This window comes from Gymnoscopelus microlampas, assembly GCF_963454915.1.
Source record: "Gymnoscopelus microlampas genome assembly, chromosome: 11".
In the NCBI taxonomy this organism is placed as follows: domain Eukaryota; kingdom Metazoa; phylum Chordata; class Actinopteri; order Myctophiformes; family Myctophidae; genus Gymnoscopelus; species Gymnoscopelus microlampas.
This window is the reverse complement of record NC_139948.1, coordinates 3241243-3313331: the sequence shown is the minus strand read 5'-3', so window position 1 is coordinate 3313331 and position 72089 is coordinate 3241243. Positions and strand designations below refer to the sequence as shown.

At 41.9% G+C, this 72089-nt stretch overlaps 1 protein-coding gene, 1 long non-coding RNA gene and 1 pseudogene across 6 annotated transcripts; 2 read left to right on the top strand and 1 right to left on the bottom strand.

The window, feature by feature from the left end:
- The first annotated feature begins 9432 nt into the window (after nucleotides 1-9432).
- On the top strand, nucleotides 9433-10873 carry LOC311055811 (zinc-binding protein A33-like; annotated as a pseudogene). The gene has a single exon. The product of its transcript is annotated as a zinc-binding protein A33-like (transcript).
- A 15659-nt stretch (nucleotides 10874-26532) lies between these two features.
- Nucleotides 26533-30081, top strand: LOC311055939. Its single transcript, XR_014601834.1, has 4 exons — nucleotides 26533-27415; nucleotides 29275-29333; nucleotides 29530-29674; nucleotides 29892-30081. It is a non-coding gene; the product is annotated as an uncharacterized lncRNA (long non-coding RNA).
- A 5692-nt stretch (nucleotides 30082-35773) lies between these two features.
- On the bottom strand, nucleotides 35774-55932 carry LOC311055918 (uncharacterized protein). 4 transcript variants are annotated; one of them, XM_084072186.1, is made up of 5 exons: nucleotides 55889-55932; nucleotides 41648-41728; nucleotides 40668-40799; nucleotides 39745-39918; nucleotides 35774-37972 (listed from the first exon to the last, which is right to left on the bottom strand). In XM_084072186.1, exons 3-5 carry the CDS (start codon nucleotides 40789-40791, stop codon nucleotides 36573-36575), a joined length of 1698 nt encoding a protein of 565 aa, XP_083928312.1. In that variant the 5' UTR covers nucleotides 40792-40799; nucleotides 41648-41728; nucleotides 55889-55932; the 3' UTR covers nucleotides 35774-36572. The 4 variants fall into 4 exon arrangements, with proteins under 4 accessions (XP_083928312.1, XP_083928311.1, XP_083928314.1 ...); XM_084072185.1 differs by lacking the exons at nucleotides 41648-41728; nucleotides 55889-55932 and adding an exon at nucleotides 41345-41527; XM_084072188.1 differs by lacking the exons at nucleotides 41648-41728; nucleotides 55889-55932 and adding an exon at nucleotides 41345-41527 and having other exon boundaries at nucleotides 35774-37922.
- Nucleotides 55933-72089: the final 16157 nt, after the last annotated feature.

Genomic DNA, 72089 nt, shown 5'->3' with positions numbered 1-72089 from the left:
CTGACCTGGTGGAAACCTGTGCTCCGAGGAGCACTTTTTCTAGTTGATTATTTGTTTTCATATATTCTACCGTTAGACTGATGATAGGTTCTTGGTTTTCTTATGATCCTTGATTACTATTTCTATGCATTTGCATTTACCTTGTGTTGTCCTTCCTTACTGTAAATCGCTCTGGATTAAGAAAGTCTCCTAAATGCCTAAATTGTAAATTGTTCACCATTGTATTTTATTTCATAGTTGGTGTGAACTCTGCCATCCACTTGACATAAAATGTAAATAGTGCTCAGTGTGAATGGCTTTTTAGTCATAACACAAAAAGCCCTATAGGGGCTTGTTTCTATTGGGGTCCTGGGTGGTCCTGACAAGTAGAACTGAACCAGAAACCACATAGATTTATATTGTACAGAGTTCTAATGTTTTTCTCCAATGAGAATATTCATATTGTGTTTAACTTTCTATTTCTCACACAGTGTCTTCTTGTGTCTTCATCCATTCTCTCTATGTGTCTTTCTCTCTCTTTCTTTCAGGAGGCTAATAATGACCGCCATCTAGTGGAATCTCTCAACATTAAAACTACTGTAAAGAACATGGTTCACATGGTACGTTTATGACAGCAGAATGATCAAACCAAACTAACTGGAGGACAGTGTTGAGTGTGTTGAAATACACTCTCGATAGTTCAGTCTATAGGTACAGATCCTAGATTTACTCTTACACACTTGTAAAAACATGACCATCAGGCTAACACAAAATTAAATGCTGCTCTATGATAGAATGATATCTGATCAAATTTATATTTTGTAAAGATTGAGGTATGTCAAGTTTTTACACAAACAGTAGAATAGTTTTTCCCTTGCTCTGCCCTTTCAGGTTTTTCTTCCCTTTTTTCACCTGGAACATCGATTATTTCTGAACATTAAACTGAATAAATTAAATACAAATCATATCACACATGCACAATCTTAGATGATCAAACCAAGACATTGAAATCTAGTGTCATATTTTTCTTACCGAGTTGATGACAGGTATCAGCTTATTATTTGTGACAAACACATGCTTGTGCGCGCACGCACGCGCACGCACGCACGCACGCACGCACACACGCACACACACACACACACACACACACACACACACACACACACACACACACACAAGTTCTGTAAGGTACCATCATTATAATGTTTGATTTATCAAACAGTAATGATTAATAACTCAATATAATTACATATGTGACGGTGGCCAGGTTGTCACATGTAACTTGCCACTTCTTTTTAGAATGCTGACACTCTTTACTTTGTTTCAATAATAAATAAATAACAATACACATTAAACTCACAACAATAAAATATCAGTTGCACGGTAAAGTGCGGGGTGCGTAATTACTGTGAGAATAATACTGTTTGTTAGGTACTGCAAGACTACGCCACCTTTTTATTTAAGAGGTAGGGTCCTCTGTAACACTCTTTCTTAGGCTATTCACAGGTTCGAGTTTACCCAGGTAAGTACAATACTTTTAAATGAGAACAACACTTCAACACATATCCCTTGGAGAAAGCTGGACGGAAACAGGTTTGTATAAAAAGGTAATCTATTTTATTAAGCTAATACAGTGGCGTCTATAAGCCATAAAATATTGAAAAGCATAAACAAAATATAACACTAATTCTAAAACCTCAACCTCCTAATGCGCCCACTAACTAACTAAAATACAGGAATACAGACAATCACCAAACACTAAAAACAGACAGGGCTTGTGCAAACTATAGCAAATAAATAATGAATTTAGCGTTAAAGTGCCAACTATTACTGAAGCAGTAAAGTGCCAAGTGCCAATTCAATTGCTATATGTCATATACTCATCACGGTTCAATGCAAAAAGGTGGGAATGTCCTTATATGGGGTTTAACTGGAGCGGGGGTTTAGGCCAGGAATCACTGTCTCTTCTTGTCTTCGTGCGTATTGCCTGCAATCATAGAAACTAGAACCAGTTCATCTGTTCAGGTATATTTCACATATGAGGTTTAGGACCGTGGGTTTATAAAGGTAACGTTGCATAGAAGGACACTTACTCGCCCGCCAGACTGTACGTCTGGCTTTGAGGGTGTGAAGCGCGCAACGTTATCGCCACTGGACCTCTCCTCCGTTCCTTGGTTCGTCTGTCTGTCCTCCCCGTCTCTGCTGCTACTGCGCCGTCTGCTCACCGTCCGCTGCTGGTGGCTTGGTACGTGCCGCGATCACTGTATTCCCCACCTCTGCTCCGTGGTATGTCTGCTCCTCCTGTGCACAACCGTCCCTTCTGGCTGTCACTTCCACACTGCCCTGTATGCCTGTCTCTCTGCTGTCCAAGTGGCTCGCGCTCACTTTTGAATAAGGTGGGCCACACCCTACTCCGCCCTCATTCGCTCTGCCACCAGCGTGACCTGGGGACATTGGCCGTCCGCTGTCACAAGGCCAATGTCACACAGCCTATAGGGGAGTCCAATGTCAAGTGGCTCGGGGACCGGGGGGAAATACATTGTCAACCATAAAACATGCAGTGCAGAAATATAGTTAAGAGAATGATGTTTTTAAGTGCGTAATACAGGTTTTTCATCATCAATAAAAAATGTTACAATTTGGTTTCACCCCCCTGCTTTGACCCTGTCACATCCCCCCCCACTTTTCCGTTGCCAGTCCCTGCAACTGTCCCTAATCATGTCCATACCTCTGGGGTGGCTGGCCTATATTTGCTCTTCCCGAGCGCCGTGGCTCATCTGGTGCTCTCGGGACGGAGAGAAACCCATAATACTGCGGCGTTGTTGCTTCTACCTGCTCGGGCTGCACTACAGCTGGGGGGTCCTCGTGGGGCGACCTGGGGGCTACACACACTTTCGCATTTCTATGTATGGTCTTTTCTCGCCCCCCCTTCTCGGGTCTGACTCGGTACACCAACCCCGTAGCTCCCACCTGTTCCATCACTGCGTAAGGCTCGGGGTCCCACCACGTACCCAATTTCCCCTGGCCATCTCTCTTCCTATTTCGAATCCACACTCTCTCTCCTGGTAATAGGGGTGTAATACCGGCCCTACGGTCATAAACCTGCTTTCTCCTCTTGGCCGTTTCTCCCATCCTCTCCCCTGCGGTCCTATAAGCTGTCGCCATTCTCTGTTGGTGGTCCTGTACCCAGCCACCCACTCCCATGCGCTCTTGCGCTGACTGCACTCCTAACTGGACATCTATAGGGCGCCTCAAATGTCGGCCAAACATTAAGTAGGCGGGGGCATAACCCGTAGCACTATGGATCGTGTTGTTATAAGCATGAACTAACTCGGGTAAGTGCTCATTCCATCTTCCTTGTTTATCAGTGTCTAGTGATCGCAACATGTTCAGTAATGTCTGATTAAATCGTTCCACTCCACCGTTCCCAGCCGGGTGGTACGGAGTGGTGCGACTTTTTGCAATACCATAAGTCTGACATAAATGGTGCATTAACTCGGACTCGAAGTTGGGGCCTCGATCTGAGTGGAACCGGGCCGGACAGCCGAACGGCTGGATAATATGCGTCCATAACGCACGGACAGTGGTGTGCGCAGTCTGGTCTCGGGTGGCAATAGCCCAACTATAACGGGTGAATAAGTCAGTAGCTACCAGAATGTTTTGCCACGCATCAGCAGGCCTACCTAATGTGAGGAAATCAATGGCTATTACTTCTAGTGGATATGAGACTTCAAAGGGTTGTAAGGGGGCCCGAGGCTCTGACCTGTTCCTCTGCAGGCTGCAGGCGACACAACCCTGTTGTAACTGACGCACCGCTCCCTCCATGCCTGGCCAATAGAACCGACGTCGCAGCTGGGCCAAGGTCCTCTCCAACCCAGCATGCGCCGCGGCCGTGTGGATTCCTCTCCATACCTCCTCTCTGCGTGAACCTGGACAAATGATCTGTGAGTATTGTTCTTTGGTATAAGGATCGGTCACCTTCCTATATAACACATGATTTCGTATAATCAGTTTGTTCCACTGGCGTAACAGTTGCCGCGCTCCCCGAGTCCAATTCTTCCTCTCCACCATATTAGGGGCTCTCCCCCGTTCCACGCACCTCTTCACCACCTGCACATCTGGATCCCGATCCTGCGTCTCTCTCCACTCATCCTCCCGGGCTGCTGGCGTCGATTGTACAGCCGCCACATCTACAGGCTGCACTGGGAACCGCGATAGGGCATCAGCGTTGGCGTTGTTTTTGCCCGGTCGATACTTGATGTCGAAAGTAAACGACGCAAGTTGAGCAGCCCACCGTTGTTCCACAGCTCCCAATCTAGCCGTTTGGAGATGCGCAACAGGGTTATTGTCCGTGAATATTGTGAATCGAGCGCCAGTGAGATAATCTTTAAACTTCTCGGTCACGGCCCATTTAAGGGCCAAAAGCTCCAATTTGAACGAGCTATAATTTGCGTCATTCTGCTCGGTCGGGTGGAGACTGCGGCTTGCATAAGCTATTACACGTTCGTGACCGTCTTGGACCTGGGCTAGAACCGCTCCCAACCCACGGCCACTCGCATCAGTGTAAACCACAAAAGGCTGTGTATAATCCGCATACGCTAACACCGGGGCTTGTGTGAGGGCACTCTTTAACGCATCAAACGCCCGCTGGCACTCCGAAGTCCACTCGACTTTACACTGGTGGGATTTTACGTCATTTGGGATTCCTATCAATAAGTTGTTTAAGGGTCGTGCTATAGCAGCAAAAGAGGACACGAAACGCCTATAGTAACCCGCTAGACCTAGAAACGCGCGGACCTCGCGGACCGTTGAGGGTGGTGTCCAGTCCCGCACTGCCACCACTTTCTCCGGATCGGGCCGCACTCCCTCTTTGTCCACGACATGGCCCAGAAATTGCACTTCCCTCCGCAGAAGTTTGCATTTGTCTAACCGCAGCTTCAGTCCATGTCTCCACAGGCGTTGGAAGACGAGCTCGAGGTGCTGTAGATGAGAGGAGAAGTCAGGTGAATATACTATAATGTCATCAAGATATACCAGCAAGGATTCTGTCACCTGACCACTCAGACACTGCTGCATCAGCCTCTGGAACGTCGCGGGCGCATTACAAAGCCCGAACGGCATGCGTTGAAACTCGAACAGGCCCAGCGGGGTCGTAAAGGCGGTCTTCTCCCGGTCCCGGGGATCCATTCCTACTTGCCAATACCCGCTGGCCAGGTCTAACGTGGAGAACCATTGCGCCTTCGTCAGGCTGGTGAGCGTCTCTTCTATCCTGGGTAGGGGGAAGGCGTCCTTGTGCGTCACGGCGTTAAGTTTCCTGTAGTCGACGCAGAACCTCCAGCTGCCATCTTTCTTCTTGACCAGTACGATAGGTGCCGCCCACGGACTGCAACTCTCCTTGATGACTCCCTTCTCCAGCATCTCATTCAGGAGGGTCTTCATCTCCCGGTACATGGAGGGCGGCAACGGCCGGTGTCGCTCTCGTATGGGTGCCGCGTCTCCGGTCGGTATCTGGTGTTGCACGACGTCCGTCCGTCCGAAATCCTCGTCATGGATGGCGAACACCTTCTTCCACCGACACAACATCTCGTGTAACTCTCTCTTCTGCGCCTCCGGCAGGTCATCACGCTCCGTCAACACTTCCATCTCTTCGGGCAGGGTCTTCAGTGGTCCATCATCTTCCACACTGATTACGGCCACTTCCACCTCTCCGTCGGTCCCCAGGGACAGGCTCAGGTCCCTGCCGCCTCGGACATCCGCTTCTTCCACCGGGTACAGCCTCCCCAGCTTCTGGTGGCGGTCCAAGACCAGACTATATGCGTGTGGGTTGCACACTCGTATGGGAACACGTCCGTGGCGCACCGTGACGAGGGCACGGGCCACTCCCAAATCTTTTCCATCCGGCAAGGCTTCCATCAAGGCCTCGTAGTCCGCTCCATTTGGTCCTCTCCAAGCGCGGCCCCAGATCATCACTTCACTCTGCGCGGGGATTCGAATCTTCCGCCGGCCGACCGGCCACACATAACCGATGGACCCATCTTCGTTCGTCACTGCCTCCACCCTCCTACAGGTGGCGAATGCGTCCTTCCACAGCGTCCTTCCCTGCTGGCATGGAAACACAGGCCTCCCAGGCCATTTAAAGAGGGCATGCCATACAGCGTTCACGACATTCATCCCAATAATCAGCGGTTGAGTACAATGTTCATCTTTCACGATTACAACTCCTCTCCCTGGGATCTTCATTCCCTCCAGCTCTAGGTCCAATATGGCATAGCCAGTGTACGGTAAGTCAAGACCATTAGCGGCGCGTAATTTAAAAACAAGGGGCCCATTTCCCAACGTTAGGTGTGAGAATTTTTCCTCAAATAAGCTTTGCTGCATTAATGTGACTTGTGACCCAGTATCCAGTAACCCCCTTAAGTGGACTCCTCCCATAGTGATCCCAATAGTCGGACAGTCCCCAATAAACACTTCATTAGCCCTTGATCTGGCGAGTGCGCGCTGCACCCCTGTCTCCCGGACCTCGGCGACAGGGCGTACTAGTTTAAATGATTGGGGTCAGATTTACAAAAGCGAGCAATGTGCCCAGACTGCCTACAGCTCCTACAGATCGGCCTACCTCCCTCATCCCACTCGTTGCGTTGGTACGGCTCCCGGCGTCGTTCAGATGGAGGCGAACCGCGAGGTCGTGTATCGGTGGTGTTGGGTCGAAGGAGCGGTCTGATCTCTTTCATGAGCTCCTGCGTAAACCCCTGCATTTGCGATTTGACGTCTTCCATAATCTCCTGTTTCAGTTTCTCTCTCCATTCAGATTCCTGTGAGGGTGTTGGGATAGAGACAGGTTTAACAGCATGGCACAAGATTTCAGCAGTCCCTTCTCTTCTATGTTCAGTGTCTAGTAGGAAGGCCTCATTTTTTAGGGCGGCGAAGTCTTCTGTGGGGTTTCGACGGGCATATATTCTTAAGGCTTGACCCAGAGGGCCTTCAGACAGTCCTACAAGTAACTGCTCTCGCAGAATGGCATCGGAGGGAGCGGTGTCTGGGTCGAGCCGCCGCAGCCCGCAGAACAACTCTCTAAGCCTCAAAATATAAGCCTGCACACTTTCGCCTGCGCGTTGCGCACAGCCATAGAACAAGGCACGAGCTTGGGAAGCAGAAACAGATGTTTTATACAACGTGTCTAAACATTTAAAGACTTTGGCCACTGTATTGCGATCTTCCTTGTCAATTACACTAATTTGTCGCTTAGCTTCCTCAGTAAGGGTCTGTACTACAAAAGCAACTTTTTTCTCCTCTGTTAAATCCTGAGTGCCCAATAATCCTTTAATCTGTTCTCTCCATTCCCTGTATTTCTCCTCACCTTCTATGCCCGAAAACTTAGGTAGCCACGGTGCCCCTGGATACACTGGCATCATCATCATTACTTTCTTGATTCAACCAAACAAAACAAAACAAAAAGCAGCAAAACAGCAAAATTTCAATACAGTTTCTCTTAGGGATTTTGTGTTGTTCTCTACCCAGTCCTGCCGCGCTACGCCAAATATGTGACGGTGGCCAGGTTGTCACATGTAACTTGCCACTTCTTTTTAGAATGCTGACACTCTTTACTTTGTTTCAATAATAAATAAATAACAATACACATTAAACTCACAACAATAAAATATCAGTTGCACGGTAAAGTGCGGGGTGCGTAATTACTGTGAGAATAATACTGTTTGTTAGGTACTGCAAGACTACGCCACCTTTTTATTTAAGAGGTAGGGTCCTCTGTAACACTCTTTCTTAGGCTATTCACAGGTTCGAGTTTACCCAGGTAAGTACAATACTTTTAAATGAGAACAACACTTCAACACATATCCCTTGGAGAAAGCTGGACGGAAACAGGTTTGTATAAAAAGGTAATCTATTTTATTAAGCTAATACAGTGGCGTCTATAAGCCATAAAATATTGAAAAGCATAAACAAAATATAACACTAATTCTAAAACCTCAACCTCCTAATGCGCCCACTAACTAACTAAAATACAGGAATACAGACAATCACCAAACACTAAAAACAGACAGGGCTTGTGCAAACTATAGCAAATAAATAATGAATTTAGCGTTAAAGTGCCAACTATTACTGAAGCAGTAAAGTGCCAAGTGCCAATTCAATTGCTATATGTCATATACTCATCACGGTTCAATGCAAAAAGGTGGGAATGTCCTTATATGGGGTTTAACTGGAGCGGGGGTTTAGGCCAGGAATCACTGTCTCTTCTTGTCTTCGTGCGTATTGCCTGCAATCATAGAAACTAGAACCAGTTCATCTGTTCAGGTATATTTCACATATGAGGTTTAGGACCGTGGGTTTATAAAGGTAACGTTGCATAGAAGGACACTTACTCGCCCGCCAGACTGTACGTCTGGCTTTGAGGGTGTGAAGCGCGCAACGTTATCGCCACTGGACCTCTCCTCCGTTCCTTGGTTCGTCTGTCTGTCCTCCCCGTCTCTGCTGCTACTGCGCCGTCTGCTCACCGTCCGCTGCTGGTGGCTTGGTACGTGCCGCGATCACTGTATTCCCCACCTCTGCTCCGTGGTATGTCTGCTCCTCCTGTGCACAACCGTCCCTTCTGGCTGTCACTTCCACACTGCCCTGTATGCCTGTCTCTCTGCTGTCCAAGTGGCTCGCGCTCACTTTTGAATAAGGTGGGCCACACCCTACTCCGCCCTCATTCGCTCTGCCACCAGCGTGACCTGGGGACATTGGCCGTCCGCTGTCACAAGGCCAATGTCACACAGCCTATAGGGGAGTCCAATGTCAAGTGGCTCGGGGACCGGGGGGAAATACATTGTCAACCATAAAACATGCAGTGCAGAAATATAGTTAAGAGAATGATGTTTTTAAGTGCGTAATACAGGTTTTTCATCATCAATAAAAAATGTTACAATTTGGTTTCACCCCCCTGCTTTGACCCTGTCACACATATATATTTTTATAATTAACCTATTAACCACTTTAATCCTACATTCACCGAAAAGAGACGATCTACAAGCTCAAAAGGGTTGTGTTGCGACACATTGTGAGCTTGTAGATCGGCTAGTTTCAGCAAAGACATTTAGTAGACCATGGGAATAACTTTCAACTAAACTAGGTTTTAAGTGGTAAACAAGGTAAGATAACTTACCGATAAGGTAAATGTTATCATTACTACACTTTGCTGTGATGCAATTGTAAGATATACACAACAACAATACAGGTTTATAGAACTGTTCGGGGAATATAACGTGTTTAATCTGGTCATTCATTGAAGGATACTTTTATACTGAAGCAAATGCTGGAGAAAATCACACTTATTGAACAACATAACTTTTGTTTTCTCTACAGCACTGTTTGGAGACTCTCTGATCAGTGAGTTGAATGTGGATATGAAGTGGTGAGTCGTGTAATTTAAAGATACTTTGAAAACCAAAGGAAATGGCAGAGAAAACTTTCCTAGAGCTTTACCTGAACTGCTATGTGTGTTCAAAGACTTTCAGAGACCCCGTATCTCTGAGCTGTCATCACAGCTTCTGTTCCAACTGCGTGAAGACATTCTGGGAACAAACTAAGAACAAGAACTGTCCTATTTGTAAGAGAAAAGCATCAAAGGATGCAATAATTGACTTTAAACTTAAAGAACTAGCTGACTTTTATGTTGAGAGACAGAAAGCTGAGTCAGGTGAAGAGGAAGTCAAGGTGTTGTGTAGTAAACATCCAGAGGAGCCTAAACTGTTCTGTGAGGAAGAACAGAGAGCTGTGTGTCATTTCTGTGACTTTCCTCATCCAACTGGTCACACACTGCTTGGTGTCCCCTTCGTTACATATAGGACAAGCAGTCAATAACCTGAAGGACCAACTGAAGCCTGACCTCAAGTCTCTACAGGACAAGAGGAACAAATACAAAAAGGTTGAACAGACATACAGTGAAGTGGTTCAACACAACAAGAAGCAGGTGGTGAACACAGAGAAGCAGATAAGAGCAGAGTTTGAAAAGATCCATCAGTTCCTGAGAGAGGAAGAGAAGGGCAGACTGGCAGCTCTGAGGGAGGAAGAGGAGCAGAAGGGGAAGGTTGTCAGCAGAGAGATGAAGATAATTCAGGATCAGATCTCCTCTCTCTCAGACAGCATCTCTGCTGTAGAACAAGAGCTGCAGAAACCCAGTGTGTCATTTCTCAGCAGCTATAAACACACTCAGACCAGCGCCAGAGTCCAGTGTAAACTGTCAGAACCACAGCTGGTCTCTGAAGCTCTGATAGACGTGGCCAAACACCTGGAAAACCTGACCTTCAGAGTGTGGGAGAAGATGAAGGAGAGGGTCAAGTTCACTCCTGTCATTCTGGATCCAAACACAGCAGCCAACTCGCTCTGTCTGTCTGAAGACCTGACCAGTGTGAGACATGCAGCCACAATGCAGAAGCTTCCTGACAACCCAGAGAGGAACACTAAGTATGCCAGAGTTCTGGGTTCAGAGGGTTTCAGTTCAGGAAAACACAGCTGGGAGGTAGAGGTTGGAGACCATCCTGACTGGAATATAGGTTTGGCTAAAGAGTCTGTTGACAGGAAGGGAGAGAAATTTGCCTCACCATCATGTGGATTCTGGTGTATATTACAGAGAAGTGGGAAATACACTAATGGGATTAATAAAACCCTCCTATTGAAGAGGAATCCTCAGAGGATCAGAGTCGAGCTGGACTATGACAGGGGTGAGGTGTCCTTCTACGACCCTGAAGACATGACTCACATCTACACTTATAAAGACACTTTCACTGAGAAACTCTACCCATTTATAGATGTTGGACAGGCAGGTGATACCACAACTACTGATATCAAAGTCTGCCAAGCAGAGCCATCTGGGAGGAAGCGTTGTGTACAGTGATACTGTGATACTGTACTGTGTGTGTGTGTGTGTGTGTGTGTGTGTGTGTGTGTGTGTGTGTGTGTGTGTGTGTGTGTGTGTGTGTGTGTGTGCGTGCGTGCGTGCGTGCGTGCGTGGGTGGTATGGTAGAGGGCTATGCCAAACGGCGAAAATCCGAAACTCACAACCATCGGCCAAAGGGTGGCGCTGTAGCACTCAATTGAAATATGCCAACTTTGAACAGGTACAACTCATGCCCTGTTTGACCTACAGCCATGAAACTTCGATGCACACATGCGTCTCCTCATGCCTAACAACTTTCACTGTTTGACTTTTGACCTCTGACCTTTAGATCTCCCACCATTTCGAATTATATGCAAAGCAGTAAAAAGCAGTAAAAATCCATAGCTTTCTGGGATCTTTGAGCAATCTGCACGAAACTGTCTACACATGAACTTTGGACCAATGCCGACAAACGTGAGCAAGCAGATTTTCCATAAGTGAAAACGTTAAGCTTTTATAAGCCAATGAATATTGCAGTTTTATGAAAATTATTCATCTGCCCCTAACACATACATGCATACTCACATTTGTTTGAAACTTTGCAATAATGTAGAGGGTCATTCCAGGTATCGCTGAAACCAATCTTACTCCAATTGGTCAAAGGGGGGCGCTATAGCAATTTTTTGAAAATGCAAACTTTAAACAGGCAAAAGTCATGCCTCGTTTGGCCGACAGCCATTAAACCTGCTTACACATGTGCCTTGACTCATGAGGAACATATCTATCACTTTGACCAGTAAGCTCCGCCCTTAGATTGTCTGCAATTTTGAGCAGTTTGAAAAACATTTAAACCAAGGATTTCTGAGCAATTTGGGTGTGTCACTGTATTTGACAACTGTGTCAAATAAATGTGTGAGGCCCTTTTTCATAGGTTCAGGTGTGTTGGTTCAATAGCTTGATCGCTTAATCATCTGTCTTGAAACCACAGGGTTGCCGGTTCGTATCCCACCTCATGTAGACTTCATTATAACTGCATTGCACACAACATGACTGTATCAATGAATGCATGTGCAATTGTTAAAGATAACGAGAAATGCATACTTGAAAGTAGTTATTTTCAATGTATGACGTACTTCATTCGCCCTTTTGTTTTGTTTTGTTGGATTCTCCTTTCTCACTGTCTGATGCTGTGGATTCAATAGCTCGACCAGTAAAGTGTGAGCCTTATGTGCCGAAGGTCCCTGGTTCAAATCCCACTCATTACAGTTTACATTTAAATTGCATTGTACAAAACATGACCCTGTTAATTCAGACATGTGCAACTTTTAAACAATAACATGAAATGCAACTGCTGATACTCTTTGATTCATCTTATGTTTAAATACATTTAATATCAACATTTTGATTTGTCTTTATATATATTTAATATCAACCACTGATACACTTTGATTTGTCTTATGGTTTATATACATTTTAATATAAGGTAATCCTAGATTCTAGATTGTTCATCTTGTCCAGCTTTTGTTCAAAATGAAATATTTACATTCAATGGAAATTTGTATTTATATAATTATTAAAAGTAATATAAAATATTACAAATCAATCAATATCAATCAGATTCAGGAGGTGAGAATAGTATGTCCTTTGTTGTACTAATTTGTAATATTCTTGGATTGTGTGGTTTTGTATATTATGTTGTACATTACAGGAGGTTTGTACAGTGAAGACAATTATACTTTTTTTTTATCAGGCTTGGATTACATTCGTTTTTTACATCTTTGTGATTGAATAGACCACTTTGACAAAATAACTTGATCTAAAACATATCTAAAATTAAAGAAAGCCTGACACACAAGGATAATATTATAGATGTCATTGATTCATTCTCTTTATTGTTTCCACACAGTTCTATCCCCTACATTGAATGTAACACCAGGCATATCAGTAGGAGGACATCTGTGATCATCTCTATGGTGAGACTAATGACTTTATGGAGAATTAACCACTTGAACTCTCAATTCTTAGTAAAACAAAGCTGAGTTGCAACTGTACTTTTGCGTTGATAGAATGTATAAAATGTATTAAAATCTTTTAAAAATAGCAGATATACAAGCTCACGACGCGGCACATTGCATACGTTGTGAGCTTATAGATCGGCTATTTTCAAATAGCCAAAGGATATACAGGGCTGAAGAGGTTAATGCTTTGTAATAATCAAAATCTATAAGGTAGCTACAGTAGTAAGTAACGTTTTCAATTCATTGTAGAGGAGTAAAAAGTACAATATTTGCCTGAAATGTAGTGGATAAAAGTATTGAAAATGGAAAATACTCCAGTAAAAATACCTAAAACTTTTACTGAAATGCAGTACTTGAGTAAATGTAGCCTACTTAGTTACTTTCTACCCCTGCTGAGGTCACTAAAACCATCAGGAGACAAATGACAGTTGGAACAGCTGGAAAGATGTTTTGATGTCAAGAAGAAACATGCTATTGATATTGATTAGGTCTTCACCAGTCAACACAATTCAAGTTGAGCAGTTTTATACATGTGGAGACAGATGTAAAGAATGTATGTTTTCATTCAGTGCTGTGCTTCCATGTCAGCCAAGGCTATGTGTAAATCAGTGGTTCTAAAACCAGGGAGGGCAGTTAGGGGTTAAGTGTCTTGCTCAGACCACCTTAACACATAATAGTTATGTGTGATATGCTATCGTTTTACTAGTAAGGTTGTGCTGAGAAGACTGAGCTCTATATGACTGTGTACAGTATTACGCAAAGATGTGTTTGATTGTTACATTATTAAATAATGGAATAAAGTTTAGGGGCCTTGATAAATCCAAACACACAACAATCACAGTGACTAACTCAATCAAAAGTTAGTGAAAATACCAATTAAGGATATTTTTGTTGACCAGAGGCATATATATATATATATATATATATATGTATAATTATTTATTTATTTTAATTGTAAGTGTGGTTGTCCAGCTCTAAGGTGTACTCTATGCGTGACAGCATCTGCACTGTCTATATCTCTGCAGTGTGTCAGTGTGTTTACATCCAGACCGTTATCAATGGTATCAACAGTTGGATTTTCTACTGGTTTTGATGGAAAGAACCAACTTATCAGCAGCTGCAATAGAAGCTTCATTCTGTTTGTTTTATCCTGTGTAATAACGCCCCCTAGTGGACTTATTTCATTCCTATAACAGCTTGTAGTGTGTGAGTTGTCCTCAAAGTGACGTCATGCTGGTTGGATGAAACTGGATTATGCTCTAAATCGACACACAACTCCATAGAAACATGTGTTTATCATCAGTACACCATCATTACCAGAGGCATAATTTCACGTCACATACGTAAATACATTTTAATGTACTCTATGTGCATTTTGACAAGTAAATATTCCTTTAGGACACAAAAAACACATTTTTAGAAACAAGAATTCCTTTTCTTGCTAACTCCTGCTTAGCTCTAATCAGAACCAATTGACCTTATATCTGACTCCAACCACTGCTTCCTTACCCCTAACCCTTACTTAACCCACAGCGTGTTTATCAAGGTAAAAGGTATCAAGGAACTTATTTGGAAATGGGAACCCACATCGAGGGAGTTGAAGCCTGAAGTCCTGAGCTGGCTCTTTTTATTTTCTTTATATTTTACCTTTGAAGGTCAGTACCTCAATATGGAGCCTTTCTCTATGCATGAAGAGAAACTCTTAGGTGTGTTACAGTAGGAAACTGTCTTTAAACAGTGAGCTAAAGTTATAAGACGTGTCACAGCATAACATTCTATTATATAAGGTCACAGTAGTTTATACCTAAAATGTATAAGACTAAACTAACTATAATAGATGGACACGCGTGAAAACATGTTGAATGAGTAATGGTAAGTATTGTGGGTTGTTTCCAGCTCATTGAAGAGCAGCTATAGAAATAGACATGTTAGTGTGAAATCAGTGGTGGAAAAAGTACTCACATTTTTTACTTAAGTAAAAGTATCAATACTGCAATGTAGAAATACTCTGTTACAAGTAAAAGTCCAGAATTCTAAATTCACTTGAGTAAAAGTACAAATTCATTGGCTTCAAAATGTACTTAAAGTAGGCTACCAAAAGTAAAACTACTCAAGAATGTCCCACTTCAAGTTTTCTAAATGTATAAAAAATATGAAAATAGCCGATCTACAAGCTCACAACGCGTTGCGATGCAACGTGTTGTGAGCTTGTAGATCGGCTATTTTCAAATAGACGAAATATATATATACTGTAGAGCTTAAGTGGTTAATGTAATTTAGTAATAAAAATCTAAATCTAAAAAGTAACTAGTAACTAAAGTTTTTTTTCAAAATGAACAATATTTGCCTCTGAGATGTCGTGGAGTAGAAGTAAGAGTATTGAACAATCGGAAAAACTCCACTAAAGTAAAAAATACCACAAAATTGTACTTAAGTACAGTACTTGAGTAAATGTACTTGCATGACCCTACCTTTACCTGTACTAATAGCTAGTGTTGGTCACAAATTAAAACAAGTTGCTGACAGGTCATTTATGCTGTTTTAACCGACTATAAGTCAACATGCCTCTCACAGTGACTATCTCCTCCTCTCCAAGGTACGCTAAGCTGTCACTTCCACGTCACAGTTTTCAACACGATCATGAAAATGGATACTGCCACTTTAGTGGCCCAAGCATGACATGTTTTTTCGTGCCTTTGCAGCAATTATCAGTTGAAGTTGGACATGAGTCATTGGTGTCTTCTTAATGATAATTTTAAATACTAGAAGTTAAAACATTGTGACAAAAGTACCTATGTTAGAATGTGACATTCTCATGAATAATAAACATATGTTGAATTTTGGAAATCAGTGTTTAAACAATGCCATTCGCAAACTTTCGAAACAACATTTTAATAGATTTCAAGTGAGAAGTTAGCAAAATTGTGTTGGCTGAAAAGATTTGCAGATACCGTCTGACACCAGATGATGCTGTAGTCTCACAGTAATTTAACATTAATTTACATTAACTGAAGTGCTTGCGAAACATGTATACTCTGCACTGAATTAGTGGAAAATTAAACAATCATCTAATGTACTGATTGGGTCTTGCTTCTTTCTTTATGCTGACTGTAGTGGCGATTTGTCAACAACAATAAAAACAAAAGGCCACTGAGGCACCAGGCAGCAAATCTTAATCAAGTCAGGGAGTGAGTCCATTGTCCAGTGAAGTTTAGTGGTATTTATTCATTCTGACAACCCTGACGTTGGTAAAAAAAAAACAAAAAAACATGCACCTTCCCGGCACCCACTGAATGATTCTGTGCTCTCATTAGTTAAAGTAAAGCCACCTGTGTTCCCAAAATGCCCAACACCTTTTTAAAAAAAAGCTTCTGCAACACAAATTAACTACTACGGCTGTAAACTAATTCTTCAAAACAAAACAACAAATAAATACAATTAATGAAGGTGAAAATAATAGAAAATCCTGAATAGCTCCCACTGACAAAAAAATATTGAATGTTTAGTGTATTACTGACCCCACTGGCACCAAACTCACCACCATTTAACTGCTGTACTGAAGTAACACTCATACAGTAGTTAACTCACAATATAAGGTTCTATTAGTACGCATCTACATTTATAGTTGATTTAAATGATCCACTGATCTTTCTGCAATATTATTGACTTGACTCTGAAAACCTTGTAATGTTGGGCCTGCTGTTGGTCTACAATGTATTGAGTTGAACATATGTTGATGTTTGAACATCAGGGCTTCTCACAGGTTGATTTTATCCAGTCTTTAGCCACTTAAACCCTAACCACACGTCACCAGCCTTTACACACGAGTATCGAAAATAGCACTTCTGCAATCTCACAACACATCGCAAGCCTGCAGACCTGCCATGTTGTGTTACTATTTAAAGCTTTGCAAAACATTTTTTGCAATTAAAAGAAAATGCTTATTGACATGCCCCAAATATTTCAGGGATATCAATCTGATGTAGCTTGTCTTTATTTCCTACAACCTACTATACACCAACTGCCTTTTATGGAGCCAAAGTTAATTGGACTACATAATGTGATCAAATTATGCACATGGAGCAAACTAGCAAAGGTCTTATATGTAAATATATAAGGGTTAAATGGTGAAGTATATTTTCGATCAAAAAGGCGGGCAATAATACAGTTTCCTGGGAAAGCAGGCTTTTAAGGAGAGAAGTCCAGTCCATTAGGGTTTCAGTCAGAGCATATTTTATTTCCGCCCGGCATGGCAACTGCCAGGTTAGGTCTGATTAGCAGCGCCCAGCCATCACATAAGAACGACACATATATACTGGTTCAAATTCTGTTCCCATGGGAGGGCCCAAGAGTTAAGACCCGCCCTTACTCCTTTGTCAGCCTATCCCACATCAAATACATGAATTCTGACAGGGTCGTGGCCGAGCCCCGCCTACAGCCTGGTATCACACATTAGCATTGTTATTACAGTGTAACAATCTTGTACTATTTCTATTTTACAAACTTTACGTTTACACAAAGGCTGGTATAGTAATTCTTGTCCAACATCTCTTCAGCTTTAAAATGATTCCCTACACGTTCTACATTCATGGTTACAAACAGCAGTTAGAAATACAATGAGTCAATACAAGCAGCATTTACTCCAGACTGAATATTTCCCTTAAATGACATTTCTCTTTGTTAACAGCACAAGTCATAGTTATCAACTTTAATCATTTTAACCACATACTGCAGACCTAAGAGAGAAGAATAATTAGTGGGTAAATCTTTTAGCTGTTTCCTCAATCATCTTGACCTGGTTTTCATTACTACACATTTGTTGTCTGTGGCCAGCTGCCTCCTCACCAGGGAACAATGGAATTCTAATTGAATACCAGTCAGTTCGCCCAAAAAGTCGGACATCTCGCCCAGACATTTCGCCCCAAAAGTCGGACATTTCGCCCATACATTTCGCCCATTTCGCGGACATTTCGCCCGCTACAGTTAATAATATATAGTGAAGCTAGCTGGCCGTTTGTGTGAGAGAATGAGAGAGGGTCACGGTGCGTTTTAACAGCGGGCGATACTAGGCGACGTCGTCCAAAAAGATAAAGAAAATCCATATTTCATCGCCCCCCCGCCCACTTCGCCCGATCACCAGTAGTTGCCCGTTCTCATAGACTTTCATTATCTTTTGGGCGATGTCGCCCGGCATCGCCCGAGAGTTGCCCGCTGTTAAAACGCACCGTTAGGGTTACCCTCAGGCACTCAGGACCCTCTCTGGGGCCCTGATTCAGCCCCTTTTTGACTATGCTAGCTCCTCTTGGTACTCCAACACCTCAGTGTCACTGAAGACTAAGCTTCAAACCTCCCAAAACAAACTGATTCGACTACTTCTCGGACTGGGGCCCATGACCCACCTCTCTCCCACTCACTTTGCCAGCCTAGGCTGGCTCAGGGTGGAAGACAGGGTTATACAATTAAAAATGGGACTGGTCTTCAAAATTGTAAATGCAGATTTGCCCGAAATGCCCCCTATACCTGCATATCTGTATAAGTACCTCGAAAAAGTTAGTGACACCCACAGTCACAAAACTAGAGGGAGCGTAAACAACAATCTGGTAACACCCACCCATAAAACAAACATGGGCAAATTCTCCTTCTATAGCACTGCCACCAAGGAATGGAATAGTCTAACCCCATCCCTCAAAAAATGCAGTTCGCTGGGCTCATTCAAAACAGCCCTAAAAACTCATCTTTCTGGAGGCCTAAAGAGGAGCTAGTACCAGTTTCCCTGTAGACAGACGACCCCCCCCCCTCCCCCTTTTTTGTACACACTTTTTATTTTTATTTTGATCATGTTTTGTTTTGTATATATTTCATTATTTTCCCATGACCTTTTTTGTACATAATGGTATATATTTTTTCCCTCTGTATTCTTATGTTGATTTTGAACTGTTTGGTTGCTACTATATATGTCTATGAAATTAATTCAAGGACCCCAATGGAAACAAGCCCGCAAGGACTTTTTTTGGCCGGACCTTTTAGACAAAAGCATTATAAATGTAACTGTGTTGTTTTACATTCTTTTGCCTAATAAAAATTTCAATCAATCAATCAATCAAAGATAAAAGCTCTCTCTGTGTGTGTGTGTGTGTGTGTGTGTGTGTGTGTGTGTGTGTGTGTGTGTGTGTGTGTGTGTGTGTGTGTGTGTGTGTGTGTGTGTGTGTGTGTGTGTGTGTGTGTGTGTGTGAGAGACGCAGTCAGTGGGGCAAACGCAGTCCCCACGAAAAATGTTTACGATTCTGTCCCTATCGGCACATAACTCGGACGGCGCGTAGTCGACTAGCAGACCATCGGCTGGTCGTTGCGGGCACTTGCGCCTGGAGGCGCTCGGGCGCAACTCCTCAGCCTCAAGGTCTGCTGAGTCGGCGCGCCTCCGTCATGGTCCAAAACTATACTTTATCGGCGAAAAAAAGTAGTCCGCGGATGACTGCAAATTCCCCTCTTAAATAAAGCCATTTATAATGAATCTCGCACAACTGATTGATTATATATTTATAATGAATGTCGGGTGAAATGTCTGGGCGAAATGTCTGGGGGTGGGCGAAATGTCTGGGCGAAATGTCTGGGGGTGGGCGAAATGTCCGCTCAAAAACACGGGCAAAATGGATTTAGGGCGAAATGTCTGGTTACCTTCTAATTAGCTTAAATAAAAACAAAGAAGCCAACCTCAACTGAGGGTGTCAACACTTGGGTTCCAACAATTTACATCTCTGCATTGTAAAAGGGTGAGCTTCAAACAGAATATATACCATAGGACAAAGGCTTCTTTCCTGTAGGCAAATACAAGCTTCTTTTGTCAATCAATTTGAGTTTGGGAATGCAAATTGACGATCGCATCCCAACAGATGGGAGGACACAAGTTATTTTCAACTTCAAACACTATAACTGCAGAACTCAAAATCACCCAGTACTGTGACACAATATTAAATCAAATGTCTTACACAAAATAACATGCTTATGTTTGAAAGTATACTTCAATGGTTAACCTGATTTTGATGCTTTATTAACTGATTTTCCCGGGGACCCCCTGGAACCCCCTCAAGGACCCCTGGGGGTCCCCGGACCCCACTGTGAGAACCACTGATCTAAGTTCTCAAAGTCCTTGAGGGGGTTCCAGGAGGTCCCCAGCTAGATTTGTTATACAGCATCACAATAACTTTAACCACTTTATCCATTTATACGTTGGCTATTCAAAAATAGCAGATATACAAGCTCGCAGCTTGTATATCTTCTATTTCAGAACTATTTTGAATAGTATTTGCACAGGAACTAGTAAAAGAGATCACATCTCTCCCACACAGCTTCTCTGCCCTGACTCCCTTTATTATCCAGAACACAATTTAAAATCCTTCTCCTTGCCTACGAAGCTCTTAATGGTCAGGCACCATAATGTCTTAACCCATTAAAGACCTGAGGCCGATTAAAAAAATGTCTTCTAAATCTAAAGTTTTCTGAACCCCCCCCCCCCCCCCCCCCCCCCAAAAATGGTATGTATTTGGCCGCGGAACAAATATGTTGTTCCAGGGACACCAGGAAGCAAAGATTTGAGTTAAAAAAAAATACATATTTTCAAAGATTTGCACACAAAAAACACGATATTTAAAAAATAGCAGATCTTGCAAGCTCATAGCGTGGCACGAAGTGACACGCTATGAATCTGCGATTTTTGAATAGCCAAAGTATAAAATAATGGTTAAAGTGGTTAAAATTATTGCGACGGCATGAATTATGATAACCTGAGAAAAAAAAATGTTACCAAGTGTTTTTATGTGTCTTTAGACATAAATATAACAACTGCACTTTATTTTTTTTTAAACAATATTTTTTTAAGGAGTTATTGATCTGTCCACTCAGGAAGACAGCATGCGTTTGTGTTTTTAACTGAAAAGAATAAGGATAAAATATAACCAATGAATAAAATGATAAAAATCTAATAATATCAAATCAAATATATTTGTAATGATGTAAAACTAAATTTTTCACATTTCTAACATATTCTAATACTATTTATTAACTTTCTCTTCACTCCTTGGCTCAACAAACACAAAACGCATAAATAATAGTGCTTCTACTGTGAAGTGAAAACCAAAATAACTCTAAATTGAACACCAACATGAGTGCTTACTGTCTAGTGAAAACCAGTCTAGTGTGATGGCTGATGGCTGACTGAAGTTAGCCTGCCATGGCCAGACTAGTCCAGGCTAGATTGAAGTAGTCGCACCTGGCCTGAGTCAAACTAAATTGACTAAGCACCTAGGGCACAAAGCCTGCAAGCATTTTATGCAGATGTACTTGAATGTTCTTGTGCATGCAACATCATGGCATCTGTTTGCATTGTTTTGTGTCTGTATGCTGGGGCCAGTGGTTTCCAGGGGCAAACCTGGTCTCAGGGGTGCATTGGACACTGCAATGTGTTTCACAATGTTCATACAAGATGGACTTAGTGAAGCGATATAGTACAGGATATAGGTCAGTAAAACTGAAGAGACTGTATTACTGAAATACATCTGAAAGAGAGTGTTGGGAGAGTTACTCACAATGTCCTCTGTTATTTTTGTAGAAAATGTTCATCAAAATAATGGTGGCGGCTGGTGGTGATTTTGGGTGGGGGGCTAAGAAATCTATTATACTAAATAAGCTACCTATATAGTTCACCCTGCAGCAACAGCATCACATTCCAGATACCAGGTTACAGTAATGACACTATAGGCCTATACTTTGTTATAGCAAGAGCTCCACTCCACAAGTAGGCTACCCACAATAATAGCCTGATGATGCAAAACATAAACACACACACACGCACGCACGCACGCACACACACACACACACACACACACACACACACACACACACACACACACACACACACACACACACACACACACACACACACACACACACACACACACACACACAAAATAATATTTCTTTCTCTGTGCATTTTTTGCAAAAAGGATTATATGCCAACATGATTGGATAGGCAACATGTTATGTGATCCAACAGTAATGACTGCTGATAACCTACTGCAACAGTTTTTATTACAACTGCAATCATTTCAAATAGCTCCATGGGGATTGTTTTTGTTTGTGTGGGATGGGGGATGGCTTGTTGAAGTAGTCTGACCTGGCCTGAGTCAAACTAATTGGACTAATTGGACTCAGAGTTAGGCACTGTGAGTCCAATTAGTTTGACTGGCCAGGTGAGACTACTTCAATCAACCATATCACCCATCACACAGTTAGGTTTTTGCTCAAGTCTGACCACTTGGGTCAAAACTGAATTTCCCTTGTAGGTTCAAATAGGTTATTATTATTATTACTCTCCGCCAGGAGAGTATTGTTATCACTGCGTTTTCACTTTCTAAACATGACACACCGATTGGTCAAGCCTCACGTGACACGTGAAATACTGTGATCTGATTGGCTAGTGACGCCACCGGGCCTATATATACATGGCATCACTCTGACAGTGTCTCCGCCACTGTCAGAGTGAGGTAAGACGGGAACCATGAAATGGCTGCATGGCTGATACATAATTGGCAGATAGGACAGATAGGACATTTATATAGACAGGAGGGATATGACATAGGACACTTATACAGACAGGAGGGATAGGACACTCACACAGACAGAACGGAAGAGGACACTTACCCAGACAGGTTGGATAGGACACTTACATATACAAGAGGGATAGCAACCTATAAATACATGTGTCACTGTGATAAGCCAGATTCCAATACCGAAAATCCGGCCACTAGCTCACTCCCAGACCTTCGAACCGGAAGTAGTCAAGTAGTCGCGGTCCAATTGTTCCTATCTGTCTTATTGGACAGATAGGACAGATAGGACACTTATATAGACAGGAGGGATATGACACTTACATAGACAGGACGGATAGGACAGGAGGGATAGGACACTTACACAGAATGAACGGAAGAGGACACTTACCCAGACAGGATGGATAGGACACTTACATATACAAGAGGGATAGCGACCTTCGCGACCTTCGAACCAACACAAGTCTTCTGGCGGAGAGTTGTGCTCCGAGGAGCACTTTTTCTAGTTATTATTATTATTATTATTATTATTATTATTAGTAGTAGTAGTAGTAGTAGTAGTAGTAGTAGTATTTGTATTATCATCATCATTCAGCTTCACTGTCACTGCTAATCATATTAGCTTATCCTTCTTTTTCTGGCTGCCTTTGATCACCACTGGCCACTAGCATCATCCTCACTTTAGTCATATAATAGTTACTCCACTATCCTGTAGGCCTAGGTCTATAATGAGCTGCACATGACCTCTACAAAATATAAATAGACACAAATGTACTCTCATAATGTAAAAAAAATATGCACAACATATTATTTTTCATACAAACAATGCAGGTTACTTTCTAATAACATGAATACATTGATTTATATCCAAAAAGGTTACTGCAGATGAAGCATTTTCAAGAGCAAACTGTGGCAGCAAAAGTATGAATTGTAGTTGAAATAGAGCCAGTGATGCATGCAGTCCAATTTAGTGGACAGATGATCAATCATAATTTCCTCCCAATATAAAATCAATACTTGGAATTTTTCACAACTGTAGTGCTTATTAGATGTTACTTGATGTAAAAATATAATATATTTTTTACCTGCAGGGGTCTCCTACTTTAGAAGGAACGGATAGATATTCCTGAGCTGTTGGGCTTGTTTACATTTATGTCAGCCATCTTGGATGTTGAAAAAATTATGTTGCAGTTAAAACACCTGGCCACTGGATGGCAGTATTGAGGTGATGCTCTAGCGTCCCCTGTATAGGCTAGTATGCAACTCTGACATCAAAACCTATTCTTATAATAGAAAATGACATTTTAATAGCTGCCCAGATAGCAAAATATGGTTATTCAACGTTGAATTATAGTGGTTAGGGTTGATTTTTGGTTACGATTGAAGACTGATGGTTTTTCAACATTGAATCACTGTTGTATTGCAGTGCAAAATTCAATGATTGAAATGCCAACATTGAATCAGCGTTTAATCTATGGTGCAAATTCAATGATTGTGATGCCAACATTGAATCAGCGTTTTATCTATGGTGCAAATTCAATGATTGAAATGCCAACATTGAATCAGCGTTTAATCTATGGTGCAAATTCAATGATTGAAATGCCAACATTGAATCAGCGTTTTATCTATGGTGCAAATTCAATGATTGAAATGCCAACATTGAATCAGCGTTGAATCTATGGTGCAAATTCAATGATTGAAATGCCAACATTGAATCAGCATTGAATCTATGCTGTTTGCCTTTTTCTTTTCTTTTTTCTTGATGGGGGGAGGGGGGGAGGCACACCCCTCCTCACACCCCCCCTCCCCCCATTTAATGATTGAAATGACAACATTGATTCAACGTTTTATCCATGCAGTTTGCCGTTTTCTTTTCTTTTTTTCTTGTTGGGGGGAGGGGGGGCAACCCCCTCCTCCCCCTCCCCCCTCCTCCCATTTAATTATTGAAATACCAACATTGATTCAATGTTGAATCTACACTGTAAAATCCAATAGCTATCTATACTTAAATAAATATAAGTTAGCTTTACTCATTTGTTACAATACTAGGTTTAATCAAGTAACGTGTACTAAAAAATACAATTTACTTATTGTTATTAAGTAAAGACATCTTTGTTTACTTGCCCAAAATCAGTAACATTTAATTGCACTGTGTTTAGTACACTCTTAAAAATGCTGGGTTATTTCTATAAACACATTGCTGGGTTGATTTGGCTGGGTCATAATTATGGGTTATTTGGGTACTGTAAACTGATGGGTCAAAGGGGTTATTAGGGCTTCAATTGCCTGCCTGGGTTATTTTTAACCCAGAGGTTGCTTTATTCATTTTCCCACTTGTGAATCATTCTGATACCTTCTTTTTGTCACTTCTCACATGAAAACACAAGGTACGTAACCTATATTTTATCACTATATTTGACCTATATTCATATAATGAGGGGGATCATTATAGGGATCTGTATTAATTGTAATATGGTACAATACTGTGCAAAGTATACACTGTAACAAATTTCTGTAATTTCTACAGTAAAAATGTACAGTAATTTACTGTTCTGTCATTTTACAATGTTTAACTGTATTTTGCAATGCATCATGGGAAAAAAATCATTACAGAAACTTGAACATCATCATCATTATCAGTTATTATCATCATTATTAATTGTATCCTTCATCTTCTTGTTTATGCCCCAAAATGACTGAAGAGCTGATCGATAATCCATTGTCCGATTGTTTCGGCGCACCCTAGGGGCCGAGACAATAGTGAAAAACTGTTTGAAAGGAGTAAAAACTAAATTGGACACCAAATTCTGGGTCAGCGCGTCGCCCCGAACGCGAACATATAACTCCCCTAACACACGGCCTTACCGTTCTCCTTAATTGGCTAGGGTCCAATGTCAAGTTATTATATGCGCAATAAAGCAATATATCTCGATACGATACGTTTTTCGAATCCGCCTTTCGGATATGTTGTACAGCTTGCCAAGACGCACACGTGGATGTCTTGTTTGTCCCGGTACGACACTCCTAAGTTGACCTCCTACACTATCGGAAGGCACATAGAGTCTTAAACCTTAAGACCATACCAAAGGACAAAGTCAGAAAAAAAAAAGTGCCGTACTGGGACAAACAAGACATCCACACGTGCGTCTCAGCCAGCTCTACAACATATCCAAAAAGTGGACCCTAAGTCCTTATCGTATTCGAGATATTGAGCGAGATAGCGAAGCCGTAACCATAGCCAATTAAGGGATAATTAAATCATGATTTGATATGAGGGTTTGATGATTTAAAATTTTAGCATTATTTTACATGTAGATTTGGAAAAAAAATATATCGGGGTTATCACGGGCCTGGAACACCCTAAAACCAACCAGAAAGTGGCCTTTTGAGGCACTTCCTGTTTTCCGAGAAAAATATAACTTACATATTTGGAATCAGCGTCATCACATTAGTCTAAAGCCAGAGTATCGAAGAAAAATACAATTTCTAAAAATGTAACGAGGGTTGACCTTTGCAGTCTTTTCGCTGAACTTTGAGCTTTATCAGTGTCTAAAAAAATCAAGGCTGGTGCCAAAAAATCTGGCTTACTCTCAATATGGATGGAGAGAAGTTTTAGATTTTTAAAAAATATCTGGAGCGATTAGTTCCAGATTTTGTGCTCAACAAAATCTGTTTTTTATTCAAAAGTCAACGTCCAATCTTTTTGGTGAGCTTTTGTATTTCCCAAGGTCATAGAAAATCGAGACCTATCCCATTCGATTCAGCGTCCTTTTCTAAGTCTGAAAAAGTTTTTTTTAATTTAAAAATAAAATATTTTAAAAAAATGTGAGAAAAGCTAGACTTTGAACTATTTCAAAAATCTTTAACTTCTTATTAAACAATTCTAGACTATTGTTTAACCTACCATTCAACTCTAAATCATCTAAATAAGAGGGTTGAAGGGTCAAAATAAAATAATGATAATAATAATATGTTTGTGAAAAAAGCTTCAAGTTTATGAAACTTTAACGCTTGTTTAAGCCACTTTTTAAGGGTCATACAAAATCAAAACCTAGCCCATTCAATTCAGCGTCCTCTTCTGAGTCTGAAAACATGTTTTTTAATTAAAACAAAATATTTTAGAAAAATGTGAGAAAAGCTAAACTTTGAACTATTTCAAAAATCTATAACTTCTTATTGCAGATCGGCTATTTTCTTTTTTTCTCTCTTTCTTATATTATTTGACAATTTGGCCAATGTTTGACCAGTTTATAGTATAGTTTGTTGATTACTTGTATTACAGTCTTTTTCTTTGATTTGTTTTCATTTATTTTCTAAGGTATTAAAATTATTACTTAAATTGTCAGGGTCTCGACCCACAGGTTGAGAACCGCAGACATCCTTCATGCACAAGGCGGACAGTGTTGCCAGATTTTGCGATAGAAATAAGCAACCAGGTCTATGGAAATTAGCCCAAAAGAAGCAACTATGACTAATTGAAAATAGCCAATCTACAAGCTCACAACGGGTTGCGATGCGACGCGCTGTGAGCTTGTAGATCTGCTATTTTAAAACAAAACTCTTATCTGGAAGAAAATGTGAAAAATTAGGAATATTTTTGAAACATTTTAATACGAATCTTGTATTGGGGGTCCCCCCTGGCATAACATGTGTTCAGATGGGGGTCCGTTGATTGGATAATAGCCTACATATTAATCTGGGGGTCCTTGACATGAAAATGTTTGAGAACCACCACTGGTTTAAACGACAGTAAGGAAGCAAGCCCAAAAAACTTCACAGAAAAAGAAGCCCAAAGTCGCTTATAATAAGCGGATATGGCAACACTGAAGGCGGAGCTTGTTAGTTTTGAAATCACACCGGAAGGCAGAGGAAACGGCTGTTGGCTGAGAGATTTCTTTTTCAAACCGGGGTGCTTTCGTGTTTACTGTACTAGATAACAGGTAAGTTTAATTAGTTTATGGAATTAAAATGTTATCCAAACACGGTCGTACACGGTTACATGAACTAACACGTTCATGTAACCGTGCACGACCGAGTTTTAGCCATGGTTCACACGACGCTCGTCCTTTCACGAGCCTCATAGCCGGAATTTCAACCTGTTTTTTGCACTTTCAACCCGTACATCAACATAAATATTCATACTTCAACTATAAAGTGCTTACCCCACGGCCACGAATGTTACAATTTTAATCGGGTGTGTCTAAGTACCCGCATCTTCCGTATTGTTGAATAAAAGATATTTTAATCCGATCGGTGGCCATTTTCTCATAGTTGTAATGCATGTGTATAATGTAATACACCTCCCAACCGACGGTCGCGTAGTTTAAAGCATACAGAAAACTCGGAGAAAATGGCCACCGATCGGATTAAAATTACTTTTATTGAACAATACAGGAGGTACGGATACTTAGACCCTCCCGATTCAAATTGTAACATCCTTGGCCCTGGGCTAAGTGCTTTATATTTGAAATCTGAACGTTTATGTATGGGTTGTAAATGTAGAAAACGTCATGATATGATCATGTTTCAGGACTAACGGTTTATCAACCGCGTTTACATAGAAAGCAATGTGTTTGCACCATTTAATATAAATGTATGATGTTACAATGCGACCAGGCATCCTAAAACGTTAAAATATGATTCAACTTGTTAGTTGTAACATTAGCTCTTAAAAGAGAGCTAATGTTGGCCACATATCCCTTTGGTGAGGCCACATTTGTTTTGACTGTAATTATTATTTTATATATGAATCTTGTTTTTAACCTACAGTAAAAAGTAAAATAATTTAATTAAGAGACAGAGAGTACAAATGGTACCAATGTATCCTTAAGGAGAATAAATTAACATTGAGGATTTTAGTGTGCAGACAAATTTGGTAATCCGTTTTTTAACTTAAGTTTTGTTTTGCAGACAGTAGCTAACAAAAGCAGGTAATGTTTATCATCAAAGTGGGCTCCAGGGACCCTCAGGGGTCATTGGGGGGTTTCCATGTGGTTCCCAGCTAAATGAGATTATATTGCCTATTTGAAAATGGCAGATCCACAAGCTCACAGTGCATGGTGATGCGTTGTGAGGGTGTAGATCAGCTATTAAAAAACAGTATAAACAACATTTGTGGAATATTTTTGAAACACTTTTGTAAATCTTGAGTCCTTAGCCAAGTACATACTAATTAGGGGGTCCTTGACATGAACATGTTTGAGAACCACTGATTTCATTTGTATAACATGAGTTCATTAATCAGTATGCATTGTGAAACACTTTGCCAAGTTCATCAGAAGAACTGGTTATCACACACCTTCAATTAACCCATTAAGACCTGAGGCCGATTCTACAAAATGTCTTCTAAATTTATTTTAACTTGTGTTATTATGTCAGTGGTTCTCAAACTTTTTCATGTCAAGGACCCCAAAATGTATATGTATTTGGCCACAGACCCTCATCTCAAAATATTTTGTTCTAGGGACCCCCAGAAACAAAGATTTGAGTTACAAATGTTCGTTAAAAATTCAAAGATTTGCACACATTTTCAAGATTTTTCTAAAATAACAGATCTACAAGCTCGTAGCGCAGCACTCGGTGCCACGCTATGAGCTTGTATATCTGCTGTTTTTGAGTAGCCAAAGTGTAAAATAATGCTTTTTAGGTCAAATCTAAAAATGACACAGAATCGAATGCACTTAAAAAGCGCATAACCATTCAGTGTTCAATTCAGGGATTTGAATCGTCATATATTTGTAACAATGATTACTGTCTCATTTCATCGTTCTTTGACAAACTTCTACCATCTATTTAACAGGCCGTCACCAAGAAAGCCCTTGCCTTAATTTGGATGGTACTACAGTTGGCAGTGGCTATGTAAGTCATCAATCAATCAACACAAAAAGGAGAACACTCCATACACACACACACACACCTAAAAGAAATGTGCTCAAAGTTTTTCCTAGTGCACAGTCACACGCACATTTTTGGATTGCTCCTTAAAATCCCATGTAACCATCTTCATGGTTTACGCCAGGCAAATTTAAGCTGAACCTAATTGTCTCTTTTACAGGCAGCTTGGTACACACCTGGCCGGGGAAAAAAACCTGCTACAGACTTCCTGGAGGAGCGATTGAGGAACACCAGGAAGCGCATGAGAAGGCTGAAACGACCACACCACCAAGAACCAGAGGAACAGACCGTCCCTAGTACACCAGGTAATACTAATAACCAATGTTAATTATCCCCACCAGGCTAGATTGGACAGATGCAAGGGATTATATTTGCGGTCTCATGACTCTTCTGTCCATCATCTTCTAAAAACTAGTCTCAGGCACCGCTGGACCGATTGGCGACTTTTCACACACTCCAAGTAGGCCAGAACCTCAAATACTTGAAATCAGCTATAATGAATCTGTACTTATCATTCAACAGAATCTGATGTGCCTCCTGAAAAACTTATTGAAATGGTTGAATGGATGAAGGTCAATAGGTGTCCAGTGTCCCAGGTTGAGGACTACATGAATCAAACATCTCTACATGGAGGCAAGTGGATTCGCAGCAATGGAACTAAAGGCCTACCGGAAATATTGGCGTATAGTTCCCTAGGCTTGTAGACAATCCTGGCATGGTAATACATTATTTTGCTATTGCAGTTTTGCCTATTTGAATGATACTCTATTTGACTGATACTCTGCAATGCAGTACAAGTTTATGTTTAACCACCTAGACCCTACAATATATACTTTGTAGACAGGAGTCCACAGGGTTCTACTTGGTCCACTCCTTTTTTCTCAAACTGTTGTCACACAATGGTGTGTTTATCAAAGAGCTTATCTACAATACCCTACTGCTTGCATACACTCTTATAAGTAGACTCATAAGTGATTTTATTTTAATTTTCTCATTTTACAATTGTTTATATAATGTTATGTTCTCTTCTGTGTAGACCCAATCTTTCGATCTCCTAATCTCTCCACCTGGTGTGGAGAATTTGATTTGTGGGATTCCTCAAGAGGAAGAACTGCACACTTCAGGTGGGGGTTTCATTTAACATAATGGTTAAATAAACAATAATGAACTGTAACTATGTTTCTTAGCAGGTGCTGAGGTTATGAGTTGGGTCTCTTGGATTCTTTCCTGCTTTCTTCACTGTCCTCTGGTCATAGAGATTCTGAAGGGCAGAGCGCTTAGACCCCAAGGCGGTTACCCTCGGCACAACTTTGGGGTTTCACATAATGATATCTGGGTGGTTTTCTATCAGCTGACATGAAAAGCATTCTCTGACCGGGTCAGCCTGTGACTGAGCACTTGGTGTTCAGATAAAACTTGTATTCTGACCATGTGACATTGGTGTAAAATCACTCCTCTGTGTTTGTATAGGTGCACAACACATGCAGTTTGAGTCAGCCTGGGCCCTGACCAGAATCCCCTCAGCTACCTTCCTGCCAACACGCACTGTGCCCATCTTCATCTGTCTACAAGGACATCCGGGAACAGGTTAGCACCTTTTTACCCACGAATAACAGAGCAACATAAGTTTAGTTGGGAATTAACTGTCCAATTGAACTATCAGGGCGACATATGAAAATATGCTTTAGAGGAATGTCTGGTGCTGTATGCAGTTTGGAACCCAGGATGTAAGGTGATGGAGACCATTACACAAGAGGTGTATATATGGAGCTGACTAATTTGTTTGCTGATTCCATGATGACACATTGAGGTTAGACACTCCATAATTGGGCGTAGCTGCATTTGGAACTCCTTATATCAGGGGTCTTCAACCTTTTCAGGCCAAGGACCCCCTAACTGAGAAAGAGATGAAGAAGGGACCCCCACTATATATTACATAAAATTGTGTTGCAGATTAAAGCTTTTCATAGATGTTGGATTCATGTTAATGTGTATTGTCAGACATTTAACGACTTAAACCGTCAATACTTAGTAAACTTTCACTCTGTACTTGGTCTGCTCTTTTTCCCCTCTTTGCCGAAAATAGCCGATCTACAAGCTCGCAACGCCTCGCGCTGCGAGGCGTTGTGAGCTTGTAGATCGGCCATTTTCGGCTAAAGTTGTCCGTAGAATAGGGATGCTATTGTTCAAGTGGTTTGTATAAAGAAACAATGATCTTATCACAGAGATTTGGCCGACCCCCTGTAGCAACTCTGAAGACCCCCTAGGAGTCCCAGACCCCCTGTTGAAGACCCCTGCCCTGTTATGGCTGACTCATGGTGACATGAGCGTGGCATGGGGGATCTCCTGTAAGCCAATTTTAATATAGGTAATTGTCTGATCACAGTTATGAGAAAAAGCGTTCATCTGTATACATTTATCTATTGAAGAATAGTGAAAATAGCAGATCTACAAGCTCGCAACATCTCGCAAAGTGATGTGTTGTGAACATGTAGGTCGGCTACTCTCACTATTTTTCAACATTTTTAAATGCCTGGCCTGTTCTGGCCATAGTACATAATGGTATTATTGGCCCCGGTCATTGTCAGTCATTTCTTTTTTGTTTACAAAGCCTAAAAGTCGGAACCGAAATGTAATTCGTCCAATGTTTAATGCCAAAACGGTTACATTGTTGATCATAATTATTTGTATGACAATTAACCAAATGTTTTCCTAATTTACACACTTTTTCAAATGTATTTAGTCACTGTATTTTGTTCTGTGGTTTGCTGTGTTGTAGGCTTATGCTGAGTTTAACAGGATCGCCACCACACACCTAGAGACAGACTTCTTTGATGCTCTGGATCGCTATACACCACAATTGGTCACTATCTTAAAGTCCAAGAAAGGTGCCATTAGAGATAAATTATCCGGAATTGTGCAGCAAATTGATGGGTAAGTCTACAACATGCTTCTTATATTTGTAATTATCATGACTAAGTTTATGTACAACCTATTACCCCAAATAGTACTTATGCTTCCCGGCTGTATTACAGAGTGTTAAAGTATTGCTAACTATTGATCGTTGTTGATAACTAAATGCTGTGGATTGTACTATTTTTAAATCACATCTCCAATCAGCAACTGTTCTCTGCAACTGTTCATCAAACATATATTGTGGTGTTTCATGCTGTAACTGTACTGTAACTTGTGATGGTCAGATCTTGAACTTTATTTGTTCATTATCCACTTGTAGAAACCCGACGTGACCGCGCTGGGTAGGCTTGTTCTCCGAGGCCTCCTTCTTCTGCTTGGAGATGACCACAGCAGTTTCTACACCACTGTCTTGGTAAGTTCTCATAGTTACACCTTAAAGGTCCAGTGAAATTACATTTTCGTTAATTTTATTTTGAAGTTTCAGTCTGAAACGGCCTTGCAAACCAATCAGAAGGTTCAATCCCTTCAGGCTATAGCACGGTGGAATCTCACTCACATGGTGTGCAGTGTAAGTGTTTGTAGCCTGCACTCACACGTTGCTCAAGGGAGAGAGAGATGGCCACTATGCAGAATGTTTGTTACCAAGTTGCTTATTTCTAGCCTAAAATGTTTTCAGATACATATTTTACTGTGCTGTTTACCATGAGTAATATACTGTCAAAAACAGTAGGCCAACCAATGTTGATAAAACTTCTCAATGCAGATGTGTGTGAAGTGTCTACATTTCCCTGTTGTAATGTTGTTTTTGTTTGGTTCTGTACAGGATTGTGACAGCGAAAGTGAAGACGCCTGGTCAGAGGTATCGGTCGGATTGCTGACTGTGAGCAGTGAAGATTCACCTCCCTCAGATGGTGTCGACCTTCAGCCAGTGTCAACAGCCATCATCCTTGAAGGAGGTATTGTGATGGATAATTTCCATAACCTCCCTCAAGCACCGTGCCTGCTGTCTAGCCTGACGTATGCACTCAATTTGAAGTACCCTAATGATATGAAGAACATATTGAACTTTATTCAAAGAGTGATGCTTGGCTTGGGAAAGGAAAAAACTACCCCCCAAACTGCAAAGTCTTAAAAACCTCCTGTCATTTTAGAAAGATTGTATAGTGGATAACTGGTAGGCAGGTTGTCCTCAGCCCTCCTTTGTGACAGTAGACTAAAATGCATGCATTTTATTTTTCTCATGCATGAGAAAATGTTTTAAAGTGATAGGAGTTCTAAATGAAGCCACTTTTATTCATTTTAAGTACTTTAGAGCTGCAAATTATTAAGACTTTGAATGTAATACCATTAAGTAAAAGTAAGGCACTTTTTTGAAATTGACAAGTGTTCACTTGTTCATGTGTGAAATAATGTACTCTTTCAAACTGTAATGGGGCTGTCCACACTAAGCATATCACTTTTGTCAATCCTATCGTTGTAGAATTATTTAGTTTAAATACAGTGCAGACATGATCATTTCAGTGGGCAGTTGCTCATGTCTTCCAGAGTTCCAGCAAATCACTCATATTGTCATCATCAACACAGATACTGTTCGTCTTTAGTTGTGTTGAACAGGAGGAGAAGGATGGAGGGGCTACTAGGCTACAATTGCAGTAGCAACACAGAAATGTGTGAGGAATTAATTAGCATAATGACTTTGTGGACGAAAAGAGGTTCACAATCATTGGCTACTCTAAATTCTATAAAATAAATTAAAAATGTGTACATATAGTGCTTGGTGTGGATGGCCCGTTAGGCTTTATTAATTACGCCATTTGTATTACTAGAGCACTTGTCAGTGTGTTTTGTCAGACCGTTGGTTTAGTCTGCAAAGTTAGTACACGTTTGGTCATTATAAGCCATGTTGGGTATTGTTTTTGTGGAATCGCTTGTAAATAATGGTGGTTTGGTTTGTAATTTAAATTTGCAGATCAATTATTTTCAAATAGCATTTTTATATAGGTGTAAAGTGCTCATGTGGCATATATTCACTTACAAAATATCCAAATGCTTGCAGACATTTTCACGATTTCTTTCATAAATAGCATAATAGCTTCTATATGTTATATATTTCATCTGTTAAATCATAAAAACAATGCTTAAAGCAGTTCAAAGCAGGTCTAAATGCCTTGGTTCAATAAATGTGAAGATTCAAATCATATTGTCTGTCTTTATTTTTATATTTTCACATTTTGGGAAATGTAAGGTAATTTTGAACAAGATGTAGCCTTACAGTATATCAGCATACACATAATTTAAAATGTACATGCAGATTACCATTAGGTTGTTGGATGATCAGGATCAATATTGATTCCTAACATGATTCAGTATAATCAATTTATAAATTAAATCAGTGTTCGATTCCTGATGTTGATTCAACATAAAATCAACTAAAATGTGCATGCAGATTACCATTTAGATGATGGTTGAATCAATGTTGATTCCTAATGTTGATTCAACATTAAATCAACTAAAATGTGCATGCAGATTACCATTTAGATGATGGTTGAATCAATATTGATTCATAACGTTGATTCAACATAAAATCAACTAAAATCAGCATGCAGAATACCATTTAGATGATGGTTGAATCAATATTGATTCATAACGTTGATTCAACATAAAATCAGCGTGCAGAATACCATTTGGATGATGGTTGAATCAACGTTGATATAGTGTTAGTTAGTGGTTGAAACACAAACGTTGAATCAACAAAGATTAGGGTTGCGATTTCAGTACAGTTTCAACGTTGAGATCGAACGTTGATTCAACCGTTATGGCTGCCTATTTTTCAACGTTGATTCACCCATATTTTGCTATCTGGGTGTCCACTGTAGTGACCGTTATGCGTGAAAGGGTTAACACATTCTGCTGGCGACCCCCTGGTGGCGACCCAACTATAACACTTTATCAAAAAGGAACATTTAAAGGAGCACTTCAGCCATTTTAAACCTTATCTACATATACTTCGTCCTTAATAATGCTTATTATTAAATGGCAACATTTCCGTCAACTCATTGGTGGGCTCTGGACAGTTCAGAAACCTGCCTACCAATCACCTTTTCTGGATCAGGGCCCACTTAAACATCCCAGAAGTGTTTGCAGTTTAATATAATTCAGCACTATGTGTTTCGAAGTTCAGCCCTTCTCTCACTTCATCGAAGTCAGTGTGGCCCTCTGGAAAAAGATGCTACCCACTGGATTAAGCAGTCAATCTACCCCAGCCGACACCTTATTTATATTTGGTTGTGCGTCGTGTCATGCCTCGAAAATAGCTGATCTATAAGCTCACAACGCGTCATTTATATCACCTATTTTCGGTGGAAGACACTGGTGCGCAACATGTGAAGTTATAATATTTGTATTCAATACATCATCTGACAGAGACTCCTCTTTTTTGTACGAATTGACTTTTAATTGACTTTTTCCATGAACAGATTCTGTGAGCAGTTCAGTTAATCTGCCATCTACAGTCCACAGTTGTAGCATAAGCAACAAAAGATGAATACAAACTGTACACTCAAGCAACCATATAATAGAGAAACAATTCAAAATAACAAGACAAAGAAACGAACTAGGAGGAAAAAAATCTAAGTACTAAAAAACAAGTACTGTATCAATCGACTCTATAGTTATGTTCTATTAATGCAGGGCAACATATACCAATGCCATAAGCTGAATGCAATATGTATCAAATCTAAATTTTACATAGAGGACACGCAGTGGAAACAAATCATAAAACAAAATTATGATTTATAGAAGCTTATATCTGTATTAATATTGTCAAAATGTGGTTATCGTTGATCTGAATTCCAAAAATCTCTTTGCATCTTTTTCTTTAGCCGACATTGTATCATCCATAGACACTTCTATAGTATGACCTTGAATCACAGTTGGCTCTGTATTCCCATGCGTGTACAATCAGATAAACAGTAGTTGTATCTCTGTCATAAGATAAACACAAGCAGTAATAAAAAAACACACAGATGTTTTCTGTGACAGATCATTGGCTTTTACATTCAATTAGATATAGTAAACACACTGCCTCCAAATGTTTTTAAGAGTGCTATGCCTTCTGTGTGTGTGCGCGCGCGTGCCTGTGTTGGAGGCGCCTCTCACCGTAATTTTGATTTGAAAATCAAAAACCATCAGATGTCATTCATAGCATCAAGATAATAGACAGAATTATCTTCTATATGAAAACAAGTTTCTTAATAGTTGCATTTTGAACAAAAACATACCTTTTTATTATTCCCCTGTATGAGTCTTCATGTGTATCTTTAGATGATTATTTTGACGGAATCTTTGTTCACAAACTGTACAAGTAAATGGTTTTTCACCTGTATGAGTCCTCATGTGTTTCTTCAGATTTGAAGTGTGACTGAATTGTTGTGCACAAACTGTACAAGTAAATGGTTTTTCACCTGTATGAGTCCTCATGTGTGTCTTCACAGATGAAGTTCGACTGAATCTTTGTGCACAAACTGTACAAGTAAATGGTTTTTCACCTCTATGAGTCCCCATGTGTGTCTTCAGAGATGTAGCGTGACTGAACATTTGTTTACAAACTGTACAAGCAAATGGTTTTTCACCTGTATGAGTCCTCATGTGTGTATTCAGAGATGAAGTGTGACTGAATCTTTGTGCACAAACTGTACAAGTAAATGGTTTTTCACCTGTATGAGTCCTCATGTGTGTCTTCACAGATGAAGTTCGACTGAATCTTTGTGCACAAACTGTACAAGTAAATGGTTTTTCACCTGTATGAGTCCCCATGTGTGTCTTCAGAGATGAAGTGTGACTGAATATTTGTGCACAAACTGTACAAGTAAATGGTTTTTCACCTGTATGAGTCCTTATGTGTGCCTTCAGAGATGAAGTGTGACTGAATATTTGTGCACAAAATGTACAAGTAAATGGTTTTTCACCTGTATGAGTCCTCATGTGTGCCTTCAGAGATGAAATGTGACTGAATATTTGTGCACAAACTGTACAAGTAAATGGTTTTTCACCTGTATGAGTCCTCGTGTGTTTCTTCAGAGATGACGTTTGACTGAATCTTTGTGCACAAACTGTACAAGTAAATGGTTTTTCACCTGTATGAATCCTCATGTGTTGTTCCAGATGACTCATTTTACCAAAGGCCTTGCCACACTCCTTACAACTACAGCTCTTCTTCCCTGTGTGACTCCTAATGGACAGAGTTTGTTTTGATGATTTAAGGTCCTGGGGCAACTTGTTGCTCAAAGACAATCTTTGTCCTTCCACTTGTTGTGTCTTGTGTGATTTCAGTGTGTTTAAAGCTGACAGATCGTCCCTTGTCTCCACCCCCTCATCACTGTCTTCGGTGATGTCAGATTCAGAACCGTGTGAAGAGAGGAGCTGGTCAGCACTAGTTGGTTGTGATGTTCCACAGTCCTCTACATCCGCTTGTATTTTCATGTGTTGAGTTGAGGTGCCGGCTACAGGCTCTGTGTCTCTGTTTCCACCATCATCTTCACTTTTCACAGCCTCCTCTGGTCTTTGGAGTGTCTCCTCCTGTTCCTCTTTAATCTGTGGAGGTTGTGGTCCGTCCTTGACCAGACTGAGGCTTCTCTCCTGTAGTTCAGGGGAAACCTCCTCTTTACACACACGGAGCTGCAGATAATCTATAGGCAAAAGGTAAAGTGAGAGTTATATATTTAATGCCCCCCCCCCTAATATAATTGTTAAGCTTTAGATGGAACTACACAAAATAGACATGCCACTAAATAACCCAATCAATGAATAGTCCATGTAGGCCGCTGCCCAATTCAGGAACAATACTAGAAAAAGTGTTCCTCGGAGCACAGGTCTCCGCCAGGTCAGGTAGGCTATTTTGGCCTCCTGGTGGCGCTATAATAGGCCAATGTGAAAAGGGAGCCATTTCTTCTTAGGCCTTGCATGACATTTGGACACCGACTGTATTCATGATTTGAGTTAATTTTTGTTAAAAAACATTTGTTTTGCTAAATTAGACCTGCTGGTGGCGCTATAACAGGCCAATGTTAAAAGGGTGGCATTTGCTACTCAACATAGTGTGAATGTGCATGCAAAGTTTGACCGCAATCAGATGTTGCGTTCATGATTTGCGGAATGTTGTTCAAAACAAGCCAATAATGCAAACTTTAGATGTCAATCTTAGCCAATCAGGATGGAATATGAAAAATCTAACACATCCGTAATGATCACATGACTATAGAGATCATGTGTACCGATTTGCGTGAAATTTGGATAAAATTGGAAGGAGTAGTATAAAATAATGTGTTTTACATAAGTCGGCCTCCTGGTGGCGCTATAAAAGGCAGATGTGAAAAATGCAGGGCAAAGGTTTTTCCTTGACCTCTAGGGAGTGCGCATACAAAGTTTTACACAGATCGGTGCAGTTATAGGTAAAAACACGAATCGGCCTGTTATAGCGCCACCATGAGGCTGATTTTAAAAAATTCAAATGGTATTTCTCCCTCGGCCTAATGGGAATGTGCGTGCAAAATTTCACGGAAATTGCATGCTGTGTTCATGAATTGAGGAATTTTGTTCAAAACAGAGCACTCCTACAAACTTTGGAAGACATTTTTAGCCAATCAGGATGGAATATGAAAAATGTTTCGTTTAATGACTATAGAGATACTGTGTACCGATTTGCGTGTTTTTTGGACAAAATCTGTAGGAGTACTGTATTTTGCACAAATCGGCCTCCTGGTGGCGCTATAAAAGGCCCATGAGAAAAAAATGGGGCAGAGGTTCTGAATTGGCATCCAGGGAGTGTGTGTGCACAGTTTCGCTGCGATCAAGACAACGGTGCCGGAGATTAGCTGGTCACAGACGAACGGACGGACGGACACACGGACGGACGGACGGACAGACAGGGAGAAAAACATACTCTCTCGCCATGCCTTTCGGCCTGGCGGAGACAACAAGTTGGGATGGGAATGCATAGCTATGCAACTCCCCATAGTGCCGATTTTTGTTGTGTCTGTCTGTCTGTCTGTCTGTCTGTCTGTCTCCCTTTTATGAGATCTCTATACTGATCTCTGTATCTGTCTTTCTGTCTGCCAGAGTTTAATGGCCACATATGGACATCTCTATGTGTCTGTCCTTGTCCCTTTTATGTCTAGTATATATGAATAGGCGGTTCTGGACAACCGGATATTCATGTATGCCTATATTTGGGCGTATCGGTCGAATCGGCGGCGATGTGTGCGTCGAGTTTGAAGTCACTCGGTTCTCGAGATACCTGAACTACAGATGCACACACACAGAGATTATGGATAGGATATCAGCTGTAGAGATGCAAAGAGAGAGAGAGAGAGAGAGAGAGAGAGAGAGAGAGAGAGAGAGAGAGAGAGAGAGAGAGAGAGAGAGAGAGAGAGAGAGAGACGCATGACAAAGTGATTAATACCTGCATTTTCCACACGGACAATCTGCAGAGCTTCTAGTTTCACCAGACTGGGGCTCCTCTCCTGCTGTTCCTCTTTAATCTCTGGAGCTTCTAGTTTCACCTGGACCAGACTGGGGCTCCTCTCCTGCTGTTCAGGGGAAAGCTCCTCCTTACACACAGGGAGGTGCAGGAAATCTAGAAGATGGAGAGGAGAGGAAATGTCAGCACAGACGCGAGCCCTGCTTTCCCACCGGGTCTTAGTAACACGCCCCCTTCTGTGACGTACGCGGAATTGCTTCGCCCCTAGTCATGTGTCTACAGCTGACATACTACTGCTGCTCAGTAGCCTGTTCAGTAATAGCAAAACAGCTACATTGTCGGCGGCACGCCTTGAGCAAGCCAAATTGAGCGAGCCGTTAGGTGAGCGAGTCGCCATGCCGAACGTTGCTAATGCCGCTAGAGCCGACTCAGTGGCGTTCGAGTTATGTACCGATTGGGACAGAACCCCCCCAGGCAGTGCCAGGGCCGAGCACTATTTTCCATCAGCCGGGCAGTGCTATCCTCATGGAATGAGACCAGAATAAAGGATAAAGGATAATTCCTTTTAACAGGTCGTTCATGAAAGTCCTTGCGGTCTTGTTTCCAATGAGAACCTGTGAGCAATTAGGGGTTAAGAGTCTTGCTCAGGGACAGATTTCATTTCATCGACACATATGCTGACCTGGCCTGGCCTGGAATCGAACCTGGGGCAACCCCGGCCTCTGGCTCCCTAGGCGGGCTCACTAACCACTCAGCTATGGCCGCCCCTTGAATGTGCATGTGCGTGTGCGTGCGCGTGTGCGTCCGCGTGCACGTGCGTGTGCGTCCGCGTGCACGTGCGCGTGTGTGTGTGTGTGTGTGTGTGTGTGTGTGTGTGTGTGTGTGTGTGTGTGTGTGTTACTCACAGCAGTTGTCCTCCAGGGTGAGGATGGGAGGCATGCTTGCAGTATTCCTCCAGGGGGCAGCAGAGCCCAGGTGCTGACTCTGAGCATCTGAGTAGGAGGAATTCAGGTGGTCCTGTTGGGACATGCTGTGACCTACACACACACACACACACACACACACACACACACACACACACACACACACACACACACACACACACACACACACAGACAGACAGACAGACAGACAGACAGACAGACAGACAGACAGACAGACAGACAGACAGACACACACACACACACTATAAAAATGAAAAAACACATTCCCCGCCTCACGCCTCAGAAGGATAATGTCAGTCACCAGAACCAAGGACGTGTGTTTTCAATGGTCTAACGTGGTTAACATGGAGTTTGAAGTTACGATGGCTTTATATAGGAAGGGGGCGTGTCAGACCAAACGTATGTCAAATATGTAAATATTGAATCAAGCAACTTAAAAACTGTCTGGGGGTGTCACACAAAAGCCTGAGTAGACGTTGTAAAGACAATTATCCTTTAAATAAGTACTTCTGCCATCCACTGGAAGCAAGCCGAGTAAAACAGACTCTTGGCAGCGTCTTGGACATTTTGGATTTTCAATTTACAATATGCTCTATGAACAGCAGCTATATTGGATAGAAATTGGGCCTCTTCCTTACTTCCATTCTGGTCAAAGAGAGTCAGGGTGATGATATTGTGCATGTTGGCTCACTGGAAACACTCTGCTACACCAGTGGGTCTCAAAGTGTGCCCGTAAGGGTCCATTTGGTTCCATTTGTCTATTTGGAATCAAAACGTTTGAGAACCACTGTGCTACACTAAATGGAACAGAGCCTTCATTAGTGTCATTGGTAACACCTGTGAAGGAAGTAAGGAAGAGGCCCAATTCCTTTCCATCATGGCTACTGTGCATAGAGCCTGTTTAGACATCTAGCAGAGTGACTTACAAAGGGTTTCCTTACCTGGTGGTCCTGGTAGAGGTTGATGTTGGAAACGTCCTTCAGCTGGTGGGGGGGGGGGGGGCAAGGGTCCTTGAAGAGGTTCTAGAAAGTCCCCAGCAAAATGTGTTAATATAGCATCTTAACCATCTTAACAGTATTTTATACTTTGGCTATTCAAAAGTAACCGATCTACAAGCTCACAACGTGTCGCGACTCCCGATGCGTCTCTCTCTCTCTCTCTCTCTCTCTCTCTCTCTCTCTCTCTCTCTCTCTCTCTCATAGAAATCATATCAAATGGGGGTGTTTGCGACTGCACAGAACTAAACTAAAATGAGTCGCGAGAGGCGATGAGATGGGCCATAACCATTGTGTGACGCGCTACAAACAAAAGGAGATTCACTGGATCCAAACGATACGTTTTAAGGGGTTTATTAAAGCAACAAAAAAGAACGTAAATAAAGGTGCTTAAACTCATAACAAGGCGATCACAGTAATCAAACCAATTCATGGCTCCTACACGCCAGCCCCTAATTATTAGGTTATAACATAATAATTATATCAAAATGCATAATAGGAGAACATGAAATAAATAACAGTAATCAGAGTCCCAAACTGTTTTCTTTTTCACATAAGACAAAATCTTCTCTTTCTTCAGCAGATCGCGAAAAGAGTCATTGTTCGTAAGGCCAGATGCTCTCGCGCAAATAGTCATTTTCAGAGTAAACACTCTCGTCGCAAAGTCAAAGGGGTCAAAAGGTCAAAATCAAAGCAATAATTGTAATCCAAGGAATAATTGTAATCCATCTTCAACCTGAATCCAACAGGTCATGACATTGTCTGAACTTCCTGATTTCCAGTTCTGCCTTCTCAAGCTCCTCCACTGACAGGCAACTTGAAACGGTTTCCCTCTTCAAGGTTTCCATGTCCTTTTCCATTGAACAGCTCTTTTTGTCCACATCCAAGTCAGACTGTTCGAGGTCGATTTTCACTTGCCTCCTCCTCTCACAAAGAGACAAGAGCCAGGTCTTAAATCTCAAGATCCAAGATACAGACTTTATCAGACGGGTCCAAGAGTCCAAGTAATGGATCATGTGAATCACTGCAGCAACCTCCTCTCCGGCCTGTACAGCATTGACTGCAACAGATTTCTTGACCTCCGGGTCATTTGATGGTAGTTGATGAGCATCATCAGAATTGACAGGCCACTCACTCTCAGGTGATTTTATGACCAGTTCCATGTCTTCTCTTGACATGCCAGTTTGTTCATCAGCACTGCATTCGGGGAAATCTGTCTTAAACTGCTGTTCATCCAAGTTCACAACAGACACCCTATTTACTAATAACTCTGGCTGCTGACATTCTATTGCATCATCGCTGCCTCCATTTAGCGGTCCGTTCACAGTCCAGCCCAGCATTGTCCTGATGGCATAAGGACCATTATTTACACTGCGAATGACCTGCAATGGTTCTAAAGCCTCAGGAACATTTGTCCCTATCAATAGCTCGATGTCAGCATCAATCTCAGGCAGATGCATATGAGTGAAATTAGGCCATCTCTGAAGATCCTTCTGTCTGGGAATGTTCCCTTTATGGACAGGCATGCACACCTGTGTGTAAGCCTTGGGCAGTTTACAGAAACGCTTCTCATTCAAGCCAGCGACTTCCAGTCCTGGTACAATGTGACTAGAAACTACTTTCTCTTGGCCCATTGTCCTCAAGAGAATATGTGCCTTCCTCCCTGTAAGGTCCAATTTGTGCATTAGAGCTTCAGTACAGAATACTGCAGAGCTTCCTGGGTCCAAGAAAGCATAGGTGGTAATAATCTTGCTCCCCTTATTGGACTTAACCTGTACTGGAACAATAGGCAGTTTACAGTTATTGTCACCAGCCCCAGTAAGGCCACTCGATACTACTGTGCCATCCACTGATATCCCTGACTTCCTCTCAGCTTGGTCAGACTCTTTGTCCCATTCTTTTGAAGTGATGTGAAGTACAGTTGGATGTTTGAGACCACATTTTTCACAGGTAATCCGTTTTCTGCAAACTTTGCTTATGTGTCCAATACACAAACAGCCAAAACAGACACGGTTCTCTCTCAAGAAGCCTATCTTATCTTTATGAGGTCTTTTCCCCAGTTGGGGGCACATATCCAACATGTGTCCTTCTCCACAGTAAAGACATGTTTCCATTGTTCCTTCAACATGTTCCTTCTCTTCCACTCCAAGCTGATTCATAGGTTTTACAGGGGTCACAGTAGTGGCGTAGCTAGTTCCTTTCATTCCGGAACAAGGTTGTGGAGTGTACTTGCTCACACCTTTAGTTGTGGTTAGTGATGGAACATCCTGTATGTTTCCAAATACTGGGTCAGTTAAGATTTTCACTTGTTTCCCAATGAAATCAGTGATGTCCATGAATGTAGCTCTTCGTCTGTGCCTTTCCTGTAGTTCACAGGCTATATTTCTCCACTTGTCTCTGTATTTGTATGGCAACTTCCTAATAATGGTCAGCATATTCGCAGGCATGTCCAGCTCATGTAAATATTGCACCTCTTCCATGGCGTTACAGCAGCCTTTAAGAAAAAGGCTGTACTCTTGAAGAGCTTTCACATCTTCAGTTTTAATGGGTTGCCATGAAAGAGCCTTGTCCATGTATGCAGATGCTATTTTCTGCTCGTTTCCAAACTCCTCTCTCAATAGAGCTTTAGCTTTAGCATACCCTCTTGCAGGGTCCAGGTGCTGGCAGCTCCTAACAAGTTCCCTGGGGAGACCCTTTGTCTGCTGCTCCAGGTAATATAGACGGTCACTGTAATTTTGAGTATTATTTTCCACTCCATTCTCAAAAGCCCTCATAAAAGCATGATATTTCAATGGATCCCCATCATAGATTGGTACCTCTCTCTTTGGCAAAGATGAGAGGCATTGCTGCTGTATTAACAGTGTGGTTATTTCATTTTGTTTCCTCATAATACCAAGCATGTCATTTTGACCATTTGCATTTTCATTTCCAGAATCAACATTTGCATTTCTATGATTAGTTACAGTTGAGACGTATTGCATCGGTGTATTATCATGATTGCTTTGAAGTGGGCGTGGCTTAGGTCCATAGTGCATAACCGACAGAGGCTGTGATTGTGAATGAAGTGAATTAATGAACTGAGATGTATTTTTGTCCTTAGGCTTTGTTCCTGTGTCCACGTGATTTTGTGACATTCTTGGTGTAAATGGATTGGCATTAGCACTGAGGGTTTGTGCTTTTCCTTGCATTTTTTTCCACATAAGAATTCATTCCATCTGCATGTTTTGTTTTAGAGGATCTCCCACTTATGACACTTTGAGATTTTAACACATTTAATTTTGCCATTTGTACTGCAATGTCCTCATCCAATTTCAGTTGCTCCTTTCTTCTGCGCAACTTTTCCTCCTCAGCTTCAAGTGCATGTTTGTCCTTTAATAGATTTTGTTTGACCTGTAGTACTGCCAAGCCAGCTTGGGCCTTCAGACATGCAGAGGACATTTTAGAAGCAGTTGATTTCCTTCCTGTATCAGAATTTTGCGTCCTGGAATTCCTTCCCACATTTGACACACTGTAATTTGGATGTACATCATCTTGAAGGTCATGTGTCATGGTTATTGATTCAACTTGCATTATTGAGTCAGGTTTATCCACTGCAGTGGTAGTGACCACCTGTTCATTCAGTACAACATTTTCAACTTCCAACTGTGAACTCATTTCAACAGGAACAAATTGAGTTTGTGCACCACTGTCAGACACATGTCCTATTTTCTTTGATTCAGTCATTTTTCCACTTCACCTTTAAATAAATTGCTGTATTTTGAAATGCTGGAAAACCATTTGTTTTGTCTTTCCTTTTCCTCTTCGGGTAATATAGACAATAACCCATTTTGAGACATTATGGCATTTGCATTATGCTCATTCAAAGTCACCAGTAGAGATTCCACTCGCAAAACATTTCCCCTTTTTTCCATGAAGGACTTTATTTGCGGTATGAGTGCTTTCATTTTATTGACAGACACTGAACGTTCCCGTTCAAGCTTTTCAATTTTATTCAGCGCGGCCTTTGCCGTGAGCGTGATTTCTCTTTTCCCACGTTCCATTTCAGATTGAGAACTGGTAATCTCCTCAGCATTTAAATCACTCATTTTTCCTTTAAATTTTCCTTCTCAATTAATTGTGCCATTTGACACATACACATTCCACAGATTGAAAGGAAACTTATCCAGAAAACATTTACGGTATGTATTCAATTCATACATTAGCAGCGCAACAGAATTTTAAATAGACGGAGCAGCGGATTTAAAGGGCCAGCGGAGATTCCTTTATTGACAGCGCAGCACGGAGGCTCCTTATTGTCTCCGCCAGGAGACTTTGTTTTCACTTTCCGTCAGCCAAGCTAACATTGGTCAAGCCTCACGTGACACGTGACAATACGGTGAAATAGTGTGATCTGATTGGCTAGTGACGTATAACGGCCTATAAATACATGTGTCACTTTGAAAGAGTCTTAGCCTCTTTCAAAGTGAGGTAAGACGGGAATAATCACGAAATGACAGGACAGATAGGACACTTACACAGACAGGACAGATAGGACACTTACACAGACAGGACGGATAGGACACTTACACAGACAGGACAGATAGGACACTTACACAGACAGGAGGGATAGGACACTTACACAGATAGGACGGATAGGACATTTACACAGACAGGACGTATAGAACACTTACACAGACAGGACGGATAGGACACTTACACAGACAGGACGGATAGGACTTACATAGACAGGACGGATAGGACACTTATACAGACAGGACGGATAGGACACTTATACAGACAGGACGGATAGGACACTTATACAGACAGGACGGATAGGACACTTATACAGACAGGACGGATAGGACACTTATACAGACATTGTGTCATGTTACTATGACACAGTAACATGTTCTATTTTTTGTAAGAATTAGAACATAAGAATCTGCTGGCGGAGACTTCTGCTCCGAGGAGCACTTTTTCTAGTTATAGTTGTTATTGTCATTATTAGACACTTTGAAACACTGTCTCTCAACTAACGACAACCAGCTTTACTTGTTCAGTTCTGCCCTGCTTTGCCTTGGTAGCAAATAGCTTCTTCTGAAGGGGTCATCAACATGTCTGTACATGGACAAACATGTCCGTACATGAACAAACATGTCCGTACATGGACAAACATGTCCGTACATGGACAAACATGTCCATGGCAGCTTTTTATTTTTGTTTTTATAAAGAAAAATATCGCCTATACTTTTTTCAGCATAATGTAAAAACACATTCTAAAATACATAATTTAATCTTAAAAAATGTGTTTGAATTAGGGCTGGGACTCGATTAAAAAAATAATCTAATTAATTAGAGGCTTTGTAATTAATTAATCTAAATTAATCGCATGTTTAATCGCATATCAATATTTGACCTGAGAAGTAATTTATTTTCAGTTAAAACAGATTTTGGTATATGAGTGAATCAATGAGTGAATACATAAGTTTAAGCAACAAAAAATAGTTCTGCACACAACCGTGTTTTTATCCATGCTTCCATCAGAAAGTTTTTTAAATCTAAATTTCCCATCCACTGGGCCAAGCAAAGCAGTCTGATCGGCTTTTTCTCCCATTGCGTGCATGGGGTGGGTTGGCTGTTGGTTGGTGCACTGGTATGATCGGTACACCTGAAACTCGTCCAGTGAGAAAGGTTCTGTGGTGCATAAACTAAGTGCGATTCAAATGCGATTCATTTTTTTAATCGCGTTCATTTTCTGTAATTAATTAATCTAAATTAATCAGTTAAAGTCCCAGCCCTAGTTTGAATAATTTTGATGACTCATAAAGTGTCAGGATGACATGCTCATTAAGATAGTGAGTGTCAGTTTTGTCGAAAGGAAGCCATTTGAACTGATGTATTGTGCATTGGGCTTCAGTTTTTCCAGTTTTAGACACAGTGGTCAGTTTCCATCTAAGATGCACTGGGAGCAAGTTTCAGTGAAAAGTTTGAAACAATTCTGAAAAATCTCCTTTTCTTCTCTCCCAAGCATAATAAGGCTATTTTGACCCATGATTTGTTTTAATATGTTGCAGGAGATTTGTGGTTTTGTATGTTGTGATGCAATCCTGTTGCATCACAACAGATGGGGAGGGCCGTCATGAAACAGCTCACGGACGGTCTGGCAAGGATTGACCAGAGCCAACTCCCTGGGAAGTACAAGGTCTGGTGCTACCAGATGATACTCTACAGAAGGGTGATGTGGCCCTTGAAAATGAGCGAGATCCCCTCATCCGCCGTGAGTAAGATGGATTGAAAAGCCAATTCATTCATCAGAAAGTGGCTGGGACTGCCACGTTGCCTTTCTGAAACTGGCCTCTTTGGGAAGAATGCACTGCAGCTTCCACTGCAGTCCATCAGTCTCGGCTACATGCAGGAGAAGTCCAGGCTGGTCCTCGAGCTAAGAGAGTCCACAGACCAGTCAGTGAGGAACGCCAACGCCAGGGTTCCCACTGGCAGAAAGTGGAACGCCCAAGCAGAGGTTGACCAAGCCGTCAGTAGGCTGCAGCACAGAGAGATCATGGGTAGAGTCCAAGCAGGAAGAACAGGGCTAGGATGGGGAAAAGCGCCACGGTTCTGGTCCAAGGCTAACCGTAAGGAGAGGAAGGAGATGGTGGTGGCAGAGGTGTCAAGGATAGAGGAAGAGCGCTACAAGATCAAGGCCGTGTCACAGAGCCGACAAGGAAGTTGGACAACCTGGGAGGGAGTTGTCAACCGGAAGATCAGTTGGTCTGACCTGTGGAAGATTCCACAGGCAAAGATCAGTTTCCTCATTCGTGCTACTTATGACACGCTTCCCTGTCCTCGTAACCTGCATCAATGGTTCGGGAATGAGGAATGCTGCTCACTCTGCAGTGCTCCCAACGCAAGCCTCCAGCACATCTTGTCAGGCTGCAAGATCGCACTCTCCCAGGGGCGCTATAGATGGCGCCATGACCAAGTCCTGGGGAAACTGGCTGAGGTGCTGGAGGAGCGCCGACGGGGCAGCAAAGAATCACCAGCAGAGAACCACACCAGCTTTGTCATGGAAGGGGGTAGACAAAGAAACAACAGGCCAAGAGAGACATGGAGGCCCTTCTCCCCTGACCAGGAGTGGGACATGAGAGTTGATCTCAAGAAGCAGCTCCGGTTCCCCACGGAGATCACAATTACATCTCTCCGCCCTGATATCGTGGTGTGGTCCACCAAGGCAAGAGCGGTGCACCTCATCGAACTGACAGTGCCATCAGAGGAGGGGATTGAGGCCGCCTTCGAGCGCAAGAGGGCCAAGTACTCAGAGCTGGCTGCTGAGTGCCGGGAGGCTGGCTGGAAGGCCGCCATCTACCCAGTGGAGGTTGGCTGCCGAGGCTACGTGGGGCAGTCAGTCACACGCCTCCTGAGGGATGCAGGAGTGACAGGAGGGAAGCTGAGGAAAGCCATAAAAGACCTGGCAGAAGAGGCCGAGAAAGGAAGCTTTTGGCTCTGGTTGAGGAGGAAGGATAGGAGCTGGGGAAAGAACAACTAACCCCGACAACAGCCGCAGGGGGTAACATCTGTCAGCTGCAGGGGGTGACAGGGAGACGTCCCTGTCACTGCTCCGCCACCAGGAGACGTTCTAGTGATTAAAGGAGTGAAACGTTGAGGAATGGTGGTTCCTAGCTGATGACCCTGCAGCTGACCCGTGGGCACCGGAGGAGGTGCGACAGGCAGCAATGCCAAGCAGGTAATACCATCTACTTGTACATTAACTGAAGTTCTGGAAACCCCAGTGAGTACTGTGAACAGGGCAGTTGGAATCCAGGGAAGACTGGAGGACAGCCAGGAAAGACTGGATGGCAGCAGGGAAAGACCGCACCGGGAGTGGGTGGCTAGTTACCCAACCCACTAGTCTCTCGTAAGAAGGACACCCAACCATAACTACGAAAAGCACAAGGAAAAAACAACCCGCAGGCCCTCCGAGAGGCGGGATGGAAGATGGGCCTAACAGGACGGAAAACACGGTAACGACAATGGCAACGGAAACGGATAACGAGAACATCAGAGCTCCAGTTCATGAGGAGAAAATCCTCCGAAAGTGTGCTTGCGGATGGGAAAAGGAGACCACGTGCAGGGGACTGCGAATCCACCAGGGGAGGGCAAAGTGTGGTCAGAGAGGCCAACAGCAACCTTGCACCGCGGCAGCGGGTGAGACAAGAGAGACCATAAGCCAGGTAGAAAACCACAGTGCTAATGGACCCAACGTTGCTGAAAGCACAGAGGGCACAGAGGAAGAAAGCCCCTCGGTGGAGGCTGACCCCCCACGTGAGCACCAACACCCAGTCCCCACCACCTCACACAGACCACAAGCAGAGACCAAGAAACCAGCAAGAAGGAACAATCTCAAATGGCCAAAGGCAAACGAAGCAGAGGCATGGCGCACTTTGGATACAGACCTGATCAAGGTCTTGCAGGAAAGGTTGCACGGAGGTGTTGAAGCCAAGCTCAACCTGTTTGGGGACATCATATACCAGACCTGCAAAGACAGGCTTGGCGAAGTTATCTCCAAGCAGAGGACTGCCCCAAGAGAAAGGGGGAGGAGGGAAAAGGAGATCACCCAGCTTGTGCAAAGACGCCGACAACTCCGTAAGAACTGGAGGAAGGCAACCCAGCAAGAGAGAGAAGGTCTGAAAATCCTGTGGGAGGAGGTCAGGCAAAGGCTATCCAGACTGCGCAGAGCGGAACGCATCCGCAAGCGTAGCAAACGGAAGCAGAAAGAGCGAGACAGCTTTTTCAAGGATCCCTTTAAGCACGCCAGACAACTGTTGGAGGAAAAGAAGTCCGGGGAGCTGGAAATCACCAGAGAGCAAATGGAACAGCACGTGAAAAGGCAGTACAGTGACCGTTTAAAAAACGTCCCACTAGGAACACCAGGGTACGTTCCCCGGCCTGTGCCACCCACGGCTGAGTTCAACATCATGCCCCCCAAGCTCGGCGAAGTCAGGCAAATCGTGAAGAAGGCAAGGTCTTCATCAGCACCTGGCCCCAATGGAGTCCCCTACAAGCTATATAAGAACTGCCCCAAGGTGCTAGAGGTGCTGTGGCACCTCTCGAGAACTGCTTGGAAAAAGCAGCTCATTCCATCAGAGTGGCAAAGGGCTGTAGCGGTCTTCATCCCAAAGGAAGCAAACTCCAAAGACATCGGCCAATTCAGAAACATCGCCCTTTTGAACGTAGAAGGGAAAATCTTCTTCTCAGTGCTAGCCAGAAGGATGTCCACCTACCTGCTAGAGAACAACTACATTGACACCAGCTGTCAAAAAGCAGGAGTCCCAGGTTTTCCAGGGTGCGTAGAGCACTCCATGATGATCTGGGACCAGATCCAGAAGGCCAAGCGGGAGAAGACCGACCTGCACGTCATCTGGCTTGACCTCGCCAATGCGTATGGATCGGTTCCACACCAGCTGATCAACTACGCACTGGAGTTCTTCCACATGCCTCCCTGCATCAAGAACTTGGTAGCGCTGTACTTCAGTGATCTGCAGATGTGCTTTGCCCTCCCGGGTTTCACCGCCGGGTGGCAGCACCTAGAAGTGGGAATTGCAATGGGGTGTGCCATTTCTCCAATCTTGTTTGTGGCAGCCTTTGAGATAATCCTCATCGGAGCAAGACAAATGGTTGGAGGAATCAAATTACCATCTGGTCAGAGGTTACCCCCATTGAGGAGTTATATGGACGACGTCACAAGCCTCCTTCAGACAGCAGCATGTACATCTCGACTGCTGAGAAGGTTGGACGAGCTGATGTCATGGGCCAGAATGAAGATCAAACCCTCCAAATCCCGCAGCCTGTCACTCAGAAGGGGAGTCAGAAACGACAATGCCATCTTTGTCGTCGGGGAAGAGAAAATCCCCCTCCTGTCTGAACAACCCCTCAAAAGTCTGGGGAGGCAGTACACTGCAGAGCTATCTGATAAACAGATGGGGAGGGCAGTCATGAAACAGCTCACGGACGGTCTGGCAAGGATTGACCAGAGCCAACTCCCTGGGAAGTACAAGGTCTGGTGCTACCAGATGATACTCTACAGAAGGGTGATGTGGCCCTTGAAAATGAGCGAGATCCCCTCATCCGCCATGAGTAAGATGGATGGAAAAGCCAATTCATTCATCAGAAAGTGGCTGGGACTGCCACGTTGCCTTTCTGAAACTGGCCTCTTTGGGAAGAATGCACTGCAGCTTCCACTGCAGTCCATCAGTCTCGGCTACATGCAGGAGAAGTCCAGGCTGGTCCTCGAGCTAAGAGAGTCCACAGACCAGTCAGTGAGGAACGCCAACGCCAGGGTTCCCACTGGCAGAAAGTGGAACGCCCAAGCAGAGGTTGACCAAGCCGTCAGTAGGCTGCAGCACAGAGAGATCATGGGTAGAGTCCAAGCAGGAAGAACAGGGCTAGGATGGGGAGAAGCGCCACGGTTCTGGTCCAAGGCTAACCGTAAGGAGAGGAAGGAGATGGTGGTGGCAGAGGTGTCAAGGATAGAGGAAGAGCGCTACAAGATCAAGGCCGTGTCACAGAGCCGACAAGGAAGTTGGACAACCTGGGAGGGAGTTGTCAACCGGAAGATCAGTTGGTCTGACCTGTGGAAGATTCCACAGGCAAAGATCAGTTTCCTCATTCGTGCTACTTATGACACGCTTCCCTGTCCTCGTAACCTGCATCAATGGTTCGGGAATGAGGAATGCTGCTCACTCTGCAGTGCTCCCAACGCAAGCCTCCAGCACATCTTGTCAGGCTGCAAGATCGCACTCTCCCAGGGGCGCTATAGATGGCGCCATGACCAAGTCCTGGGGAAACTGGCTGAGGTGCTGGAGGAGCGCCGACGGGGCAGCAAAGAATCACCAGCAGAGAACCACACCAGCTTTGTCATGGAAGGGGGTAGACAAAGAAACAGGCCAAGAGAGACATGGAGGCCCTTCTCCCCTGACCAGGAGTGGGACATGAGAGTTGATCTCAAGAAGCAGCTCCGGTTCCCCACGGAGATCACAATTACATCTCTCCGCCCTGATATCGTGGTGTGGTCCACCAAGGCAAGAGCGGTGCACCTCATCGAACTGACAGTGCCATCAGAGGAGGGGATTGAGGCCGCCTTCGAGCGCAAGAGGGCCAAGTACTCAGAGCTGGCTGCTGAGTGCCGGGAGGCTGGCTGGAAGGCCGCCATCTACCCAGTGGAGGTTGGCTGCCGAGGCTACGTGGGGCAGTCAGTCACACGCCTCCTGAGGTAAGCAGGAGTGACAGGAGGGAAGCTGAGGAAAGCCATAAAAGACCTGGCAGAAGAGGCCGAGAAAGGAAGCTTTTGGCTCTGGTTGAGGAGGAAGGATAGGAGCTGGGGAAAGAACAACTAACCCCGACAACAGCCGCAGGGGGTAACATCTGTCAGCTGCAGGGGGTGACAGGGAGACGTCCCTGTCACTGCTCCGCCACCAGGAGACGTTCTAGTGATTAAAGGAGCGAAACGTTGAGGAATGGTGGTTCCTAGCTGATGACCCTGCAGCTGACCCGTGGGCACCGGAGGAGGTGCGACAGGCAGCAATGCCAAGCAGGTAATACCATCTACTTGTACATTAACTGTATGGGACATGATTGCATCATGTGAGGACAACAAGACAACAAGAGTCCCTGAAAATGTCAAAACATCCGTTCAATCCTTTGTGGGAACTTAGTATTTATATTTGTTTAAAGGATTTAATGTAGTGTATGAGGTGTTTCAGACAATGAAACAATTAAAGTCAACAGTAATGTGAGTGACCACAGTGAAACATGGAGCAGGAAAAGAGCAAAAACAGAAGCCATGCCATCTGTTGAGGAGCACTGAGGCAAAGGAGGGCAGAACTGGACAACTAAAGCTGGTTTATGTCAGTTGAGAGAAAGTGTATCAAAGTGTTCAATAATACCAATAATAACCATAGTAACACTCCACAATCATAATCCATGGAAACCCTTGATCCACAGCCTCACCATCAGACCTCCTCCTCACCTCAGATCAAAGTTAGGCTCCTTTACATCAAACTATTGTGACACTGCATTCCTTTAAGTCCTGTCATGCCCTTCATTAATCACTCATCATGTACTGTACATCGGTGGTTTTCAACCAGTGGTCCGGGGACCACCGGTGGTCATTGGGGGGGGGGGGGGGTACCAGGGGGTCCCCAGAGAAATGAGTTAACATAGCGTCACAATCATTTTAACCACTTAGCTTTGGCTATTCAAAAATAGCAGATCTACAAGTTGTGTTGTGAGCTTGTAGATCGGCTTTCCCCCACAAAATCATTAAAATGTATTTGATAAGTGGCTCGTTTTAAAATGTGTAGCGCTGTGGAATAGACTAGACACTGTGACACTATATGACTATATATTGAGGGCTAGGCCTATGTGATTCTGGTAATATTACTGATCACTCGTTTTGCATGTCCCTGTCAACAATAAATTATAGATAGAAATGTCCATTACAAGCTTGCATGGTGATGACCTCTAATCTGAACAGATGACATGCTTCTGTTTTTGTCTGTTTTTGCTCTTTTCCTCTCATGCCGTTGACTTTGATTATTTCATTGTCTGACCACATCACATACACTCCATGAATCAGTTGAGAACGTTTTTTTTTAAAGCACATTTTGCTATAGGGGGAGACTGGGGTCAAAACTAACACCATTTACATTTTCCTCCATAATTCACAGAATACTTGAAATGTACTAGTCATGAATTTGTTATAAGAAACATATATATGTGCCCTAATTAATAATACCATTTATAAGCTTACACTAGTAAGGACAAGAATAAAATATGTATTTCGTTATAATTTAATATTGTTGTTTTAGAGTTTCTTTTTATATTTAATTACAATTATTTTTATTCAAATTATTTAATTTTTCAGTTTAGTTTTTTCATGTGCATGTCTATCTTTTATTTAAATGTATTTTAACTTAGAAATGTAGTGCTCAAGTTTGCTTGAGACGGTGCGCCTCCATCGCGGTCCAAAACTATACTTTATACAAAACACCTACTGAGCCCCGTGAGTAGGTCAGTATCTCACCTACTTAGAATCAATAGTCTGATTAAACATGATAATGTCACATTCAGTCAGAAACATTTTGTTTTAGCAAAAAAATATAGATATAAAGATATAGAGACAAAACAAATGTACCCTTTTGTGACATCCTTTTGACAATATTGTAGGATTTTAAACAGTTCCATCATGGCCCATGTTAAAAATAAATATGTCTATCACTTTTTTAGGTATCTTGCTAAGAAATATCTCATGACAGACAGGAGCAAAAACTTAACCCCATTTTACCAATCTGAGGAAACATAGGGCCTAATTTGGGATGGGGGAACATAAGGCTGAGGTAACATAGGGCTAGGGCAGGGGTTTGCAACCTTTAAGGTCAAAAGAGACATTTTGGACCAAAAAATGTATACAAAATCTGTCTGAAACCTATTTTAGCCCAATAATGCCGGTGCAGCGCCAATAAATGAGTTGCAGGCTTTGACGCAAATTTGACAGAAATGTTTAAACGTATTATCTATTCTTTACATCTTTACACTATTGGAGCACGTAAGAATCTATGTCTCATATTACAGCAACGATAAATACAAATTTAAATGTGAAAAAAAAAACTTTATTTCCAAGAGAAGGGCTAAAGAGCCACATGTGGCTCCAGAGCCGCAGGTTGCAGACCCCTGGGATGGGGGAACATAGGGCTGAGGGAACTTGAGTACTCTCCCGTTTCTACATTATAATGAAGAAAATATATAGGCAATATTTAGATTTTTCCCCCCAAAGTAAAAAATGTGCCACAGACATAGACATGTCTTTGCCACGGACATGTTGATGACCCCTGCATACCATCTACGTAAACATGCATTGTTTACAGTGCATACATGAACAAAATAAGAACAAATATTTCTACATGTAAACGGGCCTCCTCCTCATTGACCAGGCCTTTTTTAAAGAAATGAAGCAACCACACACATTCATAATGTGGATCTACCTTATTAAAAAAGTCTCTGTCTGATAGAGTTGTAGAATGGACAATACGAAACAACATGCATTTCATTTTACATTTCCTTAAGATCACACAAACCACATCATCTATAAATAATATCATCATTATTTTTAGTCTTTCATTTGAAAAGTAATAGTTACTTAAAATCCAAACAGACCTTAGCGTGCGTCAGTGACTCCTCTAGACGACAGACACAGACCTTAGCGTGCGTCAGTGACTCCTCTAGACGACAGACACAGACCTTAGCGTGCGTCAGTGACTCCTCTAGACGACAGACACAGACCTTAGCGTGCGTCAGTGACTCCTCTAGACGACAGACACAGTTGAAGTGTCAGTATATATATATTCATGTCAGAACCTCCCAGAGACAGTGAGGGTTGGCTTATTGCCCAGAATGTTATGACACACTATAATAATGATCTCTATGATTGTCTGTCTGTTTAGCTTTCTCACTCTCCCTTCACAGTTATCCCTCTCTCTCTCTCTCTCTTTACACCTGTTAACCTGTGATGTGACAATAAAGTTTATCCTGATTCTAAGGGTGTGGTTTTATCTTGTCAGGTGCGGAGACAGGACGTCTTGAGGGGGGGGGGGGCAGATTGGGGGGGCAGGGGGGGGGGGCAGATTGTTAGACAGCTGGAGAGAGTTTAATAACCTCTTCAAATAACCAGAAATGACCAAAACGTGTAGGCGACCTACACATTTATGTTTTAGCTTAGATATAGGCTACACTAGTTGGTATAGATGATTGGTAAATGAATTAACCCTTAAAAAAACTGTTGGCGCATGAGTATAAAGATCTCTCCAAACGGAAAGATCTTCATACTCATCCGTGAGTATGGCTAAACTATTGTCCACTGAGTTCAGTCTTTATTTCACTGAGCAGGACTGATGCTGCAGCCTCCAGCAGCTCGTCCTGAATGTGGTGGCCCGCCGTCATCCTAGCATTTCCTAGCTGTCCCAGTCTGGGGCCTCCCCCCCCCCTTTAAGTGCTCTGTTCTGTGCTTTTTCCTAACCTTTGCCTCGATGTGAGTTCCTCAGTCTGAGTTCAGTGTTTTTTGCTTGTTCTCCTAGGCCTCCCTCACACAGTTAAAACAAGCGCTTTACGGCTGCCTTATGCCTTACGTGAAGCATAAGGCCGTTTCAATTCATTTCCTGTGGAAGTCATGTGTTTTGATGAAGCTGACTGGCTGCCCCATCTCAAAACATTTTGGTCCAGGGACCCCCCAGAAGAAAAGATTTGAATCAGATATGTTCGCTTTAAATATATATATATATATTCAAAGATTTGCACACATTTTCACGATTTAAAAAAAAATAGCAGATCTACAAGCTCGGTTGTACTCGGTGCACTCGGTGCCGCGCTACGAGCTTGTAGATCTGCTATTTTCGAATAGCCAAAGTGTCTGTCTGTTGAACTCAATTAATAAAATATGTGGGTATTATATATACAGTGAGCTTGAGTGTTTTAGTTGGTTATTGGTTTGGCTCATTGTTTGTGAATTATCACGTGGGTTCATTGTTCATGTCAAATGAAATGTAAAAGTGTCCTTATGGGCGGGGCTTCCTTGGAAGCATGACACTTTAACAAAGAAAAATCAATCATATATACAGTATATTTGGCCGCAGACACCCACCTGAAAAGATATACAGATCATGTTAATTGCTGATCTTGTATTGTCAAATAGTTGATGTATGTAGGTTTGAAGTGGCTAAACTGATTTTGATGCTACTGTATATTAACACATTTGGGGGGGACCCCGTGGAACCCCCTCGAGGACCCCCGGAGCCCACTTTGAGAATCACAGTGTTAATGTAAACTTTGATTACAGGTCAATCAGTAAACACTGAAGAAGAGCTGTGATGGTTCTTTATCAAGCCGCTGCAACACAGGTTATTCATCCTTTCTTCATGTTCTGTTGATCTGTGAGTGATGAACAAACTGTATTCACATCACTGTTGATTTTCATTTAGTTTTAGTCATAGTCTTTTGAATAAAATGTCATAATTTAGTCATCTGACATGTTTGAGTTTTTGTCTAGTTTTAGTCGACAAAATATAAGATTATAGTCAAATCTACAGTTGATTTAGTCAACTAAAATGTATGTTGGCGGTGTCTTGATGGCGTCGTAATGGCTGATTGTCTCCGCCAGGCCGAAGGCATGGCGAGAGAGTATGTTTTACCCTCCGTCCGTCCGTCCGTCCGTCCGTCCGTCCGTCCTGTCCGTGTGTTACCACCAAATCTCCGGCACCGTTGGCCCGGTCGATGTGAAACTGTGCACACACACTCCCTGGATGCCAATTCAGAACCTCTGCCTCAAATTTTTCACATGGGCCTGCTATAGCGCCACCAGGAGGCCGATTTGTGCAAAACCCATTTTTTCACATTACTCCTACAGTTTTTAACCAAACGTCATGCAAATCGGTACACAGTATCTCTATAGTCATGTGATCAACACGGATCTGTCCGATTTCCCATATTCCATCCTCATTGGTTAAGGTTGCCATCCAAAGTTTGCAGGATTGGTCCGTTTTGAACAAACTGCCTCAAACCATGAACGCAGCTTGCGATTTCCATGAATTTTCACACGCACATTCCCACTAGGCCGAGGAAGAAATGCCACCCTTTTCAAATTGGCCTGTTATAGCGCCACCAGCAGGTCTAATCTAGCAAAACACATTTCTGGAACAAAATGCCTCAAATAATGAATGCAGTGTCTGATTGCTGTGAAAGACCTAAGAATAAATGGCACCATTTTCACATTGGCCTATTATAGCGCCACCAGGAGGCCAGAATAACGTACCTGACCTGGCGGAGACCTGTGCTCCGAGGAGCACTTTTTCTAGTTATCATTCATTTAGCTTTGTCAACTCAACCTGTGATCAAGGATTCCATCGTCCCCAATGGACTAAAGAATATGCAAACTGCATTCCTTCCTTTGTTATACAGCCCGCAATCGTACCTGACGTTGAGGTTGACTTTGACCGTGACTCAAAATGTTTGTTGTCCTCCGTCCGTGTCTCCGTCCGTCTTTAATTCATGTCCAATTGTTCCGATCTTGATCATGTGCGTTTGATGCTATCAACATTACCGTTTTTTGTTGACAATGTTTGCGACTGCACAGAACTAAACTAAAATGAGTCGCGAGAGGCGATGAGATGGGCCATAACCATTGTGTGACGCGCTACAAACAAAAGGAGATTCACTGGATCCAAACGATACGCTTTAAGGGGTTTATTAAAGCAACAAAAAAATAACGTAAATAAAGGTGCTTAAACTCATAACAAGGCGATCACAGTAATCAAAATAATAAAGCAAAAATATAGCTGCAAGCAGCGATAATACGGGGCCAGTGAATGGAGAGAGAGAGAGAGACATGGAAACAATAGATAGATGAGAGAGAGAGATGGAAACAGAATGGTTTGATTGGACATCTCAACCTATTGCCATTAACAGGATTCGAACTCTCAACCTTCAGACTAATAGGCTGCAACACTACCTATAGTGCTATAGCTTTGTCCAGGCTGATATTGTCTGTTGAAGATCATAAACTCTTGCCTTCTTTCATGAACCAAGCCCCTGTTTCACTAACACTAAGATCACTCGTTCACAAACCATTTACCAATGAAGAAATTGTACATCTCCTCAGAACCAAAACTAGTGAAAGTAGCCGATCTACAAGCTCACAAACCATGAAAGGTTGTGAGATTGTAGATCAGCTATTTTCAGAATGAAGTATGTCATACGTTGAAAAAACGTACTCTCAAATAAGCATTTCAGGTTATCTTTACCATTTGCTCATGTATTCATTGATACAGTCGTGTTGTTTGCAATTCAACTTAAATTAAGTCTGCATCAAGTGTGGCTTGAACTGGCGACCTTGAGATTGTGAGGCATTCATTTAAGGGAGACGACATTGGCCCAACATAGAAGTAACTGTGAAAAAGGAGATCACACAGATGATTAGTAAGGGCATTTTGTCTGATATTTGTCAAATCTGGGAACTAAATCGTTACCAAGAAATTTCTTCACTAATGTGTTTCTAAAGGTGTCTACTAACATGTACTAAAAGTTTGAAATTCAACTCCTGGGGGAAACCTTTCAAAAAACTGCTCAAAGTCGGGGTACCAATAACCGATTTTCCCAAGCCAGAGGGCTTGGGTGAAAAATATGAAAAGAAATAAAAGTCTTGTGAGGTGTCTAACTAGGGGTTTTCAGGGGTGCTGAATCCATTCCAACCATTATTTTTGAGTAAAAATGTCTCCCTGGCCATCTAATATTGGTATATTGGTTATTGTTAGTGTATAATCAGTGTATAATCAATGGTAGGGGATTGGGGCGTTGTTGAATTGATTCTATTCTGAAAAATAAAATAAGAAAATATTGCTAAACACTTGATAAGAGTGTACACCTACTATTCTTTAGAGCAAGATGAGCAAGACCAACGGCCAGACAGGAAGAAAAGACACAGGGCATTGTCTGGGTCAAGTAGTTCAAGTGCTAGCTGGCACACTTGATCTACCATGTGATGCCCCACTCCCTTATATGGAGTATGGGAGTGTGCTCTGCTAATGCTGTTCCTTTTAGGTGAACAGGGTGTGGCAGTACTAATGGCTCATTGGAGAGCACCTGGGCCCGGTGCCTCCAGGAGTTTATAAAAACCAGCCCATGAGCAGTCTATGTTGAGATCCAGAGGAGAGAGGACTGCCGTCTTCTTCAGCTGCTCCCCATGCTTATGTTCTGTTCTAGTTGATTATTCTTTTCATCCACACACACACCCTGCACTACACCATGTTTCACTCATCCACACTTACACTACTGATTTACTGACTCCACACCTCATTCCTTTATTGCTATGATTTCCCTGTATGTTCAGTTATCTCTCAGTAGTTGGTTAGTTTATTAGCTAATAAATATCTTTGTTATACTTTCCGTTGGTCTCCCTCCCCTATTATTTGTCGTGGTAAGAGCCAGCCATGACAAATAATAGGGGAGGGCATCCCAACAATAATACTTGCATCCTTTTGAAGGTATCAATGTTGGCACATTGAAAAGAACCCCTGGTAAGTCTTTTGTATGTAAGATTCAAATGAATTTTGATAACTGTTTTTCTTGCTCCTCATTGTAGGCTTCCACTCAAAGTCAAATAATTGAATCATGCACATACTGTATGTGGCTACCTTTTATCCAGACAGAGCTCGGCAGTTGTATCGTGCACCTGATAATGTCTACCAGGACCAACTGAAAAGAGTTTGATGCAGAGAGCAAAGCGACGAGGTGATGACTGGGGACCATCGCCTGGTGGCAGAAGAGGCAGTATATCATATTCGATGAAGAAGAGACTTTGAGAACCCTGTTACAAAGTCTAAGGTAACATTATATGGATACACAATACAGCTGTACAATACAACTCACATTTCTTATCCTTTATTAGTCCCCCTCATTCCTGGACCCATATCAATCTTGCAGAATAAATTATTTTGAAGTCAAAAGTTTCACTAAAAAAATTATATTTCTTCCCTCAGGATAAGAAATGTGAGTTGTATTGTACAGCTGTATTGTGTATCCATATAATGTTACCTCAGACTTAGTAACAGGGTTCTCTTCTGCATCGAATATGATATACTGTCTCTTCTGCCACCAGGCGACCAGCGACTTCCCCAAGTCCCCAGTCATCACCTCGTCACGTTGCTCTCTGCATCAAACTCCTTTTCAGGAGGTCCTGGTAGACATTATCAGGTGCACGACACAACTGCCGAGCTCTGTCTGGATAAAATGTAGCCACATACAGTATGTGCATGATTAAAGTATTTGACTTTGAGTGGAAGCCTACAATGAGGAGCAAGAAAAACAATTATCAAAATTCATTTGAATCTTACATACAAAAGACTTACCAGGGGTTATTTTCAATGTGCCAACATTGATACCTTCATTGCAAAGGATGCAAGTATTATGGTAGATCAAGTGTGCCAGCTAGCACTTGAACTACTTGACCCAGACAATGCCCTGTGTCTTTTCTTCCTGTCTGGCCGTTGGTCTTGCTCTTCTTGCTCTAAAGAATAGATTATGTTGAAAGTTTTTATTAAATTATGATGTCACTCATAACATAGAATAGGCTTGAAATCTGCAAGTGGCAACTTTCATCACAATGAAAAGAAAAACGTGCGATATCCAGTGGATATACTTCTTGCACGACTGTATAGCTCGGTTTTGCATTCCAAATGGTATCTTAGTTTGTGGTCAGTGGCAGTTTTTCCAGTCCTCACGTAGTCTTCTGATTAATGCTGCATCATCCGCACATTCAGAATAAAAAAAAATCTGTACATAGCCTTTTTGGGTGACTTTTGAGAGCTTTTGAATCTCAGTCTCAGGACCACCACAGATGAAGCACCTTAAGCCACAAGCTAGAGAATCCTCTTCCATGTTGTCTACTATAAGACAAGTGTCATGATTGTTTAACTAATGGTTGTTCAATGTAAGCAATAGGCTAGAGAAAATTGACATCTAAATTCACAGTAATCAAAAGTTTTGCCAGCAGAGGAAAATAAATGCCAAAAAGTAGATAAACTACAGTACCTTAAAATCGTCCAGACATATTTGCCAGGATGCAACACTCCCGCTCCTTCCCCACATGCAGACAGTGTATCCCACTGAGCATGTGCACAGTAGGTGTACACTCTTATCAAGTGTTTAGCAATATTTTTACGGGGCCAGAGCTCAGCTCTGGAACCGTATTGTTATTGGCAGTATTCTGTCACGTCTTCTTCTTCTTCTTCTTCTTCTTCTTCTTCTGCCACTTTTCGCAGTTCTGGCTGAACCGTGCAGTCGCTTTTTACGAAACTCGGCCATATGGTAGATGGTCATGAAAAACGATCAAGAAATAATTCTCACAATCTTTCGTCCAAAGGTGGCGCTATAGCACTCAATTGAAAATGGCAACTTTGAACAGGTACAACTCATGCCCTGTTTGACCTACAGCCATGAAACTTGGATACACATATGCGTCTCCTCATGCTGAACAACTTTCACACTCTGACTTTTGACCTCTGACCTTTAGATCTCCCACCATTTTGAATTATATGAAAAACAGTCATTGGCTCCTAACTTCTGCATTTTTTCACTTATGGAAAATCCGTTGGAATTTTTTGTAGGCAGTGGTCCAAAGTTCAAGTGTTAAACGTTTCGTGCAGATTGCTCAAAAATCCCAGGAGGAGATAGATTTTAACTATTACAGTTTTATGAAAAGTATTCATCTGTGCCTAAAACATACATGCAGACTCACATTTCTTTGACACTTTGCAGAAATGTACAGGGTCATTCCAAATATCACTGAAACCAATCTTACTCCAATTGGCCAAAAGGGGGCGCTATAGCAAGTTTTTGAAAAGGCAGACTTTAAACAGGCATAAGTCATGCCTCGTTTGGCCGAAAGTCGTGAAACTTGCTTACACATGTGCCTTGACTCATGAGGAACACACGTATTGATTTGACCATTAAGCTCCGCCCTTCGATTTTCCGCAATTTTGAGCAGTTTGAAAAATACTTGTTTTTGCCAGTTCTGGCTTAACCGTGCATACGCTTTTTACGAAACTCGGCCATATGGTAGATGCTCATGAAAAACTACCAAAAAATAATTCTCACACTCATTCGTCAAAGGGTGGCGCTATAGCACTCAATTGAAAGTGCCAACTTTGAACAGGTACAACTCATGCCTTGTTTGACCTACAACCATGAAACTTCGATACACACATGCGTCTCTTCATGCCCGACAACTTTCGTGGTCTGACTTTTGACCTCTGACCTTTAGATCGCCCACCATTTTGAATTATATGAAAAACAGTCATTGGCTCCTAACTTCTGCATTTTTTCACTTATGGAAAATCCGTTGGAAATTTTTGTAGGCAGTGGTCCAAAGTTCAAGTGTTAAACGTTTCGTGCAGATTGCTCAAAAATCCCAGGAGGAGATAGATTTTAACTATTGCAGTTTTATGAAAATTATTCATCTGCCCCTAACACATACATGCAAAACTCACATTTCTTTGAAACGTTGCAGTAATGTAGAGAGTCATTCCAAATATCACTGAAACCAATCTCACTCCAATTGGCCAAAGGGGGGCGCTATAGCAATTTTTTGAAAATGCAAATTTTAAACAGGCAAAAGTCATGCCTCGTTTGGCCGAAAGTCGTGAAACTTGCTTACACTTGTGCCTTGACTCATGAGGAACACATCTATCGCTTTGACCAGTAAGCTCCGCCCTTAGATTGTCCGCAATTTTGAGCAGTTTGAAAAGCACTTAAACCCAGGATTTTTCAGCTATTTGCGTGAAACTGTATCATCTGTGTGATCTCCTTTTTCACAGTTACTTGTCTGTTGGGCCAATGGCGTCTCCCTTAAATGAATGGCTCACAATCTCAAGGTCGCCAGTTCAAGCCTCACTTGATGCAGACTTAATTTAAGTTGAATTGCAAACAACATGACTGTATCAATGAATACATGTGCAAATGGTAAAGATAACCTGAAATGCTTATTTGAGAGTATGTTTTTTCAACGTATGACATACTTCATTCTGAAAATAGCTGATCTACAATCTCACAACTTTTCATGGTTTGTGAGCTTGTAAAACATTGCAAAACATAGTCTTGGTCACGCCTTTGGCTTGGAGGAGACACACCTGCTTCACTATTAGGATTTATTATTATCCACACACCTGCTTTATTGTTATTTATGATTATTATCCACACACCTGCTTTATTATTATGTATTATTATCCAAACACCTGCCTCATTTCTTTATTTTATTTTATTCCATTTTTGTCATATAAGCCAAGAGCCTAAAATAGCTGATCTATAAGGGCTTGTAGGTCAGCTATTTTTCGGTGCACAACACCAACTTGCAATAAAGTGTAAATGAGTCATAACTCTATCTCTAATCACTAGACCAAACCTCTAAATGTCTAACCCTAACCTGAATATTTGCATAATTGTAAACTGGTCTCTAAAAATCTTTCTTAACCATAAAACAAACTATTTATTATAATATATTATATTAACAAACAAAATATTTCTTGTGAGGACACACACACACACACACACACACACACACACACACACACACACACACACACACACACACACACACACACACACACACACACACACACACACACACGGTGCAAAACATAGTCTCGGTCACGCCTTCGGCTTGGAGGAGACAATAATAATAATCTGATGGCAGTTAGGAGCCTTGGCATCAAACCACTGCATTCCTTTAAAAGGTCTCATACCTTCATTAATGTGTTATCAGGTTCAGTATCTGTTCCCATTGTTCCTTTTAGCACACCTTACATCTCTCCCACGCATGCTTTAAGACTCTCTCATCAACACAGAATACCTGTTCACATGAATGGAAACCACAGCTATTAAAGCCACCGTGACAAACACACATCTGGTCAAACCTGATCTCCTCTTGTCCTCAGCTAACACTGTCCTCATGCTGTGCCATCCACACACCTGCTTTATTATGGGGCCAGGCTCTGCAGAGCAAGGCTCCGTTTTGTTATGGCATTATTCACTATTTATGGGGCCAGGCTTCAAGCATGGCTCCATTTTGATATTGGCATTATCCTGTTTCTTCTCCTTCTTCTGACGTTTTTGGCAATTCTGGCTTAACCGTGCATACGCTTTTTGCGAAACTCGGCCATATGGTCATGAAAAACTCAATCAAGAAATTAAGCTCACAATCTTTTGTCAAAAGGTGGCGCTATAGCACTCAATTGAAAGTGCACACTTTAAACAGGTACAACTCATGCCCCTTTTGACCTAGAGCCATAAAACCTCGATAGGGTCATTCCAAATATCACTGAAACCAATCTTACTCCAATTGGTCCAATTGGCGCTATAGATTTGTTTTTTAAATGCAAACTTTAAACAAGCAAAAGTCATGACAGCCATTAAACCTGCTTACACATGTGCCTTGACTCTCTCTCTTTGTCTCAATTTCAATCCATTCCGTTTCCATGTGTTATTGTGCTATTATTGCACTTTGCTTTTTTGTCTGTCTGTCTGTCTGTCTGTCTGTCTGTCTGTCTGTGGGTGGGTCATTCCACTTTTTAATTGCATCGCACAAAACATGACTGCATCAAATAATGCATGTGCAATTTTTAAAGATAACATGAAATGCTTATTTGAGAGTATGTTTTTACAATGTGTGACATACTTCATTTTGAAAATAGCCGATCTAAAATCACAAAACTTTTCCGATAGCAACCCTTTGTGAGCTTGTAGATCGGATACTTTCACTAGTTTTCGTTCCGAGGAGACAAAAAAAATTAGGCTTGGTTCATAATAGATGGAAATAATTATAGATGTCAACAGATGTTTTAGGGAAGCCATATATCTAGCTCAATGAGAAGAGAGGCAGCCTGTGAGTTCGTAGGTCGCTAGTTCGATTCCTGTCCTCGACAATGTATTGAGGTGATCATGATTTGACTTTCTTAGGTTTACACATAGTGTTTCTTGAGGATAGGCTTAGGCGTTGGTTAGTGTTAGTGAGGATTTAAAATGCTCATTTTTTAATTGCATGGTCTTCTTTCTCTCAAGTTCAGTCTTCTATGTTTCTATGGCTTATTGTGCATATTACTTTCATTGCTTTTTTTCTTTCTGCATTCACTGGCCCCGTATTATTGCTGCTTGCAGCTATATTTATTATTATTATTACCCGTATTATTATTACGGGGCCAGAGCTCAGCTCTGGACCTGTTCTGTTATTGGCAGTATTCTGTTTTTTCTGCCACTTTTTGCAGTTCTGGCTGAACCGTGCAGTCGTTTTTTACGAAACTCGGCCATATGGTAGATGGTCATGAAAAATGATCAAGAAATAATTCTCACAATCTTTCGTCCAAAGGTGGCGCTATAGCACTCAATTGAAAATGGCAACTTTGAACAGGTACAACTCATGCCCTGTTTGACCTACAGCCATGAAACTTGGATGCACATATGCGTCTCCTCATGCTGAACAACTTTCACCCTCTGACTTTTGACCTTTGACCTTTAGATCTCCCACCATTTTGAATTATATGAAAAACAGTCATTGGCTCCTAACTTCTGCATTTTTTCACTTATGGAAAATCCGTTGGAAATTTTTGTAGGCAGAGGTCCAAAGTTCAAGTGTTAAACGTTTCGTGCAGATTGCTCAAAAATCCCAGGAGGAGATAGATTTTAACTATTACAGTTTTATGAAAATTATTCATCTGTGCCTAAAACATACATGCAGACTCACATTTCTTTGAAACTTTGCAGAAATGTACAGGGTCATTCCAAATATCACTGAAACCAATCTTACTCCAATTGGCCAAAAGGGGGCGCTATAGCAATTTTTTGAAAAGGCAGACTTTAAACAGGCATAAGTCATGCCTCGTTTGGCCGAAAGTCGTGAAACTTGCTTACACATGTGCCTTGACTCATGAGGAACACACGTATCGATTTGACCATTAAGCTCCGCCCTTATATTTTCCGCAATTTTGAGCAGTTTGAAAAATACTTGTTTTTGCCAGTTCTGGCTTAACCGTGCATACGCCTTTTACGAAACTCGGCCATATGGTAGATGCTCATGAAAAACTACCAAGAAATAATTCTCACACTCATTCGTCAAAGGGTGGCGCTATAGCACTCAATTGAAAGTGCCAACTTTGAACAGGTACAACTCATGCCCTGTTTGAGCTACAACCATGAAACTTCGATACACACATGCGTCTCTTCATGCCCGACAACTTTCGTGGTCTGACTTTTGACCTCTGACCTTTAGATCGGCCACCATTTTGAATTATATGAAAAACAGCCATTGGCTCATAACTTCTGCATTTTTTCACTTATGGAAAATCCGCCGCTTTTGTTTTGTCGGCAAAGGTCCTAAGTTCATGTGTAAAATGTTTTGTGCAGATTACTCAAAAATCCCAGGAGGAAATAGATTTTAACTATTGCAGTTTTATGAAAATTATTCATCTGCCCCTAACACATACATGCAAGACTCACATTTCTTTGAAACGTTGCAGTAATGTAGAGAGTCATTCCAAATATCACTGAAACCAATCTCACTCCAATTGGCCAAAGGGGGGCGCTATAGCAATTTTTTTTAAATGCAAACTTTAAACAGGCAAAAGTCATGCCTCGTTTGGCCGAAAGTCATGAAACTTGCTTACACTTGTGCCTTGACTCATGAGGAACACATCTATCGCTTTGACCAGTAAGCTCCGCCCTTAGATTGTCCGCAATTTTGAGCAGTTTGAAAAACACTTAAACCCAGGATTTTTCAGCTATTTGCGTGAAACTGTATCTAGTAAGGTAAACATCTGAAAATCTGGGAACTATATCGTTACCAAGAAATTTCTTCACCAATGTGTTTCTAAAGGTGTCTACTAACATGTACTAAAAGTTTGAAATTCAACTCCTGGGGGAAACCTTTCAAAAAACTGCTCAAAGTCGGGGTACCAATAACCGATTTTCGAAAAATCGAAAGTGCTTAAATTGGACTTAAGTAACTTGTGAGGGGTCAAACTAATGGTTTTTCATTATTCTGAGTTGATTGCTAGCATTTATTGCGGCGTGAAAAAAATGACACGCCCACTTTTCATTTACATATAAAGTTGCATTTATTAGTTAGGGAATTTTAACAAGATGCTTAGACCATCTGTGAAAAAATGTACTACCAATAGCTTTCTTCACCAATGTGTTCTTATAGGTGTCAAGAATCACCTCTCAATTTATTTAAACCCAAATCCTTGTGGAAAATCCTGGAGAGCCAATCAAAGTTAAGGAGCCCAGAGGGCTTGGGTGAAAAATATGAAAAGAAATAAAAGTCTTGTGAGGTGTCTAACTAGGGGTTTTCAGGGGTGCTGAATCCATTCCAACCATTATTTTTTGAGTAAAAATGTCTCCCTGACCATCTAATATTGGTATATTGGTTATTGTTAGTGTATAATCAGTGTATAATCAATGGTAGGGGATTGGGGCGTTGTTGAATTGATTCTATTCTGAAAAATAAAATAAGAATATAGCTGCAAGCAGCGATAATACAGGGCCAGTGAATAGAGAGAGAGAGAGACATGGAAACGGAATAGATTGAAGAGAGAGAGAGTGACATGGAAACAATAGATTGATGAGAGAGAGAGATGGAAACATAATGGTTTGATTGGACATCTCAACCTACTGCCATTAACAGGATTCGAACTCTCAACCTTCAGACTAATAGGCTGCAACACTACCTATAGTGCTATAGCTTTGTCCAGGCTGATATTGTCTGTTGAAGATCATAAACTCTTGCCTTCTTTCATGAACCAAGCCCCTGTTTCACTAACACTAAGATCACTCGTTCACAAACCATTTACCAATGAAGAAATTGTACATCTCCTCAGAACCAAAACTAGTGAAAGTAGCCGATCTACAAGCTCACAAACCATGAAAAGTTGTGAGATTGTAGATCAGCTATTTTCAGATAAAGTATGTCATACGTTGAAAAAACGTACTCTCAAATAAGCATTTCAGGTTATCTTTACCATTTGCACATGTATTCATTGATACAGTCATGTTGTTTGCAATTCAACTTAAATTGCATCTGCATCAAGTGAGGCTTGAACTGGCGACCTTGAGATTGTGAGGCATTCATTTAAGGGAGACGCCATTGGCCCAACAGACAAGTAACTGTGAAAAAGGAGATCACACAGATGATACAGTTTCACGCAAATATAGCTGAAAAATCCTGGGTTTAAGTGTTTTTCAAACTGCTCAAAATTGCGGACAATCTAAGGGCGGAGCTTAATGGTCAAATCGATACGTGTGTTCCTCATGAGTCAAGGCACATGTGTAAGCAAGTTTCACGACTTTCGGCCAAACGAGGCATGACTTATGCCTGTTTAAAGTCTGCCTTTTCAAAAAATTGCTATAGCGCCCCCTTTTGGCCAATTGGAGTAAGATTGGTTTCAGTGATATTTGGAATGACCCTGTACATTTCTGCAAAGTTTCAAAGAAATGTGAGTCTGCATGTAAGTTTTAGGCACAGATGAATAATTTTCATAAAACTGTAATAGTTAAAATCTATCTCCTCCTGGGATTTTTGAGCAATCTGCACGAAACGTTTAACACTTGAACTTTGGACCACTGCCTACAAAAATGGATTTTCCATAAGTGAAAAAATGCAGAAGTTATGAGCCAATGGCTGTTTTTCATATAATTCAAAATGGTGGCCGATCTAAAGGTCAGAGGTCAAAAGTCAGACCACGAAAGTTGTCGGGCATGAAGAGACGCATGTGTGTATCGAAGTTTCATGGTTGTAGCTCAAACAGGGCATGAGTTGTACCTGTTCAAAGTTGGCACTTTCAATTGAGTGCTATAGCGCCACCCTTTGACGAATGAGTGTGAGAATTATTTCTTGGTAGTTTTTCATGAGCATCTACCATATGGCCGAGTTTCGTAAAAAGCGTATGCACGGTTAAGCCAGAACTGGCAAAAACAAGTATTTTTCAAACTGCTCAAAATTGCGGAAAATATAGGGGCGGAGCTTAATGGTCAAATCGATACGTGTGTTCCTCATGAGTCAAGGCACATGTGTAAGCAAGTTTCACGACTTTCGGCCAAACGAGGCATGACTTATGCCTGTTTAAAGTCTGCCTTTTCAAAAACTTGCTATAGCGCCCCCTTTTGGCCAATTGGAGTAAGATTGGTTTCAGTGATATTTGGAATGACCCTGTACATTTCTGCAAAGTTTCAAAGAAATGTGAGTCTGCATGTATGTTTTAGGCACAGATGAATAATTTTCATAAAACTGTAATAGTTAAAATCTATCTCCTCCTGGGATTTTTGAGCAATCTGCACGAAACGTTTAACACTTGAACTTTGGACCACTGCCTACAAAAATGGATTTTCCATAAGTGAAAAAATGCAGAAGTTAGGAGCCAATGACTGTTTTTCATATAATTCAAAATGGTGGGAGATCTAAAGGTCAGAGGTGAAAAGTCAGAGGGTGAAAGTTGTTCAGCATGAGGAGACGCATATGTGTATCCAAGTTTCATGGCTGTAGGTCAAACAGGGCATGAGTTGTACCTGTTCAAAGTTGCCATTTTCAATTGAGTGCTATAGCGCCACCTTTGGACGAAAGATTGTGAGAATTATTTCTTGATCGTTTTTCATGACCATCTACCATATGGCCGAGTTTCGTAAAAAGCGACTGCACGGTTCAGCCAGAACTGCGAAAAGTGGCAGAAATGACAGAATACTGCCAATAACAAAACAGGTCCAGAGCTGAGCTCTGGCCCCGTAATAAACCAACTCATGGCTCCTACAGGTAGCAGGGCGGGAATATGCCGTTTTCAATACACGATAGTGCACTTGGTGATACAAGTGCGAAATTTGGCACAGATGTCCTTCATATGACCCTAATTGATAATCAACCTCTGGCCATGAAAAAATCCTAAGATTTCAAGATGGCCAACACCAGTTTTCAAATGGCTGCAACTGGGCCAATGTTTTGGACTATATCACTTTGCTGGGGCTTATTTTAATATATGAGAATATGTTCTGGAGGTATTTCTACCAAGTACAATAACAAATAACATTAGGTTCCAATATGGCGGCATGTTTTCCAATATGGCTGCCGATAAATTGCAGAAATGGGCATCTGCTTATGGTTTATCCACATGAGCTTGTAGTACATGTCTGTGTATTAATTACCATACACGGAATCCATTTATGGAACATTTGAAAGTGATTTATTAGCTTGGTAAAGCTTAGTGCTTACTTTTTGTTTTGTTATAAGTCATTATAAACACATTCTCATTTACAATGGTGACTGCGCAAGTGACAGGCCAGTTTACTAGCAACTGCAACCACAGAGGGGTGTGCAGATAAGTCCAAACTTAAAGCATTTGCAGTGTCCAGAACATGCTTTTTTACATCCACATCGTGTCAGCTTCTGGCATAATTTGGCAAACAGGACTGCACAAGAGTGACTGGCCCTGTATATGTCCTGCTTGGAATGCACTTCACTTGCATTCACTTCCTTGTAGGAACTACTTCTATGAAGTTCTATCGTACATGAGTACTATGAAATCCTCAATGACTTGCATATGTTTATCATGTTTATCATGTTTTATTGCAAAAGGTGTTGAACCTAATTTGGAGAAGTTGTCTGCCATGCTGACCTTTTTCCCTTTCCATGGAAGGACGAAACGTGTGGCATCCCCTGAATGCATGAAAGAAGCAAAGACCTGATGACTTTGATTCAATGGCTGATGCAATTTCATGAACAGGGATCCATCTGAGATCCTTCCCTCCTTCCAAAGGCAATCCACAGCTAATTCAAGCCAAG

Excerpts from the sequence above, each read along its gene's own strand:
- LOC311055918 (XM_084072185.1), bottom strand. The coding sequence starts at position 41,387 with ATGCACAATATCATCACCCTGACTCTCTTTGACCAGAATGGAA. Across the intron at positions 40,800-41,344 it reads TCTCTTTGACCAGAATGGAA|GTCACAGCATGTCCCAACAG; the intron begins GTAAGGAAGAGG and ends GTGTGTGTGTAG. Across the intron at positions 39,919-40,667 it reads CACCCTGGAGGACAACTGCT|ATTTCCTGCACCTCCCTGTG; the intron begins GTGAGTAACACA and ends TCCATCTTCTAG.